Source organism: Triticum aestivum, chromosome 6A, assembly GCF_018294505.1.
Source record: "Triticum aestivum cultivar Chinese Spring chromosome 6A, IWGSC CS RefSeq v2.1, whole genome shotgun sequence".
NCBI lineage: Eukaryota > Viridiplantae > Streptophyta > Magnoliopsida > Poales > Poaceae > Triticum > Triticum aestivum.
Window position 1 is genome coordinate 8,665,175 of NC_057809.1, and position 72,089 is coordinate 8,737,263.

The 72,089-nt window shown below is 46.0% G+C and overlaps 1 protein-coding gene and 1 pseudogene across 1 annotated transcript; both read right to left on the bottom strand.

Annotated features, from left to right (window-relative positions):
• Positions 1-7,280: 7,280 nt before the first annotated feature.
• On the bottom strand, positions 7,281-8,729 carry LOC123129942 (transcription termination factor MTERF15, mitochondrial-like; annotated as a pseudogene).
• Positions 8,730-10,217: 1,488 nt separating this feature from the next.
• On the bottom strand, positions 10,218-11,756 carry LOC123129943 (bisdemethoxycurcumin synthase-like). Its single transcript, XM_044549901.1, has 2 exons — positions 11,507-11,756; positions 10,218-11,390 (listed from the first exon to the last, which is right to left on the bottom strand). The coding sequence occupies exons 1-2, from the start codon at positions 11,709-11,711 to the stop codon at positions 10,384-10,386; spliced, it is 1,212 nt and encodes a 403-aa protein (XP_044405836.1). The 5' UTR covers positions 11,712-11,756; the 3' UTR covers positions 10,218-10,383.
• Between the last annotated feature and the right edge of the window lie 60,333 nt (positions 11,757-72,089).

Below are 72,089 nucleotides of genomic sequence, written 5' to 3' on the forward strand. Positions count from 1 at the left end.
TACAACATGGCAATTATTATTCAAACATGACAGATGGATATATTAGTGCCAAACGTAGAACTAGCTACCTAATCATAGTAAGGAATCATATATATTAATTAGTGGCCTCGACCCCCCCCCCCACGTGTTGAAGCTATCGGGACGGGGTATATATCGATAACGACGACACTACATCTATATGTCCCTCGACGACCCTCGTTCCCGATAAAAAAAGAGGAAGAAGAAGAAAAAAAGAGGAGAAGAAAGAATAGAGGAGAAGAACTCCTCTATTCTTTCTTCTCCTCTCTTTTTTCTTCTTCCTCTTCTTTTTTTATCCTCTTCTTCCTCTCATGTTCGAGAGGATCGCCGAGGGGTCGGAAGGTTGCCTAGTGTCAAAGGATTCAACAAAACCATGTCTTCATCATTAGGCGAAAGTAACAGGTGCATGATGGTACGAAGCTCTCCAAAGTTATTTTGGAACGGAGTCCTAGATAGGATAATTCGCTTTTTGGTACAAAGTTCAGCAAGAACCTTCCAAATATCGTGATTTGGAAGGCCTTTGCTGAAATTCATACAAAAAGGCAAATTATCCTATCCGGCACACCATTCCAAAATAACTTTGGAGGACTTCGTCATGCCCTGGTTACTTCCGGCTAATGATGAAGCCATGGATTTCTTTAATCCTTTGACACTAGGAAACCTCTCTCGACCCCTCGGCGATCCTCGACCCCTCGAACCCTCGACGACCCTGGAACCCTCGACCCCTAGACGACCCTGAAATAAAAAGAGGAGAAGAAGAAAGGAATATCTAGAGGAGAAGATCAAAGAAAAAAAAAGAAGAAAAAAAAGAGGAGAAGAAGAAAGGAATAGAGGAGAAGAAGAGAAAATAGAATATATTCTATTTTCTCTTATTCTCCTCTATTCCTTTCTTCTTCTCCTCTTCTTTTTTTCTTTTTCTTATTTATTTTCCCCTTCTTCCTCTCCTCTTCTTCTCCTTTCTTCCTCTTCTTATTTTCCTTTTTCCTCTCCTTCTTTTTCTTCTTCTTCCTTCTTTCTAGCTAGATATATAAAATTTTTCTAAAAATGTAACTTTTGCATATATACATGGAAAAAATTGTTATCGGGGAGGGAATATATTCTATTTTCTCTTCTTCTCCTCTATTCCTTTCTTCTTCTCCTCTTTTTTTTCTTTTCTTATTTATTTTTCCCCTTCTTCCTCTCCTCTTCTTCTCCTTTCTTCCTCTTCTTATTTTCCTTTTTCCTCTCCTTCTTTTTCTTCTTCTTCCTTCTTTCTAGCTAGATATATAAAACTTTTCTAAAAATGTAACTTTTGCATATATACATGGAAAAAATTGTTATCGGGGAGGGAGTATATCGACCCCCCCCCTCGACCCTCTTTTACTTCTTCTTCCTTCTTCCTTGTTCCTCTTTTCTTCTCCAACACAAAACACATCTCATCTCATCTCATTTCATCCAAAAATAATTCTTTGCATATGAACATACATACATTTACTTTTTTTCTTAAATGTTACATATGAACATTTTCTTAAATGAGCATATGAACTTTTTTTAAATATTAATGAGCATATGAACATACATATCAACAAAAAATAGACCTTTTTCTTGGTAACAAAAAAAATGCAAAAACGAGCATTATATATACAGCATATACAGAGCATTATACAGTGAACATACATACATACATACATACATACATACATACATACATACATACATACATACAGTGAGCATATACATGAGCATTATACGGCGACGACGACGATGGTTAGCGGTGGCGCGGCTTACGGATGACGTGCGGGGACGGCAATGCGAAGGAAAAGGGGAGGAGGCAGGGGCTCACAGCGCGGGGAGGGGTCGAGGTCGCCGGCCGGAATCGGTGCGGGCGACGATGACGGTGTCGGCGGGGGCGGCGGGCGGCTTCGGGGCAGCCTGGCAGCGACGGGGCAGGGGCGACGACGGGGGCGCGCGGACGGCGTCGGGGCGGCGCGCGGACGGTGTCTGGGCAGCGGGCGGCGTCGGGGCAGTGGATCAGCGTCGATCTGGGCAGCCTGGCGGTGTCGATGAGCTCGGCGTTGTCGGGCGGGCCGGGGGGCAACTGGCGATGAGTTCGTCAAATTTTCCCAAGTGCTACTTATATACCCAGGCCTTTGGTCCCGGTTTGTGGCACAAACCGGGACTAAAGGGGGCATTGGTCTCGGTTGGTGGCACCAACCGGGACCATAGGTCTCTTTTCAGCAGCCGAAAGGGCGGGAAGCAGAGGCCTATGGTCCCGGTTGGTGGCACCAACCGGGACCAATGGCCTTGGTCACGGTTGGTGACACGAACCGTGACCAATGCCCCCTTTAGTCCCGGTTGGTGCCACCAACCGGGACCAATGGCCTTGTGCTGTCCCACGCCCAAAAGTTTAGTCCCACCTCGCTAGTTGAGAGGGCTCGGGAGTGGTTTATAAGCGCTGCTGCGCCCACCCTCCCGAGCTCCTCTCAACTGCAGGCTTTCGGGCCTAATCTGTCACTTCAATGCCTGTGGGCCTACTGGGCCTGCTGCGGGCTTGAATCCTGGCCCATGGTAGGGTTTCTAGTCGTATTCGGGCCGTGGTGGCCCAGTAGGTGGCATTTTTTTGTTGCTTTATTTATTTTCTTTTGTTTTTTGCTTTATTTTTTTAATTCTTTATGCTTTTAGTTTTAGAAAAATTATAAACTTTTTGTTAATGCCATTAGTTTTCAAATTTGAAAATAATTTTTTAGTTTTTTAGTTTTCTTTGTCGCTTTATTTATTTTATTTTATGATTAACTTTACATGAAATAGTTTTTTCCTGTTTTTTTGATTTGTTTTTTGCATTATTTATTTTCTTCTGTTTTTTGCTTTAATTTTTAATTCTGTTTGCTTTTAGGTTAGCAAAATTATAAACTTTCTGTTAGTGCCATTAGTTTTAGAAAAATTATAAACTTTCTGTTAGTGCCATTAGTTTTCAAATTTGAAAACACTTTTTTAGTTTTTTAGTTTTCTTTGTTGCTTTATTTATTTTATTTTGTGATTAACTTTACTATAAAAATAGTTTTTTCCTGTTTTTTTATTTGTTTTTTGCATTATTTATTTTCTTTTGTTTTTTGCTTTAATTTTTAATTATGTTTGCTTTTAGGTTAGCAAAATTATAAACTTTCTGTTAGTGCCATTAGTTTTAGAAAAATTATAAACTTTCTGTTAGTGCCATTAGTTTTCAAATTTGAAAACACTTTTTTAGTTTTTTTTGTTTTCTTTGTTGTTTTATTTATTTTATTTTATGATTAACTTTACTATAAAAATAGTTTTTTGCTGTTTTCTTGATTTGTTTTTTGCATTATTTATTTTCTTTTGTTTTTTGCTTTAATTTTTAATTCGGTTTGCTTTTAGGTTAGCAAAATTATAAACTTTCTGTTAGTGCCATTAGTTTTAAAAAAATTATAAACTTTCTGTTAGTGCCATTAGTTGAAAGTTGGCATGGGCCAGGGACTAATGGTCATGGTATTACGAGGGCCGAACCATAAGACATGAAAGCATTTCAAATGAACTCTGAAAAATTTGAAAGTTGGGATGGTATCATAATTTCACCCACATAGCATGTGCATGTACAAAACGGACAATGGTAGCATGTTCGTGTGTTACAAAGTTGCGGGAGAAAGTCTTCACTTTTTTTTCGCTTGTGTCATTTGCTTATTGCGCCGTAACCATGAATAATCTTCATTGTTTATCAGGATGCTTGGGTCAGCCTTGACATTGAAGGGAGGAATTTCATGAAACTTTTCATAATCTTCAGACATGTCTGTCTTGCCGTCCACTCCCAGGATGTCCCTTTTTCCTGAAAGAACTATGTGGCGCTTTGGCTCATCGTATGATGTATTCGCTTCCTTATCTTTTCTTTTTCTCGGTTTGGTAGACATGTCCTTCACATAGATAACCTGTGCCACATCATTGGCTAGGATGAACGGTTCGTCAGTGTACCCAAGATTTTTCAGATCCACTGTTGTCATTCCGTACTGTGGGTCTATCTGTACCCGCCGCCTAACAGATTGACCCATTTGCACTTAAACAAAGGGACCTTAAAATCAGGTCCGTAGTCAAGTTCCCATATGTCCACTATGTAACCATAATATGTATCCTTTCCGCTCTCGGTTCCTGCATCAAAGCGGACACTACTGTTTTGGTTGGTGCTCTTTTGATCTTGGGCGATCGTGTAAAATGTATTCCCATTTATCTCGTATCCTTTGTAAGTCAATACAGTCAAAGATGGTCCCCTGGACAACAAGTACAACTCATCACAAACAGTGTTGTCACCTCTGAGACGTGTTTCGAACCAACTGCTGAAAGTCCTGATGTGTTCACATGTAATCCAGTCGTCGCACTGCTCCGGGTGTTTGGAGCGCAGACTGTTCTTGTGTTCATCGACATACGAGGTCACCAAGGTAGAGTTCTGTAGAACTGTGTAGTGTGCTTGAGACCAAGAATATTCGTCCCTCCATATTATTGAGTCTCTTCCAAGAGTGCCTTTTCCAGTCAGTCTCCCCTCATAACGCGATTTAGGGAGACCTATCTTGTTAAGGCCAGGAATGAAGTCAACACAAAACCCGATAACATCCTCTGTTTGATGGCCCATGGAGATGCCTCCTTCTGGCCTAGCGCGATTACGGACATATTTCTTTAGGACTCCCATGAACCTCTCAAAGGGGAACATATTGTGTAGAAATACGGGCCCCAGGATGACAATCTCGTCGACTAGATGAACTAGGACGTGCGTCATGATATTGAAGAAGGATGGTGGGAACACCAGCTCGAAACTGACAAGACATTGCGCCACATCACTCCTTAGCCGGAGGAACACTTTGTGTGCTACCAAACGTCACAACGTAACTGGGGACACGGGGCACACCTATGCGTTCGGCGCATGCAACCATCCCCAGGACGCGCTCTAGGCTGACGGTGGTGATCAGCAACATTTGGATGAACTGCTTGGCAATATCACGAGTACCTATCCCGCACTCCTGTAGGAAAGGCCACGTTGGGCTTGACCACCCTCTGTAGGAAGCTGGGGAGTCGGGATAACTTGTATTCTAGCCTCCTCCGTCCAAGTCAAGGTGGAGATGAGCATGATGGTGGGGGGAGGCAGTGCTTCTCCTGTGGTTGACAGTGGCCTTGCATTATGGCATTGGTGCCCTAACTGTAGCTCTACTGCAATTTGTATTTCTCCTTGTGATTAATCAATGGAATATGGCCCTATGGCCATCTTTTCGTCAAAAAAATTTATGGCATTGGTGAGGGGTGCGGGTTGGGATGCCGGGATTACCGTTTGACTCTCCGGGTGAGTCTTGTAGTGGTGGCGGTGGTCGCGTTCCTTGGCCGTGTGGGCAGCGAAGGATGTGGCGACGGGTGGTTCTTGCGGCCGGCATTGGTTCTTGCGGCCGGCATGTGGCTTCAACAATGTTTGACTTTTAACCATTTTAAATTTACTTTTTTTTTCTGAACCATGCAAGAGAGCTGCATGCATATTCATTAAGAAGAGAAAAAAAGGCATGACCAGTACAGCGCCAAAACGACACGACCTAAAGATCACTGACCCGATCGATCCACAACCCTGAGACGACCAATACTAAACTAGCTAGAGCAAGACTACAACACGAGGCAAAAAAGCGAGAAACATCAAATGGACATATCTGCCATCAGCCTTGAGATAGAACCACACGTAGAAGCCTAGGTACAACATCACCGAGGAAGAGGCCACCAGCCCAATGCAGCTCGATCGACCGTGACCTAGGCCATAGAAGGAGGACCATGAAGAAACGGGCATCGACCGGAGGGGAGCGGGGAACACACTCCCGCCGGGGACAAAGCATGCCACGGCCGACGACCAAGAGGGAGGCATTGCGAGGTTCGCCCCGGGCAGAAAACAACCTACAACCAACGACCAACACTGCCACTAGCAAAAGATGAGGCAGAAATCAACCTGCAACCAATGACCAACACCAACAGAAGATGAGCCTCCAATAGGTGATTGAACGGCCAAAATGGCGATGACGATCCCGAGCGAGCAGTAGCTGAATGGGCGCGCGGGAGCAACAGATCCCGCGAGGGGGGTGATCGGATCCGGCGACAGGAAGGCCAGCTCCACCAGCAAACAACCAAGTGGATCCTGGAGCACAAGATCGAAGGAGGAACAACCGTATACAGATACGGGATGTCCGTGTCTGATGGTGGGATCCGGCAGTCGGATGGCCAGTCCCAACTTGAGATGACGGAGGGGCGGCGATGGTAGCCACGACTCTGGATCAACACGACATGACCAAAAGAAGTGGAGGGCAATGGCGAGGGACGACGGAGATGGGCGGCGGCACACCGGAGACGACCAATAGCGGTGGCGTCATCCACTGCAAAGAACCAAGGTCAACAGAGGTGCCTCGCCACCGCCGTCCTTGGTTGCTTTTTTTTAGCAACACCGGGAACATAGGTGGCCGACGTCCGCCTCACGAGGATACCACAGGCTTCCATGAGTGGAACAACACCGTGGCGGCGCGAAGGACCTTAGCCGGCCTCGCCCCGTCCGATCTACTTGGCATCAGCCTACAGCGAAAGATGATGTTATCAGTACATACTATGCAAGAGACCATGGTAACAAGAGGCTGCATACACACCAGATGCCATCAGCCTACAGAGAAAGAAAAATGTAGATGATGATGTTATCAGTACATACTACGCATTGTCCAGGCGCAGGCTGTACATACACACCAGATGCCAGGGCATCATCCAGGCACCACGGACCATGCTAGGTAGGAAGCCAGGAACATAACATGAAGGACATCACAGCTGCCCATTGCAGATTTCATCAAGAGATCACAATCCGCTCCCTGTTGCCGCTCGGCAGACAAGAGGAACAATATACATTTGTAAAACTTTAGACAAAGACACGTCTCAAATACTGTGAGTGTGGCAAATCCAAAATACAACAAGACATGCTCCGCTTGACAGGCAGTATCAGGCTCAGGAAAAATCAGCTTTATCGACAAAATTGTACTCCCTCCGCCCCATAATACAAGAGCGTTTTTGACACTAGTCTATACCTAAGAGATAAATGATAAGACAACTTCATTTGCTGATCATGCTTAGTCCTACTCCCACTTTGGTTACGTTTTCAAATTTGAATTGTTTCCTAGCAAAAGTAGGTCAACTACAAGATCTAGTGACAAAACTAATCAGCCTTCGAAGAAGAAGGGCCAAGAAATCAAAGGCATAAAGTAAACATACACCCAACAGCAATATATTTTCCGAAGTATAATCAAAATACTAAACAATGAACTGCAATTTCAGTACTAACTGACATATGACAGAACAAAAAAGACAATGAAATGACAACTGAACATGCTAGATAAACTTGACATGAAAATATATCACAGGTCAAGCTTTCTTCTCCACCAAATGACGAAATCAACATATTGGGGTTCAGAAATCAAGTTATCATTTATGCCAAGCATTGGCCACAACAAAACCAAAATTCAGTCATGAAAAGAACACCTAATCATGAATTACCAGCTTAATACGATGAGTGGAAATTCTGTTGTTATTTTCATAGCCTGTTCTTGGTTCATGTAAATCTGAATCTAGCAGGCACCTCCCCTGTGCAAGCGGCTGCATAGTCTTCAGCAATGAGTGGTGCAGCTTGCTTGTGGGGGCGTATGAACCTCTCCACAAATACCTTCTCGCTGACCAAGACCATACTATTGTAGTCTCTGCCATGACTCAACAATCCATTCTCCTTAAGAAACCTCATAACATAGTACCGGGGCTCGAGCCGGCGCTCCAAGCTAAGACCGAGTATTGCCGGACGGTGAGCAATGTACGCCGGTTCCAAGCCCACCTTAGAGAAGAGGAACTCGGACTTGCGCTGCAGCATGCCCTTTGACCACCTCAGCACAGTGGGCCACTTGCACAGAGCAATGCGGACATCGGCATCCGACCACCGCAATGTCTTCTTCAACTGTTCCACTTTGGCGGCAATCTTCTCCTCGCTGAAGCACGCGACAGCCTGCAGCGCTTGCCTAAACATCCCAGAGCCACGGGGCACACCAATGCGTTCGGCGCACGCGACCATCGCGAGGGCGCGCTCCGGACTGGCGGTGACGATCCTCGGCATTTGGATGAGCAGCTTGGCAATATCGCGAGCACCTAGCCCGCACTCCCGCAGGACCGCGACGTTGGGCTTGACCACCCGGTCCATGTCGACCGAGAGAAGGAACAAGCCGCGCTTGACCCCGGAGAGGAGGTCCTCGGCGGAGCCAAAGAGAGGCAGGTAGGAGCGCACCTTGGGGACGACGTTCTTGCGGCGGAATCGGTCAGGGGAGAGCGAGAGGAGTCGCGCGACCTCAGGACGCGACAGGCCGAGGCCGGTGAGCCCGGCGACGGCGGGGCCCAGGTTTCCCTCCACGCCGGCGCAGAGGAAGAGCGGGTCTTTGGCGACGACCGCGGCGACGTCGGCGGCGGAGAGGCCGAGGCCGGCGAGGAAGGCGAGCACGGCGTCGGGCTTGTCGGGGGACTTGAGGTGGGAGAGCTTGGCGGAGGCCTTGAGCGCCTGCGCTCGGGTCAGCCCGCAGGTGGAGACGAGGTAGTGCTCCACTTCGAAGCCGGAGTCGGGGTCGGCGGATAGGAGGCGGTGGAGAGAGGGGAGTGGGGAGGTGGTGGTAGAGGACGCATCTCCGGAGGCGGAGCATGGCGCAGGCGGCGGTGCGGCGACGCCGGCGGCGGCGGTGGAATGGGGAACGATGGCGAGGCGGAGGAGACTCGTGCAGATTTGTTTTCTTTCGATTCTCTGCTCCAGTCTCTGTAGCACTGGGCTGGGCTTTAATCGGGCTCAAAACATTTGTTTTCTTTCTCTTCTCCTTTAGATTTTTCTTTTCTTCTTCCTGATTTTTTTAGTGCCACACCTGAATCATATACAGGACTAAACGCTTTCAAACAGTAATTATGTGAGAACTTTGACACCACGATGTTACATATAAAATAAATTTTATAGTAAACATACTGCATAATTAATAACATGAAGTAGTTTCTTGAATGATGAAAACTGTGACACCACGATGTTACAAAACTGCACATCTCACTACTCAAGTACTATCTATTTCCACGCATATATATCGCATGTAACTTTGAGTTTGCAACAAGGGTAAATCATTCACATATAAGAATGTCTTATGTACCACCGCAAAAAAATATTTTGATCTCCAATTCGAACTTTCAATTCCATATTTATAATTTATATGCGGATACAATGCAATAATGAGAAGAACTGAATTTGTCCATGAATTTTAAAAAATCAAGAGTTTTTGTAAAATGTTGAAGGCTTTTAAAAAATGGTTAATGAGTTTAAAGAAAACACTAAAGTGGAAAAAAAAGACGAGTTAGAGAACTACGTGCTGGTTAAAAAACACTACGGGCGGCTCACCTCTGTTGGCCAGCTGCGGTGCGGCCTGGTCGCCATGGGGACTTGTCTCAGCGAGGTGCTTCCGGCGACCTCTCCACCGGATCCTTCTCTGCTCCTACTGCCGCTAGTTCTTTGGTGGGATCCCGGGTGTGTATGGGAGGTGGCCGGGGAAGGAGGTTAGGCGGTGGCGCGTGGAAGCCCTAGAACGGGAAGAGGGCTCACTAGTAGAAAACGGAGCTTTAGCGCTGGTTCGTAAGGGCCTTTAGTGCCGGTTCCATAACCGGCACTAAAGGGTGGGCACTAAAGCCCCCCCCCCCCTTTAGTACCGGTTCGGCACGAACCGACGCTAAAAGTGCCACCATGTGGCATGAGCTCGTGACACGAACCGGTACTAAAGGTGATCGTGGAGCCCCGGCCTGACGCCAGCCTGCCATCACCCCTTTAGTACAGGTTCGTGGCACGAACCGGTACTAAAGGTTCAACACGAACCGGCATTAATGCATAGCCGTTCGAATCAGCACTAATGGTACCATTAGTATCGGGCTAAAATCAAACCGGCACTAATGTGTCTCACATTAGGTCCTTTTTCTACTAGTGGCTGGTGGGGATGAGGAAATTGGCGTGGCACCTAGAATTTTTTCCTCTATTAGATTGAGTTAGAGTATACTAGAAGAAGAAAAACAGAAAAACCCAGGAGAAGGTGGGGCTCATTAAGAGAAAAATCAGTGGTGGGAAGTGAGACAAAGAATAAACCGTGGACTATCAACTCCCCCTTTAATAGTTGAGATCTTGTACACAAATATTCATTATTCAACACAATTCCAACATATTGGTCTTCATTTTATTACCCCAGTTATTAAGAACTTTATTTCGAATCATCGTGAGATATATTCGCGGCAGGCTTGAGAAGGATAGATTGGTCATGGATGGACGCCATCGACGAGCTAGCGTGGGCAGCGGAGCACCATGGTCTCGATGGTGATTCCAGGACCGAAGGCCATCATGGAGCCCCACTCCGGCAGCAGGCTCCGGCGCTGGCGCAGCTCGTCGAGCACGAAGACGATGGTCGCGCCGCTCATGTTGCCGTACTCACGGAGCACGTGCCGGCTGGCCGCCAGTTTCTCCGGCTCCAGCTTGAGCACCTTGTCTATGTTGTCCAGGATCTGGCGGCCACCTGGGTGCACCGCCCAGAAGAAGTCGTTCCACTTATTTCCGTTCCCGGATAATGGAGACGGAAGATGAGCATCGTCGTCGTCGTCGTCGTGTCCTCCGCGGAACGCGTTGAGGAGGCAGCGCTCCACGTTCTGTCCGATGAGCGTGGGCACCTGGATGGAGAGGTGGAAGTCGATGCCACCGCCGGTGACCTGCATGCCTAGCGCGTGCTCCGTCTTGGGCACCGTGGTCTGCATGGCGTGGACCATCTCGAAGATGGGGCGCTGCTCGCCGTCGAGGAACGGGCCGGCCCCGACGATGACCGCGCCGGCGCCGTCCCCGAAGATGGCGTGGCCGACGAGGTTGCCGCCGTCGGGCGCGCCGAAGCAGACGAGCGTGGTCTCGGAGCAGGCCACGAGGACGCGCGCCCCGCGGTTGTTCTCGGCGAGCTCCTTGGCGAGGCCCAGCGCCCGGCCGCCGCCGTAGCAGCCGTGGAGGCTGAGAATGGTGCGGCTGACGGTGGGCCTGAGGCCGAGCAGCGTGGCCAGGCGGAGGTCGGCGCTCGGGGCGCCGCAGGCGGAGTAGGTGGTGAAGACGAGGTGGGTGATGTCGGCGGGCGGACGGCCCCACTCGGCGATGGCCTTGGCCGCGGCACGCTGCGCGAGCTTGGGCACGGCGTCGACGGTCATGTCCACCCGCGTACCCAGCGACGGCAGCTCCGGGTCGAGCAGCTCCGGATGAGCCGCCAGCGTCTCCTCCGTGAGGTGGAAGTGCCGCTTGTCGATGCCCGTGTTGCCGCCTGGAACCAGGAACATCATTTAGTACTGGACTAGGAAGAAAACTAGTACTCCAGTATATATGCATGGGACTGTAATCAATCAATCAATCAATTTAGGAGAGGAAAAACCGTTGTACAAATTCTGGTTAGCTTGTGTTTGAGCTCAGTGAGGTGGTCGCTGTTGGTGATGCGGAAGAGGGTGTCGGCGAAGACGTCCTGGGGCATTAGCACGCCGGTGGGGTTCGCCGTGCCGATGCCGAGCATAGCCGCTGGGCCTTCAGCGTGCGGCCGCGGCACCACCACCACAGCTGTACCGTGCCCGTTGCTTCCGCAGCTTCCCATGGCCGGCCGAGTATGTATTTGCTGGGCAGACGACGCGCTTGTCGATCTTGCGTCTAAGAGGCCTGTGAATCTTGGTGCATGGGCTCAGGTTTTATAGTTAGTTTGGATGGCTGGCAAGCCTAGCAATTCCAAGAGACAAGGAATGAGAGTAATTTCAGGGCAATATTATTGCTAGCTATAGTAGCAAAGTAGCCCTCGCAAATTTGCGCTTTAGTATATTTAACAAAGTTGTGTTAACTAACAAAGGTAATATTGACCATTTTCGCTTGTTGTTCGTCAGTTTTTACGGTCCGACATGTCTTTGGTGATTTTCTTGATAACAGAAATTTCTCTGGCATGTTTTGGGGGAAACTAGATGCAGATAATCTTGCCTAATTCATCATCAGAGGGTTGCTCTAACCCGTGGGTTTGTCGGATGTGGCCGCACAATTGTGTTCTTGCTGTGCTTCCGGTTGACTTCAAATGGTTGTTCCATATGCATGGACAAAATATGAATGATTGGAATCGATTTGAGCTATTCTTTTTTCATTTGATCATGCACTTCCTCCATAAATAGTGATCTAAACGCTCTTATAATTCTTTACGTAGAGAGTACTATATATTTGCATGGACTTCTTTAGAATATTAGTCAGCATATGAAGTTATCAATTTGGCCGCTCACACTTTGGACTAAACATTTTATGGAAATTATTTGTACTATAAGTAATCATAACATTGACTGGAAGATAACTATCCTCAATACTCCTGGGACTATATGAATATGAACTAATAAATACAAATCATTTGATAATTAGCTTTTTAAGGTTCTTTGTTTGTTTCAAAATAAAATTTAATATGTTTGGTGTCTCTTAACTAATTATATATATATATATATATATATATATATATATAATTAGTTAAGAGACACCAAACATATTAAATTTTATTTTGAAACAAACAAAGAACCTTAAAAAGCTAATTATCAAATGATTTGTATTTATTAGTTCATATTCATATAGTCCCAGGAGTATTGAGGATAGTTATCTTCCAGTCATCAGGGATAGAAATCACAAAATATATGGTTAGACCCATTCAAAAGTCTTTGACGTACTTATGACTCTCAAACACAACATCCTTTAATTTGCTTGTGAAACACTAACTCTCGTACAAAATATATGTAGGTCTTTTAGGGCATTGATATGGTTCCTAGTGACTACTTTGACCATCAAATTTCTGTGCAAAATATGTTTGCCTCACATAAAAATAACTATATATTACAAATATATATTTCATGAATATGTAGTAATATCAATCTACTGTGTTGGTTCCTAATAATTATTTTTGATAGTTGGACGAACTTACGAATGTTTGACATGTAAAAAAGTTAGACATGACCTACATTTTGGATCGGAGTTAGTATAAAGGACTCCACCTTCATACGTTGGAACATGCATTTTGCTTCAAGTTGATACATTCCTATGGTATTTTTAGTACATTATATGTGGTGGCAATTGCAATTACCTAAAGCTTCATAAGTCTACTACTTACAGTACTAGTGGTCAGACATGATCACTTGTCTTTATAAAACACCATACTACCTCAGAGGGAATATGACCTCAAGTGTCATATTTCACAAACAATAGAATTTATTAGCATGGAAGGATATGTACTCTGCACAAAATAGGACGATGTTATGAAGAAGTAACAATGATGTGGCATAGATTAACATTAGATTGTTGGAAGGACAAATAAGAAATATACGTATTAGCAGACCTGGAAGCTCAAAGAAACTGTTTCAATGCTAAAAAATTCTGAAAAATTATCCACAATGTCATAATGATTTATATTTCATGTGTGCAAATTATCACGATGTCATACATTGACACACGATCTTTAGCAAAAAAGGACAAATTGGTGATTTCGAACATAGTGAACAATATGTGTATTGTCCACTACACAAAACCAACGGTTTTCAATTTTTTTGTGTAGCCTGCAAATAAATGCATTTTCTCATGAAATTTTACGTACACATAGAATACATTCATGTAAATGTGGAACTTTTTCAGAATATTTTGAAACTTATAAATGTGATTATTTGAATGTTAAAAAAAGGCCTGCATGTAGGCCGAGCACCAAAACACTGCACTCATATGATACTAGTCTACATTACTACTCCCTCTGTTCCCATGAATAAGGCATGCAGGCAACCAACATTAAACTTTGACCATAAATTAGATGAATTAATTGTGGCGTATATGTGGTAAAAATTATACCGCTGGATTCATTTTCAAAAGATGTTTTCAATGGTATAATTTTTAGGTCATAAAAGTTTATATTGTTGGTCTAGTTTATGGTCAAAGTTGGATTTTGTAATGCGTGAATGCCTTATTCATTGGAATGGAGGGAGTACTTCACAATGCACGGTATCATAAAAGTGAGGATCTTATTTGATTGTTTGTGGAATCCCAACAAATAGGTGGACAAGATATATTTGACAGTAACTTGTCTCGTTTCATGTGCTATGATATGCTAGCATATTTTGATACTGCAAGAGTCTTTGTCTTCATTCACTGACATGCCATGTCAGCCTTATGCCTAGTTGACACTGCATAAGAGCTACTCCCTCTGGCTTTTCAGGTCTTGTATTTGACTAATTAAACATGTACGTATAATATTCCACAAAAATTATATTGTTTAGAAACTACGTTCGACAACGAATCTGAAGATAATTTTTAGAATATCATGTTTTCCTTGTTAAATTGAAGACCTAAAAGCGAGCCCGACTTATAAACCCAACAAGAGGGAGTATGATACTCCCACTATGAGAGCCAAATTAAATGTGTTGTGGAGGTGGTATGCAGGTAGCTGGGTGCAGAACTACCGTGGGGATAGTGCCTGGCCATGAATTCCAGTTATCCATCATGGGATAAGGTGCGTAGATGATCACATTAGGACTGAGACCCACATGTGAAGGAATAGATCCGAAAAATGGACACAATCGTTGTTTTGGCGTTTTGGTCAAAATTTATCATGATTTGACCCTCTTTGAAAGTTTGCACAAATCTAACCCTTTTTGGTACCGCTAATCAAGCCGCAGGTAGGGTCTCATCACATACTGCCGGGACCTCAGGCGGTAGGGTTTGGTCAACGTTCAGATGGGGTCTGCTCGTGGCAAAGGTCTACCACTGTAGATGGTGGCGGTAGCCTTTTGTACCCTACCACCAGGGATAGGCGTGGTAGATGCTTGGGTGGCTTATTATGATGTCAATGGTTGTACGAAGGCTACCACCCCTATCCCTGATAGTAGGATACAAAAGGCTACCACCAACAGCTATAGCGGTAGCCCTCTACCACGAACACACGTCGTTTGGACGTTGACCAATGGCTACTACCATTGACTATGGCGGTAGTCCGTCTACCATACAACTTGGTTGTCTGGCGGTAGCTAAAAGGTCCACATTCTGCTAGACTTTCAAACAAGGATCAAATCACGCTAAAATTTTATCAAAAGGTCAAAACAGTGAATGTGAATAATAATTGTGTCATGGGGATTGCAGTTCTACTAATGATGTGTGGGAGACAGTGTTGGGGATCGTAGCAGAAATTTAAAATTTTCTACGCATCATCAAGATCAATCTATGGAGTAATCTAGCAACGAGGGGAAGGAGAGTGCATCTACATACCCTTGTAGGTCGCTAAGCGAAAGCGTTCAAGTGAACGGGGTTGATGGAGTCGTACTCGTCGTGATCCAAATCACCGATGATCGTAGCGCCGAACGGACGACACCTCTGCGTTCAACACACGTACGGTTGGGAGACGTCTCCTCCTTCTTGATCCAGCAAGGTGAGAGGAGAAGTTGAGGGAAAAACCCGACAACACGACGGCGTGGTGGTGATGGAGCTCGTGGTTCTCCGGCAGCTTCGCCAAGCACTACGGAGGAGGATGAGGTGTTGGAGGAGGAAGAGGGCTGCGCCAGGGGAAGGGTGCGGCTGCCCTCTCTCTCCCTCACTATATATAGGGGGAAGGGAGGAGGGGGAGGCGCCCTAGGGTTCCCTAGGGGAGGGGCGGCGGCCACAGGGGAAACCCTAGATGGGTTTGGGCGCTCCCACCCCCTAGGAAACTTGCCCCAAGCCGGGAGGGGCGGCTGCCCTAGGGGTGGCGCCCCCACCTCTCCTGGTTACGTGAGATGGGGTGGGAGGGGCGCTCAGCCCCTTAGTGGGCTGATGTGCCCTATCTCCTTGGCCCATAAGGCCCCCCAACGCTTGCCGGGGCCTCCGAAACCCCTTTCAGACACGCTGGTCATCACCTGGTACCCCTGGAACAATTCCGGACTCCAATACCCTTCGTTCAATATACCGATCTTCACCTCCGGACCAGTCCAGAGCTCCTTGTCATGTCTGGGATCTCATCCGGGACTCCGAACAACCTTCGGTAACCACATACTATTTCCCATAACAACTCTAGCGTCACCGGACCTTAAGTGTGTAGACCCTATGGGTTCGGGAACCATGCAGACATGACCGAGACAACTCTCCGGCCAATAACCAACAGCGGGATCTGGATACCCATGTTGGCTCCCACATGTTCCACGATGATCTCATCGGATGAACAACGATGTCGAGGATTCAATCAATCCCATATACAATTCCCGTTGTCCAGCGGTATTGTACTTGCCCGAGATTCGATCGTCGGTATCCGATACCTTGTTCAATCTCGTTAACGGCAAGTCTCTTTACTCGTTCCATAACACATCATCCCGTGATCAACTCCTTGGTAACATTGTGCACATTATGATGATGTCCTACCGAGTGGGCCCAGAGATACCTCTCCGTTTACACGGAGTGACAAATCCCAGTCTCGATTCGTGCCAACCCAACAGACACTTTCGGAGATACCTGTAGTGTACCTTTATAGCCACCCAGTTACGTTGTGATGTTTGGGACACCCAAAGCACTCCTACGGTATCCGGGAGTTGCACAATCTCATGGTCTAAGGAAATGATACTTGACATTAGAAAAGCTTTAGCAAACGAACTACACGATCTTGTGCTAGGCTTAGGATTGGGTCTTGTCCATCACATCATTCTCCTAATTATGTGATCCCGTTATCAACGACATCCAATGTCCATGGTCAGGAAACCGTAACCATCTATTGATCAACGAGCTAGTCAACTAGAGGCTTACTAGGGACATGGTGTTGTCTATTTATCCACACATGTATCTGACTTTCCTATCAATACAATTCTAGCATGGATAATAAACGATTATCATGAACAATGAAATATAATAATAATAACTAATTTATTATTGCCTCCAGGGCATATTTCCAACAGTCTCCCACTTGCACTAGAGTCAATAATCTAGTTCACATCGCCATGTGATTAACACTCACAGGTCACATCGCCATGTGACCAACATCCAAAGAGTTTACTAGACTCAATAATCTAGTTCACATCACTATGTGGTTAACACTCAATGAGTTCTGGGTTTGATCATGTTATGCTTGTGAGAGAGGTTGTAGTCAACGGATCTTGCCATATTCAGATCCCTATGTATTTCGCAAAACTTTATGTCATATCATAGATGCTGCTACCACGTTCCACTTGGAGCTATTCCAAATTGTTGCTCCATTATACGTATCCGGTATCTCTACTCAGAGCTATCCGGATAGGTGTTAAGCTTGCATCGACGTAACTCTTTACGTCGAACTCTTTATCACCTCCATAACCGAGAAACATTTCCTTATTCCTCTAAGGACAATTTTGACCGCTATCTGGTGATCCAGTCCTAGATCACCTTTGTACCCTCTTGCCAGACATGTGGCAAGGCACACATCAGGTGCGGTACTCAGCATGGCATACCGTATAGAGCCTATGACAAGAGCATAGGGGACGACCTTCGTCCTTCCTCTTTCTTCTGCCGTGGTCAAGCTTTGAGTCTTACTCAGCTTCACACCTTACAACTCAGGTAAGAACCCCTTCTTTCACTGATCTATTTTGAACTCCTTCAAAAACATGTCAGGGTGTGCGTTCTTTGAAAGTATCATCAGGCGTCTTGATCTATTTCTATAGATCTTGATGCCCAATATGTAAGCAGCTTTATCCAGGTCTTCCTTTGAAAAACACTCTTCAAACAACCGTTTATGCTGTCCAGAAATTCTACATTATTTCGGATCTACAATATGTCATCCACATATACTTATCAGAAATGTTGTAGTGCCCCCACTCACTTTCTTGTAAATACAAGTTTCTAACAAACATTGTATAAACCTAAAAGCTTTGATCACTCCATCAAAACATATATTCCGATTCCGAGATGCTTGCTCTAGTCCATAGAAGGATTGCTGGAGCCAGCATACTTTTTAGCATCCTTAGGATCGTCAAAACCTTTTATTGTATCACATACAACTTTTCTTACGAAAACTGGTAAGAAAACTTGTTTTGACATCCATCTGTAAGATTTCATAATCGAAAAATACAACTAATGCTAACATGATTCCGACGGACTTTAAGCATCGCTACGGGCGAGAAATTCTCATCGTAGTCAACCCCTTGAACTTGTGAAAAGACTCTTTCCCACAAGTCGAGCTTCATAGACGGTAACATTACCGCCCACGTCCGTCTTCTTCTTAAAGATCCATTTATCTCAATGGCTTTGCCGATCAACGGGCAAGTCCACCAAAGTCCATACTTTGTTCTGATATATGGATCCTATCTCGGATTTTATGGCTTCTAACCATTTGTCGGAATACGGGCCCACCATCGCTTCTCCATAGCTCGTAGATTCATTGTTTTCTAACAACATGATATCTAAGACAGGATTACCGTACCACTCAGGAGAAGTACATATCCTTGTCGACCTACGAGGTTCGATAGCAACTTGATCCGAAGCTTCATGATCACTATCATTAACTTCCTATTCAACAAACGTAGGCGCCACAGAAAACATCTTTCTGTGTTGCATCACTCTCTGGTTGAAGTAAAGGTTCGACAACCTCATCAAGTTCTATTTTCCTCCCACTCAATTCTTTCGAGAGAAACTCCTTCTCGAGAAAGGACCCGTTCTTAGCGACAAACAATTTGCCCTCGGATCTGAGATAGAAGGTATACCCAACTGTCACCTTTGGGTATTCTATGAAGATGTGTTTGTCCGCTTTTGTGTTCGAGCTTATCTAGCTGAAGCCTTAAGCATCGCAGCCCCAAACATTAAGAAACGACAACTTTGGTTTCTTGCCAAACCAATCTTCACACGACGTCGTTTCAATGGACTTAGATGGTGTCCTATCTAAAGTGAATGCAGCTGTCTCTAACGCATAACCTCAAAATGAAAATGGTAGATTGGTAAGAGACATCATAGATCGCACCATATCTCATAGGGTTCGATTACGACGTCCGGACACACCATTACCTTGTGGTGTTCCAGGTGGCTTCAACTGTGAAACAATTCCACAATGTCTTAAGTGATTGCCAAACTCATAACTCAGAAAATCCCCTTTTGATCAGATCGTAGGAACATGATCTTATTGTTATGATGATTCTTAACTTCACTCTGAAAACGCTTGAACTTTTCAAACGTTTCAGACTTGTGCTTCATTAAGTAGATATACCTATATCTACCCAAATTGTCAGTGAAGATGAGAAAATAGCGATATCCACCGCACGCTTCAATTCTCATTGGATCACACGCATCAGCATGCATGATTTCCAGCAAGTCACTTGCTCGTTTCATTGTACCTGAAAACGGGGTCTTAGTCATCCTGCCCATGAGGCATGGCTCGCATGTGTCAAGCGATTCAAAATCAAGTGACTCCAAACATCCATCAACATGGAGTTTCTTCATGCATCTTATGCCAATATGACCTAAGCGGCGGTGCCACAAGAAAGTGGTACTATCATTATTAACTCTACATCCTTTGGTGTGAACATGTGTATCACCACGACCGAGATTCAATGAACCATTCACATAGGGTGCATGACCATGAAGGTATCATTCATGTAAACAGAATAACCATTATTCTCTAACTTAAATGAATGACCGTATTGCAATGAACATGATCAAATCATATTCATGCTCAACGTAGACACCTGATAACATTTATCTAGGTTCAATACTAATCCCGAAGGCAGATGGAGCGTGCGATGGTGATCTCATCAACTTTGGAAACACTTCCAACACACATCGTCACCTTGCCCTCAGCCAGTCTCTGTTTAGTCGTAGCTTTTGCTTCAAGTCACCAATAATAGTAACTGAACTGGTATCCAATACCCAGGTGCTACCAGGAGTACTAGTGAGGTACACATTAATAACACGTATAAATTTTGTTGAAGTTGCCAGCCTTCTTATCTACCATGCATTTGGGGTAATTCCGCTACCAGTGACCATTCCCTTTACAATAGAAGCACTTAGTCTCGGGTTTAGGTTCAACCTTGGGTTCCTTCACTGGAGCGGCAACTGGTTTGCCATCCATGAAGTTTCCCTTCTAGCCCTTGCCCTTCTTGAAACCAGTGGTCTTGTTAAACCATCAACACTTGATGCTCCTTATTGATTTCTACCTTTTGCGGTCTTAAGCACCGTGAACAGCTCCGGGATCAACTCCATCCCTTGCATGTCATAGTTCATTACGAAGATCTAGTAGCTTAGTGATAGTGGCTAGAGAACTCTATCAATCACTATCTTATCTGGAAGTTTAACTCCCACTTGATTTAAGTGATTGTAGCACCCAGACATTCTGAGCACATGCTCACTAGCTGAGCTATTCTCCTCCATCTTGTTGGCAAAATAACTTGTCAGAGGTCTCACACCTCTCAACACGGGCATGAGCCTGAAATCCCAATTTCAGCTCTTGGAACATCTCATATGTTCTATGGCGTTCAAAACATCATTGGAATCCCGATTCTAAGCCGTAAAGTATGGTGCACTAAACTATCAAGTAGTCATCAGAATGTGTTTGTCAGGTGTTCACAACATCCACAGACGACGTTGTAGGGGTTTGCACATCGAGCGGTGCATCAAAGACGTAAGCCTTCTGTGTAGCAGTGAGGACACTCCTCGGCCTACGGACCTAGTCCGCATCATTGCTTACAATATCTTTCAACTTAATCTTTCTCTAGGAACGTATTGAAACAAGGAGCTACAACGTGAGCTATTTATCTACAACATATTTGCAAAGACAATTTAGACTATGTTCATGATAATTGAGTTCATCTAATCAAATTATTTAATGAACTCCCACTCAGATAGACATCCCTCTAGTCATCTAAGTGAAACATGATCCGAGTTAACTAGGCCGTGTCCGATCATCACGTGAGACGGACTAGCCAACATCGGTGAACATCTTCATGTTGATCGTATCTTCTATACGACTCATGCTCGACCTTTCGGTCTTCCGTGTTCCGAGGCCATGTCTGTACATGCTAGGCTCGTCAAGTCAACCTAAGTGTATTGCGTGTGTAAATCTGGCTTACACCCGTTGTATTCGAACGTTAGAATCTATCACATCCGATCATCACGTGGTGCTTCGAAACAATGAACCTTCGCAACGGTGCACAGTTAGGGGGAACACTTTTCTTGAATTTTTAGTGAGGTATCATCTTATTTAAGCTACCGTCGTTCTAAGCAAATAAGATGTAAAACATGATAAACATCACATGCAATCAAATAGTGACATGATATGGACAATATCATTTTGCTCCTTTTGATCTCCATCTTCGGGGCTCCATGATCATCGTTGTCACCGGCATGACACCATGATCTCAATCATCGTGTCTTCTTGAAGTTGTCTCATCATCTGTTACTTCTACTACTATGGCTAACGCTTTAGCAATAAAGTAAAGTAATTACATGACGTTTATGTTGACATGCATGTCATAAATAAATTAAGACAACTCCTATGGCTCCTGCCGGTTGTCATACTCGTCGACATGCAAGTCGTGATTCCTATTATAAGAACATGATCAATCTCATACATCACATTCATCATTCATCACAACCTTTGGCCATATCACATCACAAAACACTTGCTGCAAAAACAAGTTATACGTCCTCTAATTGTTGTTGCAAGTTTTTACGTGGCTGCTATAGGTTTCTAGCAAGAACGTTTCTTACCTACGCCAAAACCACAACGTGAATTGCCAATTTCTATTTACCCTTCATAAGGACCCTGTTCATCGAATCCGATCCAACTAAGGTGGGAGAGACAGACACCCGCCAGCCACCTTATGCAACTAGTGCATGTCAGTCGGTGGAACCGGTCTCACGTAAGCGTACCTGTAAGGTTGGTCCGGGCCGCTTCATCCCACGATGCCGCCGAATCAAGATAAGACTAGTAACGGCAAGTAAATTGACAATATAGATGCCCACAACTGCTTTGTGTTCTACTCGTGCATAGAAACTACGCATAGACCTAGCTCTGATACCACCGTTGGGGATCGTAGCAGAAATTTAAAATTTTCTACGCATCACCAAGATCAATCTATGGAGTAATCTAGCAACGAGGGGAAGGAGAGTGCATCTACATACCCTTGTAGATCGCTAAGCGGAAGCGTTCAAGTGAACGGGGTTGATGGAGTCGTACTTGTCGTGATCCAAATCACCGATGATCCTAGCGCCGAACGGACGGCACCTCCGCGTTCAACACACGTACGGTTGGGAGACGTCTTCTCCTTCTTGATCCAGCAAGGTGAGAGGAGAAGTTGAGGGAAAAACCCGACATCACGACGGCGTGGTGGTGATGGAGCTCGTGGTTCTCCGGCAGGGCTTCGCCAAGCACTACGGAGGAGGATGAGGTGTTGGAGGAGGAAGAGGGCTGCGCCAGGGGAAGGGTGCGGCTGCCCTCTCTCTCCCTCACTATATATAGGGGGAAGGGAGGAGGGGGAGGCGCCCTAGGGTTCCCTAGGGGAGGGGCGGCGGCCACAGGGGAAACCCTAGATGGGTTTGGGCGCCCCCACCCACTAGGAAACTTGCCCCCCAAGCCGGGAGGGGCGGCTGCCCTAGGGATGGCGCCCCAACCTCTCCTGGTTACGTGAGATGGGGTGGGAGGGGCGCTCAGCCCCTTAGTGGGCTGATGTGCCCTCTCCCCTTGGCCCATAAGGCCCCCCAACGCTTGTCGGGGCCTCCGAAACCCTTTTCGGACACGCTGGTCATCACCTGGTACCCTGGAACAATTCCGGACTCCAATACCCTTCGTCCAATATACCAATCTTCACCTCCGGACCATTCCGGAGCTCCTCATCATGTCCGAGATCTCATCCGGGACTCCGAACAACCTTCGGTAACCACATACTATTTCCCATAACAACTCTAGCGTCACCGAACCTTAAGTGTGTAGACCCTACGGGTTCGGGAACCATGCAGACATGACCGAGACAACTCTCCGGCTAATAACCAATACGGGATCTAGATACCCATGTTGGCTCCCACATGTTCCACGATGATCTCATCGGATGAACCACGATGTCGAGGATTCAATCAATCCCGTATACAATTCCCTTTGTCCAGCGGTATTGTACTTGCCCGAGATTCGATCGTCGGTATCCGATACCTTGTTCAATCTCGTTACCGGCAAGTCTCTTTACTCGTTCCGTAACACATCATCCCGTGATCAACTTCTTGGTCACATTGTGCACATTATGATGATATCCTACCGAGTGGGCCCGGAGTGACAAATCCCAGTCTCGATTCGTGCCAACCCAACAGACAATTTCAGAGATACCTGTAGTGTACCTTTATAGCCACCCAGTTACATTGTGACGTTTGGCACACCCAAAGCACTCCTACGGTATCCGGGAGTTGCACAATCTCATGGTCTAAGGAAATGATACTTGACATTAGAAAAGCTTTAGCAAACGAACTACACGATCTTGTGCTAGGCTTAGGATTGGGTCTTGTTCATCACATCATTCTCCTAATTATGTGATCCCGTTATCAACTACATCCAATGTCCATGGTCAGGAAACCGTAACCATCTATTGATCGACGAGCTAGTCAACTAGAGGCTTACTAGGGACATGGTGTTGTCTATTTATGCACACATGTATCTGAGTTCCCTATCAATACAATTCTAGCATGGATAATAAACGATTATCATGAACAATGAAATATAATAATAATAACTAATTTATTATTGCCTCTAGGGCATATTTCCAACAGACAGATCTCAGTCTGGGAAGAGGGTGGAAGGATGTGCTGACATGATAGTTGGGTGTAGAATTAGTTCGTGTTGGCTGTCATGTTTTTTCCTGACCGACATGTTGTAGACAATGGAAGGGTGGAATTACCAACTTTATAGTACGCGATGTGAAACGGACTTGCGATGGGATATTTGAGCTGATACAGATAACATGCATTACAATAAAATATCAACAATGCTCTGATTCATGGCAACTAGTACCTCAGTTCACTATTATATGATGTTCAAACTTTTTTCTTCTGATTAGATTTATATAGACGCATTTTAGTGTTTTTGTTCATTTATTTGAGTCGGTATATAGTCCATATTGAAATATCCAAAACATCTTATATTTGTGATTGGAGGGAGTATTATTTTTTGTGTGTGGCGTGATAGTGAATGAGCTTTTACATTAGGATGCTTCTGATACTTTGGGTCTGGGCCGCAGGGGCGACACTGCGACACTGAGCCCATGTTTCACTTCGTATGGTCTAGTGAGCGTTCATCAATCCACCTATAGTGCAGTAACGGTATTATGGAAACGGGTCACATTGCTGCTTGCAATGGACCCGGTAAGGTAGATTGAGTAGAAGAGGAAGCCCTCGGTTGCCTTGCCCATCTTCATGAAGAGGCAGAGAAGAGGAAGCACTCATGCGCGGCGTGATAGCACCCATTTCTTGTAGCCCTCCCGTTGGTCTCTGACGGAGAAGCCAACAATATCAGTGATTATCAAAAGCGAGAGGTTTTGCTCTTGAAACTTGACCTCCTTGATTCAATCGAGAATTTTGTTTCTAAGATTTAGTAATTAAATGATGTTTGTTTTGTTTTGAATTGATGCAGAGTAATATTTCTCGCCATTCCAAGGTATTCTTTTCTTCCTAGAAAGATTTGCTCGGTTGTAGTGGCTGCAAAGCATGGACCTAAACTGCACCATAGATGAAATCACATGGCCGGGGTTGCTCGACCTCTACGAGCGGTGGAGGGGAATAGGAAATCATAGCGGAGACACATGGATGAGAGGTTTGGACAAGGGTTGCAACAGGCCAGTTGAATCACTTATCTTTGGAAGGCCTTCGTGGCCAGTTCTATTGCTTTAAAAGTAGTCTTACATCATCCATCAGGTTAGGGCATGTATAATGCATAGCCTCAAGGTGATGTCTTGCATGCCATGTAGGATCGGATATGACGTAAAGTATGTTTGGATAGGGAAGCGGGATCCTCTTCAGGAGAAAAAGTATGGCCCGGTGACAAAAGTTGAAAAGGTTAGAGTGAAAAGTAAAGATGCATGTCTACTAGAGTCTTTATTTTCTATTTTTTAATGAGGCCCACTAGTAATAGCTTGCATTGGAGAGAAAAAATTAATATGGGTGCCTCAAATTATTTTTTATCATGAGACATATGTATCCATATACCACCATTGTACATGCCCTTATTAACACTGTCAGGCACCAGAGTGGCAAGCGTTACAAATGGACCACAGATGATCATAGGCGTGTTCCTCTCCCTTGCCATGGAAGTTGGTCGCTCTAGTTATGCTCGTCATTATCAACAATATGCAAATTATTGTGGCCACGCCACTTAAACACTGCATGTGGCCGGGCACGTGTATCTTATGAATTGCTGGTTGGTCAGAGAGCTTTATTTTATTTTGTGGCTATACCCTTCAATGGACCGATATAGCAAGTAGAGGTTAAGATCAAAGCATAATGACACAACAGTATTTCCAAATTGTTGACACACGAACACGTCACGTGTATCCTCGACGCCGGGGGTGATGCACCGCAGCTCACGTCGAAGGAGACCCGACCGACACCGCGATACGCAAGACAATCGACGGACGCTTTTGCAGACCCGAAAACCCCACACCCCCGGGAGGGACCCCGTCAGGGAGTGCGGCGGCTATGGGCTGCCCTAGGTCGATTCGCTCGCCCCTAGAGCCTCGGAATTCGCAGCTCTCAAACACGAAGAACAGCGAAGAACGAGAGAGAAAAACGGTGGAGAGATAAAACGTAGATGAAAAAGTAGTATATTGATTTGTTCGATTGTGTGTTGTTCAATCGGCCGTCACCCCCAACATATATAAGAGGCGGCTGGACTTCCCGTACAAGTAAAGGATTCATCTAGGCTTGCCTACAAGAAAAATTACATCAATTCACGTCCTAGAGTCCTAATTCTATTCCAACTCGGATTCAGTCTGAATCTGGCCCAAACTCTGTCTTCCTTCTTGCGCGGGCCGTCGGGCTTGCATATGATCTTCAATTGAGATGGCCCAAATATCAAACTTGTGCGCCTCGACGATACGAACAACTCTCATGTTGATCACTTTTTCAAATAAGGCCATCTTGAATACTTTTCGAGGTCATCTTTATCTTCTAGTCGGACTCGGTCTTGCAGTAGACTGAATTATCCGAGTCTCGTAGTGAATTTGTAGGCTATATATTATCTCTGATGATGATGACTCCAAAATCAAAGTTTACCGTCTTGATGATACGCACAACTTATGTATTGAACACTTCTTCATCCAAGGTCATTTTGATAAACTTCCGAGCACATGTTCAATTTCACTCGAACTTGAGCTCATCCACTCGGATATTAGATACTTTCACTCGGATTGTCCGATTGGACTTTTTCACTCGGAAGACAATCTTTCACTTGGATGACTATATTTCCACTCGGATGACTATATTTCCACTCGGAAGGCACTATCTTATTCACTCAGATGACTATATTTCCACTCGGAAGGCACTATCTTATTCAATCGGCAAGTTTTCGTCCCGATGGTAATCTTTTCACTCGGAATATTTTCACCTGGACGACAATTTCACTCGGATGATCATATTTTCCCTCGGATGACTATATTTCCACTTGGATAATAATAAGTTCATCCCGACCGTAAAATTCCACTCGACCGTAAAATTTCACTCGACCGTAAACTTTCACTCAGATGGTAAACTTTTCACTCGGATTTCCGACTGAAAACATAGCCCGATCTTGATTTGTCTCTCCAGGCCTCATATGATCTCGGATTGAGACGCATTATATATGAAAATCGATCGGCTCGACCAGACGAAACTTTTCCATGTTGAAGGTTTTTCGATTCAAGGCCGTATTGATGGCCGAATTACTCGTGCAACCTATCAGACAAGTGTTTGGCACCTCGCGTCATATTTCCGTTGAGGTTCAGTCTGCAGTATATTGCCTCTAACTTTTGCATATGAACTCGGATTGAGATGATTTATATATCAAAATCGATTGACTCGACGAGACGAAGACAATTCCTTAAGAGTGCTCCTTCATCCGAGGTCATCTTGAAGACGTGATTGGCAAAAAACCACTCGGAACATTGAACTATGCCACTCGGAGTATAGTTTCGGTCCGTAAGATAAAGTCGAATGAATATAATCGAAACATCAAAGTGGTTCCACTCGGTGACGTGAATATTTTTATGCTGAAAACTCATTCACTCGAGACCATCTTCATTGCAATCTGTATCTTGCCAAAATCAGGTGTCAACACAAATACAGAAACCAGCGGCTACCAACACAATGTACAACGTTAATTAGAAACACGTGCAGATTCCAAAGTCTCCAAGCGAGATCCGAGCCAGAGCTAGCGACCTTATTTTGAGCAGGCAGGTAGGTTGTATTGGTTACATCAAAGCATGCAATGGTCCATCTATAGCAATCATGGTTTCATTTAACAACCACTAGCTCTCCTCGCCACTGCATAGAAATCGCAGGGCATGTCGGCATGCATACTTCTTCTTTATTTATTTATTTTGGCAAATAAGGATACACTTCTTCAGCCGGTTAGGAATTTTCTGGGTTGTCCTGACAATCGACGTCTATGAACAGATGGTACCTACCGTCACCTTCATGCCCTATATTTTGGGAGCGACCTATACACTCACACCTTTATATCTCCCTTGATCTAGAAGTCATGCTGCATCGTCGTCAAAATAAAGGCACAGCAAGGACGACATCGTTGTGGCAGGTTGATTAAAGAGGGGTAATGTTGTAGTAAATTGTGTCCTAAAGGCTAAACTAAAAACATTCATCCGTGACTAATGCTTTCTTACTTCTTTTTTTTTGCGGGTTTTCTTACTACTACTTCCTCGGTTCCTAAATATAAGCCTGTTTAGATATTCCCCTATAAACTACATACAGAGCAAAATGAGTGAACCTACAGTCTAAAATATGTCTATATACATCCGTATGTAGTGAGAATGACATTTTGCCACAAAAAATGCCGGTTTTCTCCGAAACTTAACATGCACACACATAATGTCGAGATGTATGCATCAAATTTTTATTTGAAAATTTTTCACACTTTGAAATACTTTTTTCGCATGCAGGGCGCGCACTCCCGGGAGCATCAACAGATTTCCGCGTATGTAGTTCCTTATTGTAATCTCTAAAAAGACTCATATTTAGGAACGGAGGAAGTAGTAGTAGGAAAGCATTAGTCACGGATGAATTTTTTTAGTTTAGCCTTTCGCACACAATTTACTACAATATTAGCCCTCTTTAATCAATGTATAGGATCAATCGGCCAATTCTCAAATGACCAAAGACCAATTTCTATGTAAAGCAGTGCAAAAGAAAAACAAATGTTGGCATCCTACAAAGAACACTTAGGAACTATCGTGCCAAACATCTTCTTGGTCCTCGTGGGCTGGCTCACACTAAATGCACGTTAATAGGGGACACAATATTTATGTTTAGAGGGAAAAAACTTAAGTTGCCAGCACCACGGACTAACGTGTGAACATTCTACCTTGTAGAATCATCTCAAACAATAAACATGTCTTAAAATCAGTAAATGGAACAAAGCCAAAACAATCTCGACACAATCCCTTCTTGGTAAACTCCACATTAAACAGAAGTACCATCCCCGCAAAAAGAAAAATAACAAATGTACCTTTCTATGTTGTGTTGTGTCGTGAGAGCATCTCTAGTAGACCCCGCATAACGCCGCGACCCGCAAAATAACCGTCAAAATACGGGTTGGCACGAAAAATCCTGCCAAACCAGACACCGCAAACGCGTCCGACCTGTAATTTTTTTTGCGGGACACGGCAAAAGATCTCCCCCGACCTCTAGATTCACAGGGTGGGAGGCTGACCCGAGCTCGGCCCCTATCCGCAGCGAAATTTGGCGCGAGGGAAATTTTCCGCGGCCGTTCCTGCTCCCCCCACGCTCCGCCACCATTGCCCCCGCCACCACCCGCTCCGGTGCATCTTCCCCGGCAGTCCTTCGCCGCCACAGATGACACCCTGCCGTCCCCCATCACCATCGAGGTCGTGCACGCTCAATCCCCTCCGGCGGATCTTGCCACCGGCCATGTTGGCCCCGCCGTTGCCTAAGGCACCACTGTGCCTGCCCGCAAGTGGCAGGGCAACGTGGTCGTGCAGGGTGGGTGACGGTGTCCTGGACTAGGGGGTACTCACCACGTCGTCTCCCGATCTATTAGATTGGGCCGAGGACCCCCGTGGCCGTATACTCATGGGCCAGTTCGGACGGCTACCGCATACAAGGAAGATTCCACAAGACTTGGCGATCAAGACAAGGACTTCTCTCCCACTGGCGTATTCGGCTAGGACTCTTGTTATCCTAGGCCTCCGGTGCATTATATAAACCGAGGCCAGGCTAGTCGATGATATACAACATATATACACAACAATCATACCATAGGCTAGCTTATAGGGTTTAGCCTCCTTGATCTCGTGGTAGATCCACTCTTGTACTATCCATATCATCAATATTAATCAAGCAGGAGTAGGGTATTACCTCCATCAAGAGGGCCCGAACCTGGGTAAAAACACCGTGTCCCTTGTCTCCTGTTACCATCCGGCCTTGACGCACAGTTCGGGACCCCCTACCCGAGATCCGGTGGTTTTGACACCGACATTGGTGCTTTCATTGAGAGTTCCGCTGTGTGATCGACAAAAGGATCAATGGCTCGCCTGCAGATCAACTGCGACTTCGGCATCTTCGTCACCAGCTCGACTGGTCACCTTGGTTCGACCAAGAATTGCGCCCCGTGTTCGGATCACCATGTCCGGACGAGGGCCTTCATCAAACATCAACTCCGATATCTATCAAGATCACGGAGGAATCATCTATGGAGCTCGGGGGCTCAACGTCAACATTGCCCTCAAGCGACCATGCTGTTTTTCTGGACAACGAACTCGTATCTGCCATCACCACCTCCTCGAGTATCGCTTTGACGATCGCTTTGGTGGAATTGTGCGGAATTGAGTCTACAACAACCCTGGAAAATTTCGTCGAGTTCCGATGGAGGAATCTCTGGCAATCCACGATATACCGGAGCCCTGTCAAATCTGGACGAGAATTTGGATGTGTTTAGGGCGTGGTGTCCAGCTTCTATCTCGGACGTCATTTGGAAGATCCAACCGTTGATCGGCTGCGGAATTCCTATATCTACCACCTCTCAAAAATTAGGCTCGATCCGACCGTCCAAACTCCGGGAACCTTCCGATTAGTGCATCACTTTTCGGATCTATTTTCTGCGCTAAAACGAATCCGACCCGAGTTCATCTTTTTTATGAACAGGATTTCGGACATCCCTTTTGAAGGAAGTTTTGTATGGGGTATTGTGTTTTGTTCCCGAACACATCCCACTAACTGTAAGATCTTTTGAACATGATCTTCAACATCATGCTCGTGTCAAACCAGTCCGGCAATATTACTCCACGGCTGCCGACCTGCGCTAGACACGGCGTTACTTTGTTGAGCCGAGCTCAACTTCTTCGGATCATCATCTCAGCAAGCCGAACAAGACCCCGGCATCGCGAAGGATAAATCATCACCAACATCGCCGCCCCACGGATTACACGGAGCGGGCATACCGGCATCGCCGCACGATCGCTTCATCAAGCCAGCATCGACCACGTCACGACCTGCATCGACAGGGCCGCACTATTGCTTCTTTAAGCTGGTGTCCATCACGCCGACCTACTTTGACATCTCGGATGGACCGGGGGCTTCGCCATCTCTTCATCAACCTACTCCGGACACTTCGGCGTCACTAGCCGACCAGCTCCGTCACGTTAGCTGGGCCGAGGGCTTTGCCTCGGCGAGTCAACCTTTACCAGCATTGCCATGCCGTCGTTTTATCGCCCATCAGGCAATGGGTGAGCGGAGCGAGTCCCAATTTTGGGAATCACCTTCCTTCAGATTGCTACAACAAATAAACCAGGTGCTATTAATCCCAGTATTTTTTGCTTGTTTGGGTTCATTTTTTTCCAAAGAATTATTACTCTGGTTTGTCCGTCATATGTACACAGGTCTATCAAATGGTGGCTGCATTAACGACAGTCGCATGGTGGTTCGGTCAGTTTCCATACATAGTCCGGCGAACGCCGCACTCGGAGCTCGGACCGACCTACGAATTCAGGCTTTGCCACGCCTTTACCGCATCACGCCGACGCCCTGCATCGACTTGACTTCGACGCCAGACCATATTTCTTTTATTATTCACTTTGCATAAATTATTTATTATGCAACGATTTTTTTAATTATCATTATTACTATTATCTCCGGTTTGCACTATTTTTTGTGCACAGGAAAATGATCCGGGGACTTCGGCGTCACTCTGCCGGTCTGCATTGATCGTGCTATGTCACCACTTCGGCGTGTCAAGCTCTCCGCTCCGTCACCTCGGGACCGGCTTGAGGGATGGAACCTTGCCCCGCATCAAGCTCGGACCGCGTCATCAATACCGAACACATTAACCAGCTAAGTCGCTTTCATGCTCAAAGCTTTAATTTCTAACTTGCGTTCGGTTCAACCAAGCATTATACTTTTTTGGAAAAAAGTTGCTTCTAAAAAATTTCCTTGTCCAAACTTTGTTTGTGACGCATAAATTCAAATACCCCGTTTACTTGGGGGCTTCCTTTATGAAGCTTTTACTGTTGCATATGATTATACTTGTACGGCTTCGTTCCTTGTTCGTGTATTACGCCACAATATGCACCACATTGACTTAAGCGATTTGCAAGCTGGGTTGCCTCGCTCTTGTGTTTACCCCTACATTCCCGATTGTTCGGCTAGGGAGTAAAGGGAGCACCTCTGCAATTGTCACGATCGGGTCACCCGAGCCGGACCTCAGACTGGGTGAAGCCGAAAGCTAACGCTCTTATAGTTATTCAATGATGGTCGGCACACAATGGAACTCATGAGTACAAAAAATCTATTGCACAAGTCTCAGAATAACAATGAGCACCGAAGAAAGGTATCAGTGGGGGTACTATTTTCTTCGAAGATGCTTCTTACTCTTCGCAGTAATATAGCATAAGTTCCCTGAGCGCGCTTTGTCTGTTACAGCCTTATGGCCTGATTGCTTGGTTATCGGAAACACCGTCGATATTCTCGACCGATGGAGTACATAACACTTTTCGGTCCTTAATCGAAGAGGGAGAAGCCGGCGGTCGGTTAAGACGCGTTTAAAGTTCGGCTGAACATAGATATGATATAAGTACTTCGGTACATGCAATCATTCTTCTACCCAAGTCACTTGGGGGCTCTTAAGTTTATTTGAGCCGTTTTATAATAAGTGTTCTTCTTCTCAGTCGTTGCAAAGTTCTATTATTATTATTTATCACTCCTTTTTTCGACGCGAGTGTGCGGTCACTAGCCGGGGAGCCTAATTTCTCTCTCAAAGCTGCTAGAGTTTAGTTTGCTAAACTGGCCTAATGAGAAGTACTCCTCCCTCGGGATAGGAGGTTGAAGCCATAGGCTGACCCGCTCGAAGTCTTGAGATAGGATGTGTCATGTTAAAGGACGACAGAAGCACTTCTTTTTTCTAAGACCAATTTTTGGATTGGCACCGAACACTTGATCTTGTTCGGACATCATGTTTTTACTGTCGTTTCTTGGTTTTCCAAGCTTTTTGGCACTTTTAAACTATTTGTGCTTTTCCAGCATTAGTCTCGCAGTGCAACGCCGGACACCTTTAGGGATTCGGCAAAAACATTCTCAGATATTGCTATATATGCATCGGTTTCGAATTGTGTCTTCGGTCAATAGTTGGGTTGCCCGGCTCCTGCACTTGCTTCCTACGTTCCGTTTTGTTCGGCTAGGCGTGCAAAGGGAGAACCACTGCGATTGTGCTTCCAGCTCACATGGTTAAGCACCTCAGTGGAGAAAGCCGAAAACTGACTTTCACAATAAGCGTAAACTGGTCAGCGATCCGATGACTATGTTAAATGACGGGCCATTCATAACATTGGTCGAAGTGTTTACGGCTTGACCCCGACCGTCGCCCAACACTACCGGGGGCTATTAACTGGCCTCCCAAACTAAATCCTCAATATTTTGCTCTGACATTAGAGCTGAGGTTTAATGATCATGCTTAGCATGAGAACCCAAAGAAAGGAACCGATAGCGGGACTATTTTCTTTGGAAGACATTTCTTCTGTTAAACAGTAATATAACTCTCTGCGTACCTTTGTTTATAAAACCGTATGGCCAGATTGCCTTCTTTGTTGTAAATCTTTGCCCTCACAAAGGCTTCATAAAGTTGGACAAACACTCCTCGGCTACTGGCCAAGGAGGTGGAAGCCGATGGTCAGTCAACAAAGTTTTGTACAATGCGGATTCGAGCATTAATGACGTAAAGTACTGGGATACATAGAGTCATTACACATAATTTGTGATTTTACTATGGATATTGATCCTTAATTCGGCCACCCGTGCCCGCATTAAGGCTCGGGGGCTACTGGGCTTCGGGCTTATTATTTACAAATATTAAAGGGGCACATCGATCCCTTGATCTGGTGTTGCCACCCGACCAGTGTCTCGGGGCTACTGCATTGCTTGTCCAACGCAGAAATTTTTATGTGCAATATAGTTTCCGAGGAGATTTTGATCCTCAGGTTGGTTGGCCGCACCCAACCTGAGTCTTGAGGACTGAGCACGCCGCTTTTGTGTCCCGAAGTATTCTGCCGAGGTAGGACTTGATCCTCAGGCCGATTTTGCAAATTAACCTGAGTCTCAGCGGCTACTGGGATCAGCGGTCTTATGTCATCCTTCATGTGCATCTCAGGTTTTAGACCGATACACACCTTGAGGGCTACTGGTTTTATATCTCGGCAGAGAATAAATTGCACCAATAAAAAATATTGACAAAAATCAGCCCATAGTCGGGGTGGTGCACCACCTCGGAAGCAGTCCGGCATAAAGCTCGGGTGCTAGTGGCTGGCTCCACAGAGGGCATTTCCGACATTAAGCTTGGCTAAACTCCTTCAACTTTTTTGAACCAAGGTGATATGACACCTCAGACATAGTCCGGCGTTGGAGCTCGGATACATTCCGGTGCTAGAGCTGGGAAGCGGTCCGGCGTTGGTGCTCGGCTGCAAAAGATACCTCGAATGCAGTCCGGCGTTGGAGCTCGGACGCAAGAGGACCCTGCCTCCCGGGAACAGTTTCAAACCCGAGGTGTGGCATAAAAATAAACAAGGCATTGATAAAGGCCGGAAACTTAAAGGGGCTCCTCGGATACCCGACTTGTAAACTCGTCGAATGCATTTCGGCGATCCTCAAGATCGAAGATAAAGAAGATTTGTTGAACCAGTTTTCAAGACCGGCAACCGAAGATGAAGAATAGTTCGGAAGAATCGAGGAGCGTCCCTAACTTGAAGGCTGGTTCAGGGGGCTACTGACGGTGTCCTGGACTAGGGGGTACTCACCACGTCGTCTCCCGATCTATTAGATTGGGCCGAGGACCCCCGTGGCCGTATACTCATGGGCCAGTTCAGACGGCTACCGCATACAAGGAAGATTCCACAAGACTTGGCAATCAAGACAAGGACTTCTCCCCACCGGCGTATTCGGCTAGGACTCTTGTTATCCTAGGCCTCCGGTGCATTATATAAACCGAGGCCAGGCTAGTCGATAGATATACAACATATATACACAACAATCATACCATAGGCTAGCTTCTAGGGTTTAGCCTCCTTGATCTCGTGGTAGATCCACTCTTGTACTACCCATATCATCAATATTAATCAAGCAGGAGTAGGGTATTACCTCCATCGAGAGGGCCCGAACCTGGGTAAAAACATCGTGTCCCTTGTCTCCTGTTACGAACCGGCCTTGACGCACAGTTCGGGACCCCCTACCTGAGATTCGCCAGTTTTGACACCGACAGTGGGAATCCGGCTGCCCCGCCAGGAAGGCCCACGATCCGGGTGCCAACGCCGCTGCGCAATCCTGGCCAGCGGCGGAGAAGGTCGGCAAGGTCTCAGGCGTAAAGCGGAAGAGGATTCTTGCTACAAAGACTCCAGCTCCTTCATCCACTCCCTCCGCCCCGGCAAGAAGTTCCCCGGCGATGCCGTTCAACGACGCTGCTTCCACCGCTAGCGAGGTGTTTGATGAAATGGCCGGAAGGTATGCCTCTCCGGTCCCTTCAATTTTCTTTCCTTTTCGCCATTGTGGTAGCTCGTGACTTGTTGTCGTTCACTATAGCGGTGGTTCAAACAATGCCACTGCCGAGTTCATGAATTAGTTGGACACCAGCGCCGTTGACATCGATCAAACCCTGTTCGCTGCATTTGATTACAATGAAACAGAGGGCGGCGTGAATGATCACGGTGGTGAAGAAGAAGTGGAAGAGATAGACAAGGGGGCGTATGAGCAATCGCAAACAAGAAAAAGCCAGAGATCGAAGAACTACACGATCTTGGAAGACCAAATCTTGATCAAGGCCTGGAGTGCGGTGTCTCTTGATGCTTGCCGGACATGGTCGTCACTTTTGCAAGACCCCCTTTTGCGTTGTCCTACAAAACTAAGCTTTTATTTGCATGTGAATTGTGTTCTATTGTTTGAATTTGTACTCATTTATCGGAATCAATGTCAAATTCGATAATTGGGTATCTTCGGTCTGCGGGTCGACGCGGTGGTGCCCGAGCAGACCCTGCATAGCTGACCCGTAAAAGAGCATATTCACCGAATATCCTTTTTTATGGGTCCGTTTTACGGGGTCTGAGTCTGACCTCGCCCGCGCCGGCCCGCATATACCCTTTTTCGAGAACTGCAAAAGCCTTATGCGGGTCGGCGTTTTATGGGGTCTGCTAGAGTTGCTTTAACCATGGCCTTCTTTTAGAGTCTGAAAAAAGAGTAATGGAGAGGTTCCATGGAATGGGTAACCCTAAATTTAGAGCCAAAATATTTCAATCAAAATTCATGTGGTAAATATAGTGCCTATCCTAGTACAATCATGGGGTACATTGGTAAGCTATCAAGCATCAATCACAATTTTCTTGTATAATGCCGAACCATCAAAACAAGCGTGTGGTCTTTCGCATGCTGATGGAAAGCGTTTTAATGAAATGTTGTTTTTCCCACAGATATTTTCTTGATACAAATTGATGCGCCATCTCCATAGATAGATTTGCACAATTAGATTTTCACTCGTGCTTCAGTACACCAACCCATGGCCCAGCGAGCTAGTGCGCCATCCCAGGCGTGATCCTACCGAATCCGGCCAAGTTTTTTTCTTCTTGTTTTCATAATTTTCAACACTATTCTCTTATTTCGGCAGTTTTAAAATCCCACCGTCCCTTGCCCGCTTCGGTGCCGGGCCGCAGGCCAGCGTCGTGGACCATCTGGCACAGCCGGCTGATGCTCGCGCTCATCGCTTCCATGGGTCTAGCGTAGCTTCTAGTCATCTGATCTTGCGATTCGAGTGATCACTCAGCCCTTGGTTAGCATGCGTAGGTGCGTAGGATTTCATACTACTCCTCGGCCCTCTACTGCACCTGCCTTTGGCTGTATGATAGGTGGGCCAGCCACCCCCTGGGGCCACGTGTCATTCACCCAAAGGCAGTTGTCGTAAGTCAATGAAGCTGCGTCCCCCTCCGTGCCGGTGCAGTATAGTCATCTCACCGGACCTCTAGTTGGGGTCAAACAAGAGAAGTTTGATGTTTACTGGTTTATTGGTCCCCTTTGCATTTTGCGCCAAGTTTTGACCTTTGATTTAAATAATAAAATGTTAATGCATGTAAACAAAAATGTTGTGTAAGTCACCTTACGAAAACCAAATAATCCCAAAATACTTAGGCACGGTGCATTAACTCCCTCCTTGTTTCTTATTTCGTGACATATCAACCAATGAGAGATGTGGGCCGTGCATGCTTTCAATGACTTGAGACTACCAAACATGACATGAAGTGTTTAGTTCATTGCATGTAATCCTATTAGTACTCTAGTTAGGAGTAGCAAAAAACCATTAAGTTCTCTCGCTGATAGAAATAAAATACCATGTATTTATTTACAGAGGGAGTAGTACATTTTTGGTGACATGCATTACTAGATATTGCTAGTCAAATACTAAAATCCAGATGGACGTGGCAGTACTCCTAAATCCAGATGGTGGTGCTACTAGTACTAGTAGTAGTACTACCAATGTAGGAGTAGTAGTAGGAGTACTAGCACTGTACTATTCGTTGGTCAAATTATTACGTGCTGCTCCTCACAGTGAAGTGACAAGACCCTGCACCAAAGATGACACCTGCGTATAGGCGCCGTGTTTGGCATACCATAGTCAGCCTCACCGTCTGCAGTCACTATCATCATGGCTGTAGAGCTAGCCTGCTTACAACTAGCCCTGTTTGACATAATTTCCCGTGCATAGATGCCCGTGCATTGCACGGAACACCAACATTGGGGGTGGACGGCTCCGGCAGTGGCCATCGTGCCAGATTTTTCCACGGCCTTCTACTCCTAGATGTGGTGGGGAGGAGATGAGGCTGCTTGTGAGAGACAAGGAGTTGTTTGTAAATAGGGAACAATTGCGGGCATCTTTTTGCAAAAATGGAGAAGCTTGGTTTGTATGCGTCAGATCTAGATCCGACGGCTATTGGTGAAAGATGGGAGGCACAACATCATCACCAAGTCAGGACCTGTTTGTTTCGCAGAATTTTGAAAACGCAGGAATAGGACACGGCAATATTACAAGTTTCAAACTGATATTACAAATGTTAGGAGTAATGCTGCACCTACGAAGAGGGAATTACTAGGAAGTTTACGTAAGAACTTTCATTACTTTAGGTGGATGCAGCATTATCGTACAAACTAAAATCCACTGCCCTGACAAGTCACTAATGGGCAAGTAAGTTTTCGAGTCTCTGGCCACTTGATGTTTCAAAAACAAATTCAGCTTCTGCGGAGAAATAAGCTCCACCGTGTACCCGCGTGTGTGTGGCTGGGCACGAAGCGTGAGTACGTGCACGGTGCACCTATTCTCTTCTTGTATACGTACACCACCTACGTGGGGTTGTGTGAGAGAGATACAAACCTAGAGAGATATAGTGTGTGGGTTCTTGAGAGTTTATTTTTGGAGGGGGGGGGGGTCAATCAAAAAATTTAACATATGCAATGTGTGTGAAATAGAGTCCTGGATATAACATATATATAGAGGGGGCGATCCACGAGAAGAGAGTGGAGGTATCATCGGCTTGAGGTGTCCATAGAATCGTAGAGAGGGATGATGTGTGTGTGTGTGTGCGCGCGCGCGATCGATAAAGAGTGCCATCGAATTTGTGTGTGCCCACGTTAAAGATATAGAGTGGCTGGCCTACTGGAACGTGAGATGGGACATGTGCAGTTTGTCTCTGTGGCATGGATACCTACCTGCAGCGCTCGACTATCAGTGTGTGGTGGGGGGAGAGGGAGGCCCAATTAACTATAAATGTACAATGGCCGGTATATGTGTGGAGGAGGAGAGAGGCCTACCTCATGTATTAAGGAGATCGATCTGCCTCATGTATTAAGGGAGATCGATTGGCATCCATGCATATGTGCAGGATATGAATAAGGTTGGGAGAGAGACAGAGCTAGAGTGTTGGAGGGGGTGGTAGTGGAGTTGCTTCCAACAAATGGTAGGATAGGCTTTCTAGACAAACGGAGGGCACGCCCGCAATATCAATAAGAGAGGAGATGGCTGCTTGTTGTCTGTGCACGTGCGTGTGAGAGACGGGTCAGGAGGCATGCACGAATGATGAGGGGGGATGATGTGGCTGTGGTAAGCAGACGTAACTACATAGGAAGACCAATCGCCCTTTGTAAGAGAAAGGAGAGACATAACTTGTGAGATACGTCGATCGATGGGGGGTAGTTAAAGTCGATCTAGGTATATGTTGGGAGATCGATCGGTATACATGCATGTGTGTGTTAGAAGCAAATGATGCACAAGGAGAAGGATAGAGAGAGAGGGATGCATGTAGGAGGTGGTATGAGAGGCATACTATATCGAGGGGGAGGAGTGTGTGAGTACGAGAATGATGAAAAGAGTGGTGGGAGTGAGGCATGGACGGTGACAAGAGAAGAGGGGAAACTTGTGTTTGTGCTAGGCACACCTGGCTAGAGAGGCATATCGATCGATGTGTGGCGTAAAGAAGGAGCTGGGGGGCCTACACACACCGTGGGTGAACGGCCTAAAATGAAAAGACGAATTTGCGTGATGGAGCTAGAGAATGCTGAGGGAGGGTGAGAGGGATGCGGGCGTGTGCACGCACAAGAGAAAGTTAGCGCTAGCTATAAAGATAAGAGGGTTTTGTGGGTGTAAAAGACGAATAGAGATCATATATACTTCATTATAAAAAGCGAATTCGAATATTTGAAGAATTTATCATAGTGTTTCAAACCGACGGATGTGTGAATATATATAACGGTGATACACATGGTGTGGTTATGAACATGGTATACTACATTTAATATATTTTATCTCTACTCTTATATAAAAATGGAGTTGTTGATGATGGTGTGTCTGCCATCCTGCATTATAGGCCGTCTGATTTATATCTGGCGGATAGCAAGGAAACTATGATGGTTGAAGTTGGCAACAATCATGACTGTAGATTCTTATTGAAATAGAGAAACGAATTCAAATTTAGTTCGAATTGCAGTGGTAGTATAGACATTTGGAATGCACTAAAATGTTGGTATGAGTAGGTTACATGCATTATACAGCAAGCGAAAAAATTTAATCGGACATAACATGGATTCATACTCCCTCCTTCCATCTATATAGGGCGTAATGAGATTTTTAAGATCGCCTTTGACTATTGACAAGATTAATAGTACATGACATGCACAACGTGAAAATTATATCATTGAAAGAACCTTTCAGAAATGAATTTAACAGTGTGCTTTGTGTAAGTTGCATGTCATATATCATTGCTCTAATATTTGGTCAAAGTTAGCATCGAAAAACGCATTAGGCCCTATATAGATGGAAGGAGGGAGTAGCTTTGAATAGCATTTGTATAGTAAAACGGGGCAAGACTCTCTCTTTGTGTGGTGTGAATAGTCTTATTTTTTTCGTTTTCTTTTTGGTTAAGGGAAGTGCGAATTGATTTGGTACGTACAAGTATAATATTACTACACGTTAGGCTTGTCCCTAAAATTCAACCCGCGTCTTGTTATATCCCGAAAATTCAGATATCGTGCTCCCAAAACTGGCGCCTTCACAACCCGCGCCTTGCTATCCCAAAATTACAACGCGCGCGAAAACTCCCTCCAGTTGCCAAATCCCGACACGCGAAATCCCCCTTCTAACCCTGAGCCGAAAGGACCGCTAGTTCAAATCGGTGGGGGGTACTTTTGTAACACACCCTACATTTTGGACAAGCGCATTCCTATGTCATGCTTCACCCCTCCCATCGCCCCCTTTTCGCCATTCGAAATCCCAGGCCGCCATAACCTCTCCGCTCCAGCCGCGAAACCCAACCCTCCTTCGTCTGCCACGTCACCGCTGCCCAGCCGGAGCCTCTTCCCCGATGACATCGTCCACCGCAACAGCTCGACGTCCCTCATCCACCTCCCCGGATGAGGATCCGTCGTCCATCTCGCTGTCCCGCCGGTTCAACCGCCCCGTCCTCCACCTCCAAGGAGCTGCTCCGACGATCACCTCATCTATCGCGGCTGCTCCATCCCCACAACGCCGCCTTAACCTGCTTCACCGGAACCGCAGCATCCTCACCGACTCCTCGGACGAAGCCGAGACCTACTCGGCGCCACCAAAGAGGTTGTACACTCATCGCATCACACCTTCTCCTTAACTCGACCTCCCGGCGCCGACGGTGCTCCATCCCGCACCCCCATGGAGCGGCTACCTAGAAGCCGGCGCCGCGGGCAACATCTCCACGGCGGCTCTCCCCCAGTGCGAGGCCCCTTCGGTGGTGGCGTCCATACCAGCCGGATCTGCTGCTGCTGCTTCGGCTCTCGCTCGATCGCTCGCTCGCCCAGCTGCTGCTGCTGCTCTCCCCCTTGCTCGTGCTACTGCTCTGCTCTGATTAAGCCACACTTCAGTCGACTGAATCGACTTTTGGGTCAGTCGATTTTCAGGGGTTGGGGGGCTCGCCGAAGTTAAGGAAGAACCACCCATAGAAGGGACGGGGGCTCGCCGGAGAGGTACCCCACTATCTATCTTAGGGTTCAGGGTGGGGGGTGGGCATAAAGGGCTAGCCGGGGCGGCGGTGGCGAGTTGTTTCGGGGCGGCGAGGCAGCGCTGGGCCCGGTGGTTCGGCCGGTGGTGGCTAGCGGCTCAGGGGGGTGCAGGTTGAAGATGAACTGCAGGCCCTCCCTAAACTACATGTCAAGTGCCTCTCTGCTACCATTGCGTTCAGTTTCGACAGTAGCATTCAGATTCCACAGTAAATTTCAGTTTCGACAGTTAAGTTCAGAGTCAACAGTTTTTACCTCATCTGTTGTAGTCAGGTGGTTTTTGGTGATGTTAATTTTACATCCATTTTACATCATCTATTAGAGATGCTATTAGAATCCCACTTGAGATTGACGATGTCTGTCTTGTGCTGCTTCAGCCTTGACGTCTTACGGCTCACCGGAGCTGCTCCAACGACAAAATGATCCATCACAACAGAGCAGTGCCCTGGACACCGTCTACAGATTCCTCAGATCTTCCTCCACACCTCTGACAGCCACCTCTGCCTCAACTGCTTCAGCGACCAACCCAATGATGCTGAGGTCGACACGGCTACGACAAAGAGGTTGTACACTTGTTGCATCACTTATTACTATACATTCACGTCGATCCATTAGGGCTATTTTGGTTCAACGGAAAAACATCGATCCACTGGTTGTTACCATCACTCTAAATTTCTGCATGCTCTCCTTACATAATCTCACCATATTTTTTTCGTATGCATGTCAGATATTGTACACAGTCATGCTAAACATGTAGAGAAAAAGAGAAGAGTTTTGCGCGGCAATACAATGTCATGCAGACATCGCTCCATGGTGGGTTCAATGGCAAACCCTCCCCACCCCTCTCCAGATTGTAATCCAGAGGAAGATATCTGTTCTGAGGCGGATTCGGACGCTGCTGACCACTCCTATTTACCCCCAAGGTGTTTGCTCTACCTTGGCATGATGATGTTAGTCATATCATGCATATGTTGCCTTACTGTGCCTAGTTTTGACATCATATATGTCATCTGCTTAGTTTAGACATGTTATGTAATGCCACCTGTTTAGTTTCTATATCATATATGGGAATTATGCAGTCTCATGTCTTTTAGCTAGCCATAATATATGTGAAATGTGCAATGCCATCCTGTTTAACCAGGCATCATATATTTGAATGATATCTTGCCCATCCTTTCCTTCATTACATTTCCATTTGTCGACAATGTTTGTACATTAAACTACTCTTCCTGTGAATCAGCCATTTGGGTGGGAGATGGAAAAATCTGGAGTGAAAACAAGGCCTTCTGAGCAGACAGTGCTACCTGTCGAAGTAGATCTCTTGTTGGGTCCCGATAGCTCCTCAGAGATGGATCAGAGACAAATGACCAGTCCTATTCCTCCACTGAGGTGTATGCTCTAACTTGGCACGGTTATACTGCTCATATCATGCATACGGTGTCTTGCATTGCATAGTTTAGACATCATATACACAATATTCAACACCATGTTCTTAGTTCAGACATCATATCGAATGCCCTCTGTTTAGCATATAAATCACATATGTGAATTAAATGATGCGATCCTGATTACTTAGATAACATGTAAGTGAATTATGTCATGCGATTCTGTTTAGTTATTCATCATATCTTTGCATTATGTTATGCTATGCTATCCAGTTTAGATAGACATCATATATGTGAAATTATGTCATGCTATCCGTTTTAGTTAAACAATATACATGTCAACTATTTCATGCCCTCTTTTTTCCACACTATCTATTGCATCTGTCTCTCATACAATGTCTGTACATTCAACTATGTTTCCTGTTTATCAGCCATTTGAGTTGGAGCGGGTGATGCCAGTATCTAGCGGACTAAAAACACGGTCTTCAAATAAAACAGTGCTACCTCTTGGTGGAGATAGCACCCCGGTTGTACATGCACAAGAACCAGCCCTACCACACATAACCCAAACTCTCGCAGATTGTACCCCTACAACGATGGACATAGAACCAGCTTCACCCAATCTAACCCAAACCCCAGCCGATAGTAACCCTTTTCCTGTTGACACAACACCATCTCCACCACAGAGCTCCCAAACAAGAGTAGTTAGTAAGGCAGCTCCAGTGCCCAAAGGGCCAGTACTATCACGGCGAACACCAACTCCACCAGTTAGTACGACTATTCCTGTGGAGGAAGCACAACCAGCTAGTCGTAGTTTAGCATCTATCGCATTTGATGTTGTTAAATCGTATGTGCGTATCTTCCCATCTTGGAAATATTATACTGAAGATGAAGGAAAATGCCAGTTGCAGGTGTTTGTCCAGGAGTTATGTGTAAGTAATGTTATTCATGGCAATTACTTTGCTTCGTCCCATACATCCTACCTCCATGATGGTTATAATACAACAAATTTTTCCATTTTTCTCTATAGAGAAGGATCGATTTGGAAACTCAGGATGAGGTAACCTGTGCTAATACCTCTGCTATCTTCAAGAATGCTTGGTGTCAGTATCGGAATTACCTGAAGAAAACGTACTTCACCGGCAAAGAAACTCATCAAATTCCCTTACGTTCTCCTGAGACACATTTACTGGACGATGACTGGGAACGCCTTGTTTTGTACTGGTCCCGAACCAAGAATGTGGTAAGGTCTATGAGCTCATTTTCTATTTTTAAGTATTATATTCTTGCGTCTTACTGTACTCTGTTCATGTAGAACAAGTGCCTAAACCTGAAGAACAACTGTTCTAATATAAGATTCCATTGCTACCATAGGAAATAGATATATGTTTGTTTGATGCTTTTATTATGTACTAGTACTTGGCAATAGAAGACTTGGTATTTTAATCCTGTCCACCTTACTAATGAACTGGTTCACTGAAATGAGTTTCATATACTAGTACATGCTAAACTTGTTATGTGTCTGCTTGTTTCTTCTTTTAGAATGCTGACAGAATATTGGGGAAGAGTGCATTATTAAGCAACGGTAAAGGAAGTAATGCAGATAAGGTTCAGGATAGTGACACATCCTGTCTTGATTTAGTGTTGGAGTTACTGGCCACTACCGCTTGCACAAGCTATTCAAACTCACTGTCTGAATCAGTTTGGTTTCTTGAGTCTCAACTACAAGCTGAAAGACATCGTTCAGCTATGCTGCGACAAGAAGCGGAAGGACTGCGGAAGTCCCTAGAGCATTCAGATGCATACTTTCTGGTGCAACAACAAGCGTTGGAGGATTTTAGCGCCAAACAAGACAAAGCTTATCAAGTTGCTAAGCTTATTGCTAGCATGGTGGATACCCAAGAGAACGTTTCTTGAGATCTTCTGAAGTTGTTTCAGTTATGCTCTTGTTTTGCTGCCGTGTTTATTTGCACTGGTGGCCAATTGTGATGGCCAATGTATATGATATGCTGCTTTGTTCCCTATATTTGCACTGGTGGCGAACTTTGATGCCTAGTGGATGTAATATGTGTAATAGCCGTGATAGCCTAGCGTTAGTTGCTTGCTTATTTATTTCCTTGTTGTCTTGTTTATTTGTTTGCTTGTAGTCATTGCAGTTCTTTTTCCGCGGTTAACTAGTGGCTGCAATAACCTATTTTTGAAAACTAGGCCACAATAACCATGGGCTAATATTTACTGTAGTGACACTGGTCCTCCTAGGGGCCGTAGAAACAGTGGGCCTTCTACGGGCCGTAGAAACAGTAGGCCTTCTACGGGCCATAGAAACAATGGGCCTTCTACGGGTCGTATCATCAATGGGCCTTATACGTACCGTATGATTGATTGGCCAAACATGGGCCAATAATAGGCTGCATTATGGCCGTAAACGGGCTAGAGTTGGAATCGTCCCTTCATGGGCCGACCGTAACGGGCCATCGTTAATAGGCCGTATTTGATGATGCTATGAAAACGGCCCAACGTATTAACGGACCACAAACGGGCCGACTGTAACCACGGGCTGAATTTGGCCCACTAGCAGAAAATGAGAATAACGGGCCATAAGTAAACGAATGCTGGAAATGAGCCCAAGAATAAATGGGCTCTGAGAAGGCCGAAAGATAACATGGGCTGGAAACGGCCCAACAGAATAACAGGCCGTTAATGGGTATAAAGTGATACACTGTTCATTATGGGCCAGTTTCACCACGGGCCATTAATAGGCCAAGAGTTACATAGGGCCTCATATGGGCCGAAAGACGTCATGGGCCATACATGGGACAGAAGTGAAAACGGGCTGGAATCATATTGGATGGCCCAGATGACGCTACTGGGCCTAATTCGGATAGGGCGTAACGGGCCTTGGGTTAGCGGGTTGTAAATGGGCTATATGCGAATAGGCCGTTAACAGGCTTTCCATGGGCCAGCCCGCCACCTTTTGACCAAGTCAAATGGGCTGGCCTTTTCACAGGAATGGGCCTCTATTGGGCCGTGCCACATGTCGACGTATCATAGGTTCCTTCTGTCTAATGAGTGGATGACATCTGTCCCAATGATGAGCCGGCACATGTTTCCTCCAGCCAATGATGATTTTACACGTGGAAAATCCCCATTGGCCGGGGCTGTTAACAGGTTATCGGATCCAAAACCCGACCCGATAGCTTAACGGCGTTCCGTTACGGTGGATGCCACGTGTCGGTCACCCTTGACGAAAGCACTTCTATGACGCGCGATTTATCATCATGGAAGTGGACACTTCCGTGATGATAATTTTGGTAATGTCATGGAACACTTCTACGACAGCACATGTATGACTATCTTGATTCTGTCATAAATTTGTCATGGATGTACATGCATGACAAAAAACACGACCTACTGTGACAAACACGTATCATCACGGAAGTGTATTTTTGGTAGTGATTTACGTTATTTTATACATGTGATTTACATCTGTTATAAATCCTCGAGTACTATGTGTGTCAGCATACTGACCCAGGGATGACACTTAAGCACAGAGACTTGACCGTCTGAGGTCAGGTCACTACAAGATGGTATCAGAGCACATGTTGACTGTAGGACGTGACCCCTAGAAACTGGCAAGCCCATAAGAAATATTTTCTCTACAACTTTCTTTTCAAAAAGATCTTTTACCTCTCCTCTTTTCTGAGCTTTATCGAAATGTTCCCTTTTAGTGAGACTATACCCCTTTCCCTTTTTGACCACACGAAGATTCGGCTGATGAGACCACTCCAAGAAGTACAAGATATCGGAAAACTAAGACCACTTCGGAATGAGAAGATTTTACCGTGCATTATAATAATGGAAACTGCAACGGTTGAAGACTCCGAAGACTAGGAGAATTTGGAGGCTATGAAGAATTTCCAGATTTAGTATGACCTAGTAAGGCTAACCTTATGGAACTTGGCAGACTATGGAAGCTGTCCATACCCGAGATCAAGGTGTATTGGAGAAGGACCAAAGTATGGAGAGTTAAAAAAACTTGAAGTTCTGTCAACTAAACCCTAAGGCTGGAGATATCAACTATGGAAGATAGCTCTTGGCAATGACAAGGGCAGAAACACGGTTATCCGTGATGTCATCTACTATGGTCACCGTGCTGAGTTAAGGATGCATTTCTTCAGAATGGATTGGATGGAAGAAGGCTGATGGAGCACCTATCAGTAAGATGAAGTTTTAACCTTAGCTGGTGTATCGCCAGAATCTGGAGTAATACATCAAGAGGTTTAAGATGGACTTGTAGGAAGTCATATTTGACAAGGAGGCAATTCGTGAAGAAATCAGGAACCAAAAGCTGAAAGTAGCCAAGCTGGAGGAGCTACAACCTCGAGATACCAGAGATTTGTCAGGAACTGAAGGACAGTAGGACCATGGCTCATGCCAAGGATGTTGAAACCCAGAAGTTTGGAATGCAACTCTAGAAATATTGAAGGACGTCATGAGAGACTTCGTGTCAACAGAGATGATCTGGCAAAAGAACTTGAGAAGGACAAGCACGATCGAAAGAAGCCATCGGAGACATGAACAAGACTCGTAGAGCTTGATGACTTTGAAGATTTATTGACCTTTAGAAGACCCAACCCCTGTTATATGCCTACGTTAGATGCGACGTTTGTAAGCTGTCATTTGTTTGATGTTTTTCCGACATCCACAAAAAAACTATCTTTTCAAAACTTTTGTTTGCATTGTGTGTATCCCTCTCTATCTCTCTTATCTCACCCAAACCCATGGACCCAATAGAGGACGAATGGAGATGAATTCATGTTTCCCTGGATCGATAAGTCAATTGGAGACAGACCGATGGATTCAGAACATGGAGGATCATATGAACAATAACCCTATAGCTGGAAAGGATATGATCCAGCATGCTCTTTGGTGCTTTGAAAGAGGTGCTGCTACTTGGTGGAGGATGTACCAAACCATCAATGGATGGCAAGGAGTAACCACTTGGAAAGATTTTAATTTGACTTTGCTAAAGTCTCGGTTCGTGTCCCAGAAATTGAAGCCTTCTGGAAAGTATATGAAGAAACCTTGTGCATTCAAGCTTTGTGGAGAAATAGGACACACCCATAAAGAACACAAGGATGAATGCCCTAATTGTGAAGGAAGTCACCCAGTTGAAGAATGCCCAACTAGGCAGATTACTTGTTTCTTGTGTGAAGGGACTACCCACTATCCTGCTCAGTGTCACATTTACCCCATGGTACGAAGAACCATACAACAAAAGAAAGAAGTAAAGAAAGGATCCCTTATGAGAACTTTAGAAGAACCCGTGATGAGGGAAGATGTTGGGGACACACCCAAAGAAGAACCAATTAAACCCTACACCAAGTCATGCTATTCATGTGGAGAAGAAGGACACATCTCCCAGAATTGTATGAATGGGGATCTAGTAGAATTCCCAACGGAGGAAGTAGAGTATGACCCACAAGAAATAGAAGCCATGATTGGCATGGAAAGGTCCAGGAAGAGAAGTAGATTGGATTCCAGGAAGGATCTGAGTCATATCACCTGTTATAGGTGCAAGGAGTTAGGGCACTACCTCAGCAATTGCCCAAAAAGGAAACCTCAGGAGTTGTCAGAAGTAATATGTTTTTGTTGTAATGAAGCAGGGCACTTTGCCATGGATTGTCCCAAGGAGAAGGAGACTTGTGATAATTAGTTGCGTCTGTGAGAAGTAATGTAGTAGTAGTATAAGTAGTGGGAACAACTCTTTTGTATCAAGATGTTGAGTTGAGACATGTAATGGAAAAGCGAGAGATTGTAATCATTGGAGAATGAATAAAGCTAGCATCGTTGGTGCTGATATTGATTTTATGAGTTGTTACTCTATGAAGAAGATTTTTGACCATTTTCAAGGATATGAGAAATATGGTCTATGGAAGAATTAGAGCATTTTAAGGGTGGTAGTACCCTGTGAGAACCCTTGACCCCTAGAAAAGATAAGGATATTCCACTGAGTGGATTTTGGACAAAATGAATACGAGTTTTGTCTCGATATGTGTGATACCCCAAGAGTATGTGGGATGAAGTTGGAGACCGTCAGTTGCTTGGACCAAATGTGATCAAGGAGTGAGAAGAGAATGTTAAGTTGATTCGAGATAGACTGAAGGTAGCTCAGTCCAGGCAGAAGAGTTATGCAGACTAAAAAACGCAAGGAGGTAGTCTATGAAATTGGAGACAGAGTATGTTGTTTGTGTGTCCCCTCTGCAAGGAGTTAAAGGATTTGGAGTTAAGGGAAAGTTAGCCCCGAGATTTGTAGGACCATACCAAGTTTTGGAGCGTATGGGAGAAGTGGCCAACAAGTTGGAGTCACCCGAAGGACTGTCAGCAGTTCATGATGTGTTTCACGTTTCCCAGTTGAAGAAGTGCCATGCAGAGATGGCCAAATTCCCCTGTAAGGACGCTTGACTCTGGAAAGGATAATGATGTTCCACAAAGTGGAATATGGACTTCATAAGTATAAGTTTTTATCTCGGTATGTGGGATATCCCACGAGGATGAAGAGATAAATTACTATTGGATATAAAGGAGTTATGATGTTGGAATTGTAACTCCATGATGAGTCTGAGTAATAATGTCTTAGTGCCCATAGACGGAAGGAAGACAGTACAATGGGATGGATTTAAGAATACTTGGAAGTTGGAAGTTGGAATAATAATCAGTTTCCCCTAGGATGAGCTCAAGGATTACAAGTAATGAGATGGGCCATAACCCACAGGCCCAGGACCTGCCAAGAAGCAAGCACATTCTTGCTGAAGAAAAAACCCTGGAAGAAGTTACAGCTTTATCGACCGATGATTTTATAGGAGTTTATGCAAAACCTGAGAGATGTGAAGGAACGACAGATGTTTGTTTGGCTTGTAGAATCCATGGATTTATCCGAACTTGGTTCGTCGACAAGAGAAATTCTGCAATGCTGGTGAGGATGACCGAGTGTTAGAATGCGAGATTTGCTAAACCATATACGGGGTAATGATTTGGGTGCGGGATGGATTGATCACCATACCGACTTACTCTTATTGTCCGCCTTGCTATATGGGATGGTAAATCTGAGTGAATTACCTATAGTAGAGAGACGATGATCAAAACCTTGTTTAAGCCTTAGAATGGTATAGGTATTTTCCGCTTGTACAAGGCAGCTTTTGCCAACCGTAGGTTATACGATGAGGATCAACCCAGACCCATTTCCTGCAGGAGAAACCATAAATGGATGACCACCATGAGATGTCGATAGTTGTTTAGTTTTGGCGCCAGACCCGTCAGCTAAAGAAGACCCAGTCATGGAAGAACCTTACCTAGATGAAAGATAGAAGAATTGAGGAAAAGGTTATGCCACTACCGAAAGAGCCCAGATAAGGAATTATCCTGAAGATCTGAGAAGACCGACACTGTTAACAATATGGATGAAGTATATGAGTTTTGATGAAACCGTAACCATGCTTCTAAGTGTGGTAGCACCCCAGACCCCCGGAGAAGACCCCAAACCTAACCTATTTCTTTCTAGCCTCTCCGAATCTCGAGGAAGAGATTCATCTTAAGGGTGGCAGGTTTGTAACATCCCGAAATTCTAAATTTTGGAATGTTATAATAAATAGATAGATTGATTGTTGTGTGATTGATTGAGTGAAATTCGAACTTTTTGAAAGTTTAATGAGAGGGAATAAAAGGACTTCCCAAACTTTCATCTTTGCTTTCTGATCTCCATGAATTCAAATCCTTTTCACCACAAAACCCTGGAGAGAAGATGAAATGACTTCTTCCATTTATTTAAATGACAAGGGGTGTTAAAAATGTTTGAATTTCATTCGAAAATATTTCCAATTCTGAAACTTTAAGTGACTCAATGATTTTCATGAGAGAAGATAAAATGACTTCTTCAAAACATATGAAATATGAGTTGGGAGTTTCAAAGAAACTCAAATTTAAAATCCATTTGAAATTATTTTTCAATTTGGTTTATTTGAGTTTTATTCAAATTATTTTTCTCCAAAAATAAAATTTATGGAAAATAGGGTAACATGATTCCCTATGTCAGAAAATTAGAGATAAATAAATTTGAATTCATTTTGGTATTTCAAAATGATTTTCATTGGGTTTTATTGTAGAAATAGCACTGTTTGAATTATTTGAATTTGTGTGGATTTTATTTGCTACTAGAAAAATGTTCATCTTGTAGGAAGTCTTTTTCTAAAAATTTAGATATATTATATGCCTATATAATTTTTTTGTTTTGTTTATTTTGGTTCGTCTGGAAAATCTTTATTTTAAAAAAACTCGCTTCTCGCCGACTGGGCCGGCCCAGCCAAAGCCAGGCCACGGCCCAGCTCCGCCTTCCCCAAGCTCGGGACGAAGTCCCGAGCCAGAACACGCCGCCGCCGTCCAATGGCCGGACACCGCGCCGCCCTTGCCCCTTCCACACGCCATCGCCCCTCCCTCTTACAAATCCGGCCCCGCCCCGACCCTCTCTCCTCTTCCCCGCCTCTCGCCACGCCTCCCGCATCCTGCCGAAGCCGCGCCGCCGCCGCTGCACTTTGCCGCTGCCGCCTTCCGCCACCCATGCCGCTTCGCGCTGCTACCGCCTGCTGCTGCCGCTGTTGCCGCCGCCGCCTCGCCTCGCGTCGCCCCGCTCCTCGCCGACGACCGCCGCCGCGGGAAGCCGCCGAAGTTGACCGATCCACCACCACCAGATCCGATCCACACTGAACCGGTATAAACCGTCCCCGGTCCGGTTTATTTTGGTCTTCTCTGGTTTTCTTCTAAAGACGGTTTTATTTAATAGTTAGGTTAATTAGTTAGTGGACGTTCGCTAGTTTAGGATTTGTAGCGAACGGTTTTCGTCCTATAAGCCACTGTAGCGAACGTTCGCTATTTAGTATTTTTCTTTTTATTTTTAGTTTTCTGCCAGGGACTCGTTTGTGAATATTTTTATTTATAGATTGGCCCTTGTTTTTCAAACGACCACAACTTTTAACTCGTTTGTCCAAATTCAACGAAACCAACGCGCACTTCTTCGTTATGATCTCCTCTATCCAGTAATCCAACTCAAACATGTTTTTGAAAGTTTAAAATTTGAATTATACCAGATTTGAATTCAAACTTCATTTGATCGTAACTTGAGTTTCATAACTCCGTTTGAGTTGATTCTTTTTGCAAATCGAAGCTCTTGACCTAAACTTTCTGATAAGGCAAAATACACATAATTTTGGTACTGTAAGAAATTGTTTTATGTTGGAAGAGTTATTTTCTTGGTTTTGATGCTTTCCGAATTGTTCTTCGTTCTTTCTGACCTTTTGAGTGATTGCTTATGTGTAGTTACTCTTGCTTGCTTATGATAGATTGACCGGAGTGTGACGAGTAGAACTATCAAGAATTTTGAGTGTGAATCATATTCATCAAGATTGTAGGAAAGTTCACACTTTGATCATACATTAGTTCCAATCCTCAAACATTGCATGGTTGGGATGTGATTTAACATGTGGGTTGGGAAGTAGTTGATGAGATAGAACCTATTGCCCTGTTACATTCAAACCCTTGGGAGTTACTTATCCGAATTACTTATATTGCTATGATATGCCTGTAGACGTGGTTTGGGTGAGTGAAATCCATGACACATGTGAGAATGTTAATTAATGATTCAACTTAAGGTGGCAACTTAAATACACATCTGGGTGGATTGAGGCACCTGGAGTACCCAGTGTTGCCTGTATTTTTTCGGAAATCCCGGAGTACCTGTGTGATCTTCCTATGGACCACCACCCAGGCTCAAAGGAATCATAAGATTATTCATGCTAGAAACTTTCGTGTGCAGCCACAAGCTATTATGGGCTCTAGCATAGTGGAGTAATGTAGCGACCAGACCTCAAACGGTCCGATCTCTGTGCTTCAGTGTCATCCCTGGATCAGTAATGTTGACACGCACAGTACTTGAAGAATTTATAACAGAGTAGCAATCACACGCTTATTACAACGAGTGTCTCAAAAGAGAACTTATTACAAATAATATGGCTTAAGGCCATCTAATAACGATAACAGCAGAAGGCTTGGAAGATAAGTGAGTCCATCAACTCCAACGGCATCATTGAGTATAGAACCACGACCTAAAGGCACCTTACTCGTCGTCTGAAAAGTCTGCAACATGAACGTTGCAGCCCGAAAACGGGTCAGCACATGGAATATGCTGGCAATGTAACACATAGAGAGTAATGAAAGAATAAAGCTATACTACGTGCATATATGGCTGGTGGAAAGCTCTATGGTTACAGGTTTTGCATAAAGCCAATTTTTCCCTACTGCAAAGGAATAAATTTTATTTAACTATCATGGTACTTGTTAAACATTGAGAAGATAGACATCCTCTCAATCCCAATTAAACATCATCATTAAATCCCAACAAAATTAATTAGAGTAACATGATGAGATTCACATGATAATCCAAGTACTAGATACTCAAGACGTCCATAACCGAGGACACGGCTAACCATGATTAGTTTATACACTCTGCAGAGGTTTGCGAACTTTTACCCACAAGACTCGATCTCCTCCGTTGTATTTTCTCGCACTGCATGATGTTTGAGAAATGGATGACCAAGACATAGTCTTTCAGAAGCGCTAGCACCTTACGATCGGGTAGACAGTACCAACCTACATCCCCTACATCTGCTAGTCAACTATGCTAGAGCCCATAGTAGCTTGTGGCTGCACACAGAAGTTTCTAGTATGAATAATCTCATGATCCCTTTGAGCCTAGGTGGCGGTCCATAAAGAAAAACAGGCAATCGCTGGAATACCCAGGTGCCTCAATCCATCCAGATGTGTGTTTAAGTTGCCACCTTAAATAAACCATTAATTTAACAATCTCACATCTATCATGGATACACTCACCCAATCCACATCTACTAGCATATCATGGCATAACAAGCAAACGTAGAAGTAACTCCCAAGGGTTTGATAATAAAACAGGTAATAGGTACTACCTCATCTACATCCCAAAACCCACAATTTAATTAGATCCTAATCATGAAATGTTTGAGGGTTTGATCTAATGCAATAAAAACGGGGTAGTAAAGAGGTATGATCAAAGTGTTACTTGCCTTGCTGATGATCCGCGAAACCTAGAGATTCGAAGTAGCAAGCGGCGCACTCCGGGTACTCTATCGCAAACAAACAAGCATACAATAAGTACTAATCTAATGCACGGGTAAAACTCAAATAAGAGATCTAACCAGAAAGTTCAACTTAAGAACTCCGGTTTGCAAAAAGAAACAAAACAAATGAAGCGACGGAAGGCAAACGACAAAAGAAACAAGCTTTGTTTACTAATCTGGATCTCTAAGTCAAATTTTACAGAAGCAAAAACCTGTTTGAGTTGGTTAAACGGAAAGAGGGTTTCGAGACAAAACTCCAGGCGCTTGAATCGCCTGATTTCGATAAATGAGCGAAAAGTTAAACTAAAATGAAAATCAGATCAGAAATCACGATCAGAAATAATCGCGGAAAATCTGAGAAAAAGAAAAACGACGAACAGGCTAACGAACGAACGTTCGCTGTCTGCGGCTAAACGACGAATACCGTTCGTAAAAATGAATGAAAAAGCAGCCTTCACTAAATAACTAAACCGAAGAAAAATAAACCGAACCGGATCTAGGTTTTTTGAAGAAAAAATCTGATCAGTTTTCTTTGCGAAAACCGAGGCAATGACGGCTACCTCGGCTCGGCTCCGGCGGGGTTCTGGTGTGGCGGCGGGGCAGCGTGGGGTGGCGGGGCTACGGCGGCGGCGGCGGCTCCTGGCGGCAGTGCAAGGCGGCGGCGGCTCGGGTGGCGGCTGCTGCTGCTACTATCGGCGACAGGGCGGGTCGGGTGGTGAGGTGGGGAGGGCGGCGGCGGTATTTAAGAGGGAGGGGGTGGCGGCTTGGGGAAGGGGCAAGGCAGCGGCGTGGAGGAGTCCCTCTCGGACTTGGAGTCCGGGTCGACGGCGGCGCGGCGTGGGGAAGATGGCGGCGGCGCGGGCCTTCGGCCCAGTCGGGTGCGGAGATATTTTTAAATAATCCCGCCGAACTAAGAAAAATCCTAGAAAAATAAATAAAAATCTAAAAATTCCAAAACAAATTTTCACCGTCTAAATAAAATATTTGGAACAAGATGAACATTTTCTTGGCTCTAAAATGCAGGTTTGAAAAACGTCTAATTTTTCCTAAATTCAATAAAATAGCGAGAAAACTCCGAAATAAAATCTTACTTGATTTTTTATTAAACCTTCAATATTTATTTATTTTGGGAAAGTCATTTATCCCCTCTCTCATATTTTTATTATAGAAATAATTGAAGATAAAATAAATAAAATCAATGATCCTATTTTCAAAATTTGAGAAAACCCCAAATATGAAAATAACGAAATCCCCAACTCTCTTCATGGGTCCTTGAGTTGCGTAGAATTTCTGGATCAGGCCAAAAGCAAATAAAATATGATATGAAGTGATGACCTAATGTATAACATTCCAAGTTGAAAATTTGGGATGTTGCAAACCTACCCCCCTTAAGATGAATCTCGCCCTCAAGATTCGGATTGCCTAGAAAATAGGTGAGGGTGGTCCTTCAGCAGATCTTCCTCTCGCTCCCAGGTGGCTTCATCCTCGGTATGGTGGCTCCATTGAACTTTACAAAACTTGATAACCTTGTTGCGGGTAACTCGGCTGGCATATTCGAGAATCTTGACTGGTTTCTCCTTGTAAGTCAAATCACTATCCAACTGAATTGCTTCCAGCGACACTGTATCTCTTAGCGGTATATCAGCCATCTCTGCGTGACACGTTTTCAACTGGTAAACGTGGAACACGTCGTGAACTCCTGACAATCCTTCGGGCAACTCCAACTTGTAAGCAACTTCTCCCATACGCTCCAAAACTTTGTATGGTCCCACAAAATGTGGCGCTAACTTTCTCTTAATTCCAAAGTGCTTAACTCCTCGAAGTGGAGATACACGAAGATAAACTCGGTCTCCGACTTCGTAAACTGTCTCCTTGCATTTAGAATCTACGTAGCTCTTCTGCCTGGACTAGGCTACCTGAGCCTATCGTGAATCAATTTCACCTTCTGTTCAGACTCCTTAATCAAATCCGGTCCAAACAACTGGCGGTCTCCAACCTCATCCCACGACAATGGGGTCCTGCACCTCCTTCCGTACAAGGCTTCGAAAGGGGCCATCTTCAAACTGGATTGATAACTGTTGTTGTAAGAGAACTCTGCATATGGCAAATTGTCGTCCCAACTAGATCCATAATCTAGCGCACAAGCTCTTAGCATATCCTCCAAAATCTGATTGACTCTCTCGGTCTGTCCATCTGTCTGCGGATGAAAAGCTGTACTGAACTCTAGCCTGGTACCCAAAGTTTCGTGCAACTGATTCCAGAACATTGAGGTAAACTGGGTTCCTCTATCTAATACAATGCTCCTCGGAACTCCATGTAGACATACGATCCTGGTCATGTATATCTTTGCCAACTTAGCACTGGTGTAAGTGGTCTTCACTAGGATGAAATGAGCTAACTTCGTCAAGCGATCGACTACAACCCATATCGAGTCATAGCCTGAGTGGGTACTGGGTAATCCCGTGATAAAATCCATGCCTAGCTTATCCCACTTCCATTCGGGTATCGGCAATGGCTGTAGCAATCCTACTGGCTTCTAATGCTCTGCCTTTACTCTCTGACATACATGACAAACTGCTACATACTCTCCAATATCCTTCTTCATTTCGGCCCACCAGAAAGTATCCTTCAAATCCAAATACAGCTTGGTATTTCCTGGGTGAATCGAATATGGTGAATCATGCGCCTCTTGCAAATTTAACTTCCTGATCTCTGGGTCATTGGGCACATAAACGCGACCCTCAAACCATAGGGTATCGTGCTCATCCTCACGAAATCCTTTAACTTTTCCTTTGCTCATCTTCTCCTTTATAGAGGCAATCTCCTTGTCGGTCTTCCGAGCTTCTCTGATCTTATCCATAAGAGTAGACTGTATCTCCAATGCTGCTACATAGCCTCTCGAAACTATCGCCAAACATAGCTCGCGAAGATCTTCGGCTAACTCCCTCGGTAAATCTACCGTCATTAGTGTGTTGACATGGCTCTTATGGCTCAGCGCATTGGCTACTACGTTAGCCTTTCCGGGATGATAATGCAATCTCATATCATAATCCTTGATGAGCTTCAACCATCTCCTTTTCCTGAGATTTAGCTCCTTCTGCGTGAAAATATACTTCAAACTCTTGTGATCCGTGTACACTTCACAATGGTTTCTAATGAGAAAATGTCTCCAAGTCTTCAATGCATGCACTACGGCCGCTAACTCCAAATCATGCGTGGCATAATTCAACTCATGAGGTTTCAGCTGTCGTGAAGCACAGAAACAACTCTTCCCTCTTGCATAAGCACTGCTCCAATTCCTCGACGTGAAGTATTGCAATACACCTCATAATCCTTGCACTAATCTGGTAGAATCAACACTGGCGAGGTAACCAAACGTTTCTTCAACTCTTGGAAACTGGCTTCACATTCCTTAGTCCATTTGAACTTGGTATCCTTCTTCAACAACTCCGTCATAGGTTTTGCAATCTTCGAGAAATTTTCAATGAATCTCTGGTAGTATCATGCGAGTCCAAGAAAACTCCAGATCTCTCCAACCGTTGTTGGAGCTTCCCAATTTGTCACAGTGACAACTTTGGTGGGATCTACTGCTATTCCTTCTTCAGATATAACATGTCCGAGGAATCCAACTTCCTTCAACCAAAACTCACATTTGCTGAACTTGGCGTATAACTAATGTTCTCTGAGCTTACCAAGTACCAAACGCAAATGTTCTTTATGTTCTTCTTCATTCTTTGAGTAAACCGGAATATCATCAATGAACACTACGACGAACTTATCCAAAAACTCCATAAACACTTTGTTCATCATGTTCATAAAATAAGCAGGTGCGTTAGTCAGACCAAATGACATAACGGTATACTCATACAGCCCGTACCTCGTAGTAAAAGCTGTCTTAGGTATGTCCTGCTCTCGAATCTTCAACTGGTGGTATCCTGATCGCAAATCGATCTTGGAAAATACCTTTTCTCCTTGCAATTGGTCAAACAGATCATTGATCATTGGCAGTGGGTACTTATTCTTGATCGTCACTTAATTCAATCCTCGATAATCAACAACCATCCTTAACGATCCATCCTTAGGTGGGTTGGCAGTTTATACTTATCCACAAATCCCCTTGAGATGTATGAAGTACTGGTGATCCCCAAGGTGACGAACTTGGGCGAATATATCCCTTATCCAGTAACTCCTTAATCTGCTTCTTAATCTCCTCCAAATCCTTTGCGGGCATTCTATATGGTCTCTTAGATATTGGTCATGTGCCTGGCAAAAGCTCAATCAAAAACTCAATGTCCCTATCCGGTGGCATGCCTGGAAATTCTTCTGGAAATACGTCAGGGAAATCCTTCACCACTGGTACTTCTTCCAGCACAACTCCTGATAAGTAATTTACTTGAGTTCTCTTCAACACATGCCGGGATACATACGTGATCCTTCTTCCTTCTGGTGTCGTAAGCAAAATTGACTTACTGGCGCATTCAATGTTCCCTCCATGCTTCGATAAGCAATCCATGCCTAATATCACATCCAATCCTTGAGATTCCAATACTATTAGGTCCGAGGGAAATACATAGTTACCAATCCTTAATGGTAACCGATCACACCATAAACTAACCATATACTCTGCTCCAGGCGAGGTTACTAACATGGGTGACCTAAGGGCTTGGGTTGGAAGTTTATACTTATCCACAAATCCCCTTGAGATGTATGAATGCGATGCACCAGTATCAAAAAGAACGAGTGCAGTAAATGACTTAACTAAAAACTTACCTATTACTGCATCTGGCTGGGCTTCAACCTCCTCCACGTTAACGTGGTTTACCTATCCCCTGTTGAAAGGGTTCGGCTTCTTCCCAGAGCTTCCATTGCCATTTCCATTCTGGGCTTCAGGACACTCATTGGCATAATGTCCGGTCTTCTTACACTTATAACAAGTGACTTGGCTCAGGTCTCTCAAGGCTGGGGTTGATGGGTTGGTACGGTTCTAACCGTTGCTTCCCCCATTCCCATTACCGTTCTTGGGGTCATTATGATTATGCAAACTCCCTCCTCCATGGGTATGCTGAAAATGTCCTCCCTATTTTGGGGTAAAATGTGGCTTCTGCTGAGCTCCTGAATTGTACTTCCCTTGTCCATACTTCCTCTTGCGGCTCTCAATCTGTTGCTGCTTCCCTTCAATCATAAGAGCACGATCTACCAACTCCTGGTAGTTGTTGAAAGTTGCTACCATCAACTGCATGCTCAACTCATCATTTAGTCCTTCCAGAAACTTCTCCTGCTTAGCTACATCCGTAGCAACGTCATCCGAGGCATAACGTGCTAACTTACTAAAGTCATCCACGTATTGGCCAACTGTCCGTCCTCCTTGGCGCAAGTTGCAAAACTCACGCTTCTTCATGGCCATAGCTCCTGCTGAAACATGGGCAGTACGGAAAGCCTGCTGAAATTGGTCCCATGTCACCATGGCTATAGGGTAGGTGACAGTGTAATTTTCCCACCATGATGCTGCTGGCCCATCCAACTGATGTGCGGCAAAGCGCACCTTCTCAGCATCAGTACATCATGTAGTGGTTAACTCCCTTCCAATCTTGCGGAGACAATCATCTGCTACTATAGGCTCGGTGCTACTGGAGAACACCGGCGGATTTTGTCTAAGGAAACGGGTTAAGTGATCAACAGGTGGTGCTGGTGGTGGTGGGTTGTTGTTGTTGCTGTTGTTCCCCTGATTCTAATTCTGGACTAGCAACTGCATCAATGCATTCTGCTGCTGGATCAACTGAGTGAGCTCCGGTGGGAAGGAAAATCCATTGTCACGTCTCGGAGGCATCTGATGGGTTTAGAGGGCAGAGATTAGAATAGAATGAGGTCTAATGAGAAAACACTACCCATATGCACATGAGACAAACACAAACATTTCACTCAATCAATCAAGGGCATATGATCGGTCTAGAACTATCGTGAAAGTGCTCGGACTACTCTATTTACATGGGGGAATACTACTACTGATTTGGTGGTCTACTAGAAAAACTGCTCCGATGAAGACTCCATGATATCTGCTCCAGCTTCATCAACATAGTCATCATCGCTATCGTCAGAGTCGGTGTCGTCGATGATGATGTAGTCTTCCGGGAGAATCTCCTTGGGTTCTTCGTCTGCTTCTACTGGTGTAGGGTCTCCCATGAATATCCCGATCTTCTTAATTAGGTCGTCATTCTTCTCCACTAGTACGATGATTTCCTCCTTATAATCTTCACGTGTAGCCTTGAGTTCTTCCTCCAGCTCCGTGATCTTGGTCATGGCCTTCTTCAGGTCTATCATGCCTGCACACATCTGGTTCTCCTGGCGTCGAATGTGCTGGTTTAACTCCTGGATGAAAGCTGCAATTGATCTATCCTTCCTAGTGCTGATCATCTCCTAATGCTCATCACGGCGCCCACAAATCTGGTAGATAGTATCCTTGAGATCCTTGTGGTAGACTTCCCCAATACGTCCCATGGTGATGTGGGCTGTCATGCTCTTTCCTAGACTCCAAGTTGGTGCATCAAAGGAAAACTCTATGGGCTCGGTGACTGGCATGAAAGTCCTTCCTGGAACTTGAACTTGAATCATCCAGCGCTCCTCCTTGGGTAAAGTGGCATTGTAGGTCCCTATCGGTGTCAAAACCGGCAGATCCTGGGTAGGCGGTTCCGAACTGTTCGTCTAAGGCGGATGGTAGCAGGAGGCAGGGGACACGATGTTTTACCCAGGTTCGGGCCCTCTTGATGGAGGTAAAACCCTAGGTCCTGCTTGATTCATTCTTGATGATACGATTATTACAAGAGTTGATCTACCACGAGATCGGAGTGGCTAAACCCTAAAAGCTAGCCTATGGTATGATTGTATGTTGTCCTACGGACTAAAACCCTCCGGCTTATATAGACACCGGAGGGGGCCAGGGTTACACAAGGTCGGTTACAAACAGTAGCGGTGCCTGGATCAAAACCTTGTGATGTCAAACTTCTCTAATGAAGATTTTTCTAGATAGCTTAAACATGAAAAATGTACATTTATTTATTTATTGTAGTAGCCCTTTGTGATCATTGATATCTATGCATAATAACATCCGTGAGAGAAGAAAATATCAACAATTCTAATTCTTAATAAAAACCATCTCTTACACCATAATCCTGCTATGCTCATGACTTGTGGGAGAATAAAATTGGAAGAGGCCTAGAGGCTAGAGAAGGTAGCTAACATACTGAAAAGATTCAACTTACAAATCTATGGAGAACATCCTGGTGTTTGATTAGTGTAGCCAGCAATCCTGAATTATTTGATCAACTCAGGCAGCAATATTGAATTATTTGATCAACTCAGTCTGGATCAATTGATGCCCATGGATGCCGCATGGTGTGCGTCGGTCGTGGCCGCGGATGGCCGGAGGTGACTGTGCCTCATGGGTCACGGCCTCACGGCTCACGGCGGTTCTCCATGGTCTGGTGAGACTCTTCAATATCCGATTGGGGTTGCTAGATGTGCAGACCGCACAGATTGGGGTGAGACGCTGAACGTACACAATCGAGAAAGGTTTTTTGTTGGCACATATGCAATCGAGAAGTTCTCCTTTTGTGGATTAACGAGCTAAAAGTTGGAAAGCCAGAGAAGTTTAAGGAGAAAGTACATGATTGATTTGGGGATATTTGCCGATCCAGTACAACCAGAGGACCGAGGTATTTTTTTGCCTTTTTTTGTTATTATTTGGGGAAAGGTGGTTTTGCTATGGCCCAGCGAATTGCTACGCCGAACAAATCCTAATAGATGGGCCTAACGTAGTGGGGTTCATGGACTAACGAAAATCCCGTGTAGTCGCTCGACTACACAGGTCTAACGTGGCTTCGCCATTGGTTACAAAGGAGGAGATATACATATCTGTATTGCCTAGCTTGCCTTCCACGCCAAGTAGAGTCCCATCCGGACACGGGGCGAAGTCTTCAATCTTGTATCTTCGTAGTCCAACAGTTCGGCCAAAGGATATAATCCGGCTGTCCAGAGACCCCCTAATCTAGGACTCCCTCAGTAGCCCCGAACCAGGCTTCAATGACGAGAGTCCGGCGCGTAGTGTTGTCTTTGACATTGCAAGGCGGGTTCTTCTCCAAATTTCGAACATTTGTTGAGCAGTGTCCGGTCCCATAAATGTTTGGACCTCTTGGCTTCTGCGCCCAATAAGGGCTATCTCCCACGCGTCGAATGAATATGAGGCGCCAGGGTGTTTTTACATTTGCCCCCCTAGCCAGATAAATAAATTGTCTATTAAAAGGATGGGGATTCTCAGATCCGATCCATACCATCCTCCCCCAGCGAGAATGCATCAGAGCGCACTTCGGAAAGATCCATTCCAGCATGGCCGACCTCCGCAGCTCCTCCTCCCGCCCCTGTAGCCCTAAGCCCGGTGATTGGGAGAGGTGTTCAGTCCCACACAGTCGATTAATCAAACTGCAGACTAAGGGATTTCTCCCTCCAGCATACATGGTGCCCGTTCGAGCCGGGCTTGCCACCTATAATGGCAGGGAGCAAGCGGAGAGCTTCCCGATTCCCTCTACGGGGGAGCGGGTCTACCTTGTTCCTTATTTGTTAAGGGGACTCGGATTTCCAATTCATCCGTTCCTCCGCAGGCTCCTGGAGTTCTACGACCTCCAATTACACAATTTCACCCCTGGGTCCATTTTACACATCGCTGGCTATGTTGCTCTCTGTGAGTTGTTCCTGGGCTGCGAGGCTCATTTCGATCTATGGAAAAGGCTATTTTGCCTCGTCCCTCGCACACAGAGGGGGTCACTTTATCAAGTGGGCGGAGCCGAAATATGGCGCATCGCCGGAACCGGATACCTGTCCGGTACCCCGAAGAAGTCGTCCGAAGACTGGCCTTTGGAATGGTTTTATATGGAGGACGTTCCCCTTCTGGACCCTGTTCGGCGGGGTCTTCCTGAGTTCAGCAATGCTCCTCTAAAGAAATGCCGAAGTTGGCGCCCACAGAGCCCCCAGGAGGAAGACAATGGAGATGTCCTTTACCTGATGAACCGGATTAAAGCACTGGCTCAATCAGGATTGACAGTAACCGAAGTTATGTCAATATGCATAATGCGGGGAGTGCAACCACTTCAATATCGAGGGCACCCCTTGTGGTGTTTTAACGGGGCGGATGACGCCACCCGTTGCGGGTGTAAGGGTCCGGACAATGCTGCCGCTTTAGCAAAAATTCTGTTCGAACTGTTCAAGGGAGAGGAAGAGGAGTTCATCCGTGTCAAGCCACGGGATGGATTCTCCATGTACAATCCTCCAAGCTGGGTGAGTTATATCTCCTTACTTCCATTCTTTCCCCCATTCTTTGTCGCAGGTATTCACCTTGCCATTTTGCGCAGGAACTGCGAAAAGCCATAAAGGAGGTCAGCAGCCCCTCCCCACAACCAGAGGACCCTGACCGGGCCCTCGACTCCGGACTCGAAGAAGATCCGGTCATATTCGTGGAGCTGATAGACCGGCAGTTCTATCAGTTAAGCTGCGATGATGCCATGGTGGTCATTACGGCCGACTATCCCGGACTGCTTCCTGCATCGCACATAAGAAAAACCAAAAATCCCAACTCCAAAAACTAGGATCCCCTTTTAGACAGCTCACCTACCATATACATATGGCGTTTTTACAGGGAAGGCATTCGGGACGCCCTGTCGAACCCGCAGCAACGCGCCAACAAGAGGCACCGAGGCCGGGCAGGCCAAAAAGGAAGGCGGTCAGGATGGAGACACCGGCGCAAAGGTATAACAGAAACCCTGCTCCGTGGTTGCCGTCTTTCTTGAAATGGAATGACGCCCGTGTTTCTTTAACAGAAAAAACGCTCGCCGGAATATGTCCGACGATGTTGCTAATCATGCTTCCACCAGTCGGGCGCCAGTACCGGACATAGAGGCAGAAGCCGATATGGGGCGGGCGCCGGATAATCCCCCTATAGAGGATGCGGATAGATTATCCGCCACAAATTCAGAAGTGGAAAGCACTATGAATCATGGGCGCCGCCGGGCCGTACTCCGCGATGCTTGTTTCTCACCAGAGGCATTTGATGCCTTCAATTCTGGAGAGGCGTACCTCTGTGCTGCTCAAGATGGTCTAGCCAGAGCCACAGATCAATATGTAAAGGATGTACGGGTAAGCAAATCTGACGGTTATATGTATCAGTAGCCCCTGAGACTTGAAACAGTTAGCAGAACTAATTTAAGGATCATCTTTCTTGTGCAGGTTCTTACAGAGAAGAACACTCGGCTGTCACAGGAGCTGGAGGAATGCAAGACCCAACTGCGGGCCGCTGTTGCCGCATTGAATGAACCGAAAAAGTCCCCTGCTGGTAGCATTTATTTTGTAGAATGATGGTTACCATATAGTGTGCGGCGTGGCTGCAGACCTAACAATAGATGTTGCAGATGAATCCAGAGAAAATCCGGAGGACCAGCATGTCGTGCGGCAGCTAAAGGCTGGCGAACGCGTGCTGACTGAGGTCAGGCGGGAGAAAAACAATCTCCAAGACGCCAATAACAAGCTGAGCGTGGAACTGAAAGATGTTCGAGCCCAGCTTGCAGACTCCGAGAAGGAGAATAAGCGGCTTCAACGCGGCATTTTCAGTAAGTGCTTGAACGAATCCTTTTGAAGGAGTTCGGCGAAGAAGCCGACTAACAGCGTTATGTCTGTAGGTATGCTGATGGGTCGTCCCGCGGAGGAAATGCCTGGGTCTGCGGGTGATCTTCTATCCGAGCTCTCACAACTGCACAAATAAGTTCGGCAGGTGATGCAAGGTGTTGCCCAGGCCTTGTGGCCATCCGTCTCCCTGCCAGAAGGCATTGCAGAGCTTACGGAGAAGCTCAAGGGAGCACGGCGGCGCTTCCGGTTATGGAAGATATCAGCCTGCTGTCAAGGTGCCAGGGAAGCCTAGGCCATGGTGAAGACGCGGTATACCAAGGCTGACCCAAATCACATGGCCGAGGTCGGACCTGTGGGGCCCGACGGAAAAGAGATCCCCGTTAGCTTAGTTTATGGGCAAGTAGAATTAGCCGCAAAGTATTCCCAACAGGATTGTAGGCTAGACCGCCTGTTGGATGGTATAGAAGAGGAATTTAGTCAGTCTGCATGACTATGTAATTAAAGTGACATGTATAATGTCTTCTAGCCGGATTGTAGATCATTTGTCATGGCAGACCTTTTCGCTTCAACCTCGGGACCCGATAGTCCGGAGTGTATCTGAATACCCGCTCAGTTATATAAGAACCAGGGTATGCATGGAGACTAGGCATAGGGGTTGTCGTGGTTCTAACTCTGATAGTGATGTAGGGGGGTATGTATGGAGAGGCTAGATCTTAGGTATGGAGGAGTTGTAAGCACACGAGGATTACGAGTTCAGGCCCTTCTCGGAGGAAGTAACAGCCCTACGTCTCGGTGCCCGGAGGCGGTCGACTGAATTATGTGTGTATGAATAACAGGGGTGCCAACCCTTGATACTAAGGAGAGGGTGGCTTATATAGAGTTCGCCAGGCCCCTCCAGCCCTCAGTAATGCAAGGTTTAAAGTACATTAAGACTGGGGGTTACTGGTAATGCCCCTAATAAAGTGCTATGATGACCATAAAAGCTACTTAATGACCGACCATTTGCGTACAGGGTGACTTTAGATCTCCTGGCAGTCGAGTGGTTGGAATTTGGTCGAGTGATTGCTTCGTGGTCGAGTGTCTTGAATCTGTCGAGTGGGATACCTCCAAGTCGATTGAAAGGTGACTTCTTCTAGGGATGTCCTTGGGTAGGGTACTTAGGACAGGTCCATGCCCCTATCCTAGGTACATAGCTTCATCATTAGCCCCCGAATGGATCGAGGTTCGAGTGGGGAAGGAGTTGGGGATCTTTCCGACCGGTTCTTCATGTTATATGAACGTCTTGTTTTGGATCAATTGTCACGAATGACATTCTTTCAGTCGCCTTGATCCATTCTTGGCCTCTTGTCGAGTGAATTTCTTTACTTGTGAAGTTCCGAGTGATGGTGTGAAAGGGATCTTCTGTTTGACGAGTTGTTATGCGGCCCGCGGATTTTGCGGGATTTGAATTTTGGGAAGTGCACGGGACGGGGGCGGCCGCAGTAATCGGATGGGATAGGACGGAAGCTCCTCGATCCCCGTGCCACCTTTTTCGCCACGTACCGCGCGCGCGCCTGTTGCGGGATTTGACGGGATTGCCTGGGCCTACCAGTCAGCCACTCGGAAGCGACCTCTTATAAGCTGCCGGCTCGGGACCCCCGAACAGTGCGCCTTCACTTTTCCCCCTTCCTTCACAAGATCCTCCGCCACCTCCGCTCCCACCTTGGTGCCGTAGGTCTGTTCGAGTTTCGCCGGCGACGATGGTGAAGGAGAAGACGTCGGCTCTGGAGCGCGCGAAGAAGGTGGCGGTGCAGGGAAAGGGGAAGAAGTCCGCTCGGGGCGGATCTTCCTCGAGGACTGCTCTGCCCAAGGATTGGATCCAGGGCGACTGGATGCCGTCGGTGATTCGGCAGGATGATCTCGATGATCTGGTCGAGGGGGGATTCATTCCCAATGAATCTGCGCGCCTCCCGGGGAAAGAAGTCAAACCCCAGCCTCTTGATGGTGAGTGCGTCCTCCTCGCCATCCATATCGATCGTGGATTCTCTCTGCCTCCTCATACTTTTTTCTGGAGCTTCTTGAACTTCTTCAGAGCACAGCTCCATCACTTTACTCCCAATTCTATTGTGTATCTTGCTGCTTTCGTTTCCTTGTGTGAAAACTTCTTGGGTTGCCGCCCCCATTGGGGACTCTTCAAGCACATCTTCACTTGCCGCTCTCAGTCGGTCAAGAAGGCCAAGTCGAGTGACGAACGGACGCAGGTTTTCCCGATGAGGGGAAAAAGTTCCTTTCCGTCTATCACTTTTCCCGAGTTAGTCCGTGGGTGGCAGTCGACTTGGATTTACTGTAAAGACCAGGTGACCCCAGGACAGTCGACTAGGCTTCCCCCTTTTTCTCTGAATCGAGCACAAAAACCTGCCTCTCTGAAAGTGACACCGGAGGAAAAGGCGCAAGTCAAGGTGCTGGTCGATCGAGTGGTTCAGCTTGTCCGCGAGGGTGTGACTGGCATGGACTTGTTGGAAGTCTTCCTTCGGAGGTGCATCCAACCGCTTCAGGCTCATGACCGCTCGATGTGGCTGTACTCGGGTCTCGAAGACACCACTCGGATTCACCCAGAGGAGGTCACTGACGAGATGTTGGAAGGGTGGCTATCGAGTATCACAGGGAACAAGGACAACCCCCGAGGAGCCAGGAGGATTCCTCCACTCGACCAAACATACGAAGTGGACAAGGTCTGACCTTGCGTTTCCGACTGTGATCTTGCTTTCTTTATTTGTTCTTTTTGGATCAGTCGATTGAGTTTTGTCTTGTTTGTTGTCCTCTAGGCCACTACTGAGATGTACTCGACACCCAATGGAGCACAAGAGCAGGCCGAGGAAGGAGAGGCGAGTGGAGGCGAAAGTGGAGACGAGGGAGAAGAGTGGGAATCTGACGGCGAAGGAGAGGGGGATGACGACGATGACTCCAGTGAAGAGGAGGAGGAAGAAGTCGAACCTCCCCGCTCGGAACGGCAATCCAAGCTTACACACGACCCTGCGCGGGAACGTGGTAAGGCGACTATCCCTGTTGGGTAGTCGTCGAAGCGCCCTCGGACCTCATCTCCAGCGCCGACAGAAAAAGCTCCCAAGAACCCACGCGCAACGCCGTCCAAGCCGCCCAAGGCTCTGCCCAAGATGAAGATGACTGTCCCCACCATTTCTGGGTAATAGTAGAATTTGTTTTCCTTTGTCGAACATTACGGACTCTTGGTCGACTCATTGAATAAGCTGACTGACTTTCGAAATTTGCAGTGCTGCCACCTCGAAGATCTCCGCCAAGGACGATGATCAAGAGATGGAAGACGCTGTTACCTCCAACCCCGGTACGATTACTGATGCTCTGCTTTTAGTCGACTGACGATTTCTTATAATTCCAGTCGATTAGATTTTTCTTGTAGCTCCTCCTTATGTCATTAACCTCCCTGATGATGACGACGAAGTGCCGCTGAGGGCGCGAAGGAACAGGAGGGCGCCGGCTGGCAAGACCCCACAAACTACTCCGGCGCCTGAGGCCGTAGTCTGGGAGGGTGGTGATACCACTCGGGTTTCTGTGACCTTCGCTGAACCTCTGACGAGTGTCGGGCCTTCGACGTCGACTGAAAATCTGCCTTCTCTTTTTGCCACACAGCACGTCCCTGAGGACCAAGTGGGTGCTGCTAAAGAGGCTATATGCTAGGCGGGGATCATGATGGAGCAAGTGAAGGTGGTTCGGGAAGCCAGCCAAGCAGCTTATGACGCGAGCTCAGCTCTTCAGAGCAACAACCAGGTCAGTCGATTCACCGCTTGTTCTGTTAGGATATGCTATCTGAAGAATCTCTTTTCCGAAGATCTTTATATCTGTACGCCCACTGGGTGTGTCTATTAATCTTTTTGACGAGTGGGGGCATGCTAAGTGCACCCACTGGGTGTAGTCTCCGAGACTATGGTGGACTGCTGGCAGTCGACTGTAGTCTTTATATTGTGTTGCTTTAGCTGAACTTCTTCACTCGGTCTGGTCAGGCCATGTCGAATGGAACTGTACACGGTCGGCTGCGGGCAGTCGATTTTTTTGGTCGAACCAGTGGGGGCACGCTGAGTGCACCCACAGGGTGTAGTCCTCGAGACTACTGTCGAATGTTTTTGATTCGGCTGTAGTCTTAGAAACGCCATCATTGTCTCTTGGTTACTCGGAAGCAACTTATCTTGGATGTCTGTCGACTGATTTTTTGCAGAAATCCTGCGAACTTGTGGCTCGCTACACTGAGTTGGAGAACAAACAGATCCAGCTGAACCTTGACTTGAAGCTTGCTCAGGAGAACTTGCAGAAGGCGAGGGACGAAGCAAAAGGTATGGCTGGTGAGCTTTTGTCGACTGTCCTTTCTTTCTGGCCGTCCTCGATGTTGATCTCACTTGCTGTTTTGCAGACAAAATGGAGGAGGCTCTGAAGAAGAAGGATCAAGACCTTGCCGAAGCGCAGAAGGAGGCCCTGAACAAAACGAAGCTTGCTGAAGAAAAAATGGCTTCAGTCGGTACTCTTGAAAAGGAAAACTCCAGGCTGAAAACTGCTCTCGACGCGGCTAATCGAGAGGTCAGCCGTCTGAAGAATGGCAATATAGCTCTGAATGACAAGGCAAGTGAACTGGCGGGGAAGAGGAACAATCTGGAGGCTTATCTCGGTGGACTCGCCAAGAAACTGTTCGTCATGCTCGAGGGTAATTACTCTGGCCCGACTGACTTGCAGTTACCAAATCTACGTAGAGCCACTGACTTATCCTTGAATTGTGTTTACAGAGTTCTGCCAGAACTTCGAAGAGGAGACCATTCGAGTGGAGACAGACTTGGACCCCATCAATTCTCCAGTGAAGGACGAGGCTGCTATGAACGTGCTCCGACTGGAATCTCGTGTTGCCGGCGTTGTTGACTATCTTGCTCGGTTGAAGGTTGCGATGTCATGGATCAACACGTCGCTCTGGCCTAGGACGACGCTTCAGAATGACCTCGAGTCCCTGATGACTCGACTGAATGAAGTCCCAGGTCGAGTGGCGGAATGGAAGAAATCTTCTGCTAGATGTGGCACTGACGTCGCTCTGTCTCTGGTCCGTGTCCACTGCAAGGAGGCGCGAGAAGAAAAGTTGGCTGCCATCCAAGTTGCCAATACCAGGAAGCACAACTTTCAAGACGTCATGGAGACTTTCATTGCTGCTGCCACTCGCATTGCAGACGGGATCGACTTGGACAAGTTCGTCGCCCCTTCCAGTCCTCCGCATGAGGAATAAAAACTTTTATGCTTCACTTTAAATTTGCCTCGGAATGCCGAGTGGATTTTGTAACCGTTAAACTCTGTCGAGCTGGAGGCTCGAGTACTTTGATCTGCGGTCTAGAACCTTTGGATCTTATCTGAACTTGATTTATCGTTGAATATCTTCATGAATTATCTGTCGAGTGGAACTTGGTCTTCACTCGAAATAACTTTGTATTTGTGGTGCAACTCCAAAGGAGAAGGTAGCAGTCGATTTGCACCTCGTCGTCCTTGCAGATTGGGATCTGTTCCGTACTTAGGCGAGCACTGGGCTGCAGCTAAGCCTCCGAGTGGAAGGTTTGCTCTCCACTCGGTAGGATTTTAAAAACTTAGGCGAGTACTGGACTGCAGCTAAGCCCCCGAGTGGGAGGTCTGCTCTCCACTCGGTAGGATTTTTTTCAAACTTAGGCGAGTACTGGACTGCAGCTAAGCCCCCGAGTGGGAGGTCTGCTCTCCACTCGGTAGGATTTTTTCAAACTTAGGTGAGTACTGGACTGCAGCTAAGCCCCCGAGTGGGAGGTCTGCTCTCCACTCGGTAGGATTTTTTCAAACTTAGGCGAGTACTGGACTGCAGCCAAGCCCCCGAGTGGGAGGTCTGCTCTCCACTCGGTAGGATTTTTTTAAACTTAGGCGAGTATTGGACTGCAGCTAAGCCCCCGAGTGGGAGGTCTGCTCTCCACTCGGTAGGATTTTTTCAAACTTAGGCGAGTACTGGACTGCAGCTAAGCCCCCCGAGTGGGAGGTCTGCTCACCACTCGGTAGGATTTTTAAATACTTAGGCGAGCATTGGGCTGCAGCTAAGCCTCCGAGTGGGAGGTTTGCTCTCCACTTGGTAGGATTTTTAAACACTTAGGCGAGCACTGGGCTGCAGCTAAGCCTCCGAGTGGGAGTCTGGCTCACCACTCGGTAGGATTTTTAAACACTTAGGCAAGCACTGGGCTATAGCTAAGCCTCCGACTGGGAGTCTGGCTCACCACTCGATAGAATTTTTAAACACTTAGGCGAGCACTGGGCTGCAGCTAAGCCTTCGAGTGGGAGGTTTGCTCTCCACTCGGTAGGATTTTTAAACACTTAGGCAAGCACTGGGCTGCAGCTAAGCCTCCGAGTGGGAGGTTTGCTCTCCACTCGGTAGGATTTTTAAACACTTAGGCGAGCACTGGGCTGCAGCTAAGCCTCCGAGTGGGAGTCTGGCTCGCCACTCGGTAGGATTTTTAAACACTTAGGCGAGCACTGAGCTGCAGTTAAGCCTCCAAGTGGGAGTCTGGCTCGCCACTCGGTAGGATTTTTAAACACTTAGGCGAGCATTGAGCTGCAGCTAAGCCTCCGAGTGGGAGTCTGGCTCACCACTCGGTAGGATTTTTTTTACAAACTTATGCGAAACGGATTCGCAGCTAAGCCACCCACTGGGGGATTTCACATGCAAACAAAAGCAACAACAATTATAGGAAAATTTGTAACACTCTTGTCTTTGATAAATAAACAGATTCGCAGCTAAGCCACCCACTGGGAGAGGAAAATGATCTTTCGGGCAGGCCCGATTGATATGCTTGAAATCAATGCACATGCGAAGTGACTTGTCCTTCTTGGGGACCATGACAACATTGGCGAGCCACTCGCAGTGGTAAATTTCTCGGATGAACTCCACTGCTAAGAGCCGAGCCACCTCCTTGCCAATGGCCTTCCTCTTCTGGACGGCGGACCGTCGAAGATGTTTTTTCACAGGTTTAAATTTTGGGTCGACTCGTAGACGGTGCTCAGCCAGCCCCCTGGGAACTCCAGGCATGTCAGCAGGCTTCCATGCGAAGATGTCCCAGTTCTCACGGAGGAACTGGATGAGCGCTTCTTCCTATTTGGAGTCGACTGGCGTTGAGATGTGAGTCGGAGCAGCGTTTGGATCGGTCGGGTGAATGTGAACTGCCTTCGTTTCACCGGACGACTGAAAAGCTGATTCTGAAGCAGGCTTCTTAGCTCGTAGCAACTCACTCGGATCTGCAGTCTTCTGATACTCTTGCAGCTCGACCACCGCCATCTGAGCGTCAGCAATCTTTGAGCCTTTCTGAAAAGACTCTTCTGCTTTCTTCCGATTGCCTGTAACAGTGATCACACCTTTGGGACCAGGCATCTTCAATTTGAGATACACATAACATGGTCGAGCCATGAAGCGTGCATAAGCTGGCCTGCCCAAAATAGCGTGATAAGCACTTTGGAAATCCACAACTT

Bases quoted from the DNA above. Each gene is read 5' to 3' on its own strand.
- LOC123129943 (XM_044549901.1), bottom strand. From the start codon at position 11,711: ATGGGAAGCTGCGGAAGCAACGGGCACGGTACAGCTGTGGTGGTGGTG. The intron at 11,391-11,506 runs GTACAACGGTTT...TCCTGGTTCCAG, and splicing joins ACACAAGCTAACCAGAATTT to GCGGCAACACGGGCATCGAC.